The following is a 72,089-nucleotide window of genomic DNA, read 5'->3' as shown; positions in this document are numbered from 1 at the left end:
TGAGGATGGAAAGCTGTGCTGAACTTGAGTTTGGTGCCTAGTGCATTCTGAACGCACTCCCAAAAGTGTGAGGTGAAGCGCCCATCTCTATCAGAAACAATAGATTTAGGGACTCCATGAAGTCTGATCACCTCCTTAACGTATAGTTGTGTCAACTGCTCTATAGAGTGGAACACCTTGATGGCTAGGAAATGAGCAGACTTGGTCAATCAGTCTACTATTACCCATATCGCATCACATCCATTTGTGGTTCTTGGGTCTATGCCATTTGTTGACCGCCTCTATTTTGGTTGGGTCCACTTGAATACCTTCTTTAGAAATTATGTGACCTAGAAATGCCGCTTGATCTAAACAGAACTCGCACTTTGAGAATTTAGCATAAAGCTGCTTCTGTTGTAGGGTCTGCAGTACTATTCTCAAGTGCGTGTCATGCTCCTCTAGGGTCCTTGAATAGACTAGAATGTCGTCGATGAATCCGATGACAAATGTGTCAAGGTATTCTCTGAACACTCTGTTCATTAAGTCCCTGAAGACTGCAGCTGTATTAGTCACTCCAAAAGGCATGACTACAAATTTTGTAGTGTCTATATCTGGTCCTGGAAACTGTTCTGGATGTATCACTTTCTTTCACTTCCAACTAATGATACCCATAGCGCAGGTGTATTTTTAAAAACACTATTGCCCTTTTTAGCTGATCATATAGATCATCTATTCTGGAATGAGGGTACTTGTCCTTAACTGTTACTTTGCTCAACGCTCTAAAATCTATGCACATTAGCATGGATCCGTCTTTCTTCTTAACGAACAACTCTGGAGCTTCCCAAGGTGAATGACTAGGGCGGATAAAACCCTTGTCAAGTAGCTCCTGAAATTGTTCTTGTAACTCTTTTAGCTCTGCTAGAGAAATTTGATACAGAGCTTTTGAATTTGGGTTGGCGTCAGGAACCAATTCAATTTCAAACTCCGCTTCTCTGCTGGGAGGTAGTCCAGGTAGCTCTTCTGGAATTACCTCTGGATACTCGCAGACTATCCGAATTTTCTCCTGCTTGGGTCTTTCTTGTTCTTCTGTACTCACAATGATTGCAAGTAAACCAGCACACCCTTTAACTAACATCTGGTGAGCTGCTAGAGAAGAGAAAAGTTTCTGGGTCTTCTTCCTTGGCACTCTCGTGAATTCAAAAGATGGTTCACCCTCTGGACTGAAGATTACTTTCCTTCTGCGATAGTCTATTGAAGCACTATACTTGCTGAGGAAATCCATACCCCAAATGATATCGAAATCTTGCATGGCGAGGACTACCAGGCTAACATATAGTTCTCGGTCTGCAATTCTGACCGGTGCAGCTCGAAGCCACTGATTGGACTCCATGACTTCCCCAGAAGATAGGGTCGTCAAGAACTTGGAGTTCATGCTTTCTGTAGGTACCTATAACTTACTGGCAAAAGGTACTAATATGAAAGAATGGGTCGCCCCAGTATCAAATAGTACAGTAGCTAAATGTCAAAAAAATAAATACTTGACCTGTTACGACCGTAGAGGCACTAGCAGCTTCTTCTTTGGTGAGGGAGAATACTCTGGCACTATCAAAGGCTGGAACTGGTGGAGCTTCCAACCTTCCCTGACTGATATAGGGTCCCTCTAGTGCTGCTTCCATGTGATATAACTGAGCTGGCTTGCCTCCATATTGCACTGGCTATGGCTGAGGTGCTTTGAGCTTTTTAGGGCATTCCTTAGCCATGTGTCCTTCTTGGCCACAGGAATAACATCCAGTCTTACCCAAAAGACAGGCTCCTAGATGCATTCTTCCACATTTGGGACAGGGAGGGAACTTGGTCTGCTTGTTTGCTGATCCTCCCTTCTGGTTACTTCCTGAGTTCCACTACTTTCTTTTGCCGCCCTTGCCTTTCCAGTTCTGTTTACTTGACTGGGATTTCTGGCTCCCCACTGTCTTTCCCTTTATCTTCACTGGCTTGTGCTGTGCTCGTTGCGCTTTGATGTCATTCAGGTAGTGCTCAGCAATTAATGCCCTACTGAACAACTCTTCACCAGTCTGGGGCCGGTGAGCTCCACTACTCACATTCAGTGCTATCTGTGGTCTCAGCATTCTGAGCAACAGTCTGACTCTCTCCTTCTCTGTACTTACTAGCTCTGGGCAGAGACGAGCTAGTCTGTTGAACTTCTTGACTGCTTCTTCCACTGTTAGGTCACCTTGCTTGAACTCTATAAATTCTTCATAGTGCTTGTTGGTGATCTGTAGGTGGAAGTACTCTTCATAAAACTCTGACTGGAAATCAGCCCAGCTCATCTGATTGACTGCCCTCTTGGTCTTTATCCTCTCCCACCACATACGAGCATCTCCTGACAGGCAGAAAGAGGCGCACTTGACCTTCTCGACTTCTGGCCAGTCCAGAAGATCCATTGTGCTCTCCAGTGTTTTGAACCAAGCCTGGGCATCCCAGGGTTCAGTAGTGCCTGAGAAGCTCTCTGGTTTCAGTTTCAGCCACTGTATGAGGTAAGCTTCTTGTCTCTGAGGTGCTGTGACGACTCCTAGGGTAGCAGCTGGAACCTCGGTTAACCCTGGAGTCTCCACAATTACTGTTGGAGGAGTGGGAGGAACTAGTTACTGATTTTCCATCAGATTGGCAATCACTTGTTGCTGCTCTGCTACCTGTTTCTGGAGTTGAGCAACAACTTCGAAGAGATTGGGCTCAGTTGATCTAAGCTCTTCGTTCTCCTGATCTTGATTCTCGGTACGAACGGTACGAGGATGTTTTCTTCTTGCCATCTAATTATACACAGAAGAAAACTTGATATTTTCTCTATCCTTTCTAACATACACATTTGTACAGAAATAAAGAAAACAGCAAAAACTCTTATCTGACTTAAGCACTTATAAGCAATTACTTTATACTGCAAATAGTAATAAAGGAAAGCAATAAAGAAAGAAAATAAATACTTTCTTACTTGAAGACGACAAGGATGATGCAGATGTGTGTGTGATGTTGGAGAATGGAACATTGCTCTGATACCAACTGTAACGACCACCCTTCTTACTACTACTACTACTCTCTAAGAGTGACCGTTACTTAACTACTAACTCTACTTAACCGGTATAATTAAAAACCACGAGGAATCCCTACCGAAAAATTTCGGTAGAGTCTCCCCTGTACCGGTGACCAAATCTATAATACAAACATAGTATACGCAGCCACAGACGGCTGGAACATATTTTCCACAACCACACAGTAATAAAAATCACCATAAAATAAAGAACTACTCTAGCAATAGCAATGACTACAGCACTCCACAAATAATAAAAGAGACTAGCTAGACATGCGGAAATAAACTCAACCACAATCCCAAGTTTAATATAACATTAACAGAGAACTAAAAGAAAGTCTTGACAATTTTGCCAGTAAACTCTGGATCTCTCCATAGTCCAGTCATCATACACCTTCATCACCACCACCACCCTGTCGTCTCCCTTCATATCTTAGCTTTTCCTTTATCTGCGGTAGGAGGAAAAAAAAAACAAAAGATCTATAAGCGAAAACGCTTAGTAAGTACTAATCTATCTCACAAAAATTTCGAAGTGCATAAAAGTAATGCAATAATACTGAAACTGTAATGCTAAAGCAAAGCTGCATGTACTCATGGTATACAGAAATAAAACTGAATACTAAACATGCTCACTATCTGACAGGAAAGTAATGAAACTACTACTGTAGGCTTAGAATTAAAGAACTAAACTTTTATTGATTCTAAGCATAAACTTGTTTCATTTTCTTATATCCTTATACTAGAAATTAATTTTTTAATTTCTCTTTTACTTTCTTCTTCTTTTTCTTCTTACTTTTCTTATACTAGAAATTAATCTTTTAATTTCTCTTTCACTTTCTTCTTCTTGTTCTTCTTTTCTTTTCTTCTTTGGGCCCAGGCTTAGTACCATCTTGTTTTGCGCGCTCTCTAATAGTGACTGGGGTAGCGAGCCTCCAAACCTATGAGGATAAAGACCTCGGTCTTACCAGGGCCAAGACCTCGGAATTGGTCACCTGGATTTGTTTAACGACAACCTCGGAAGTCGGGTACTAGCCTCTTACTTTAATTTACTTGTTATCTCTTTTTAACTAGACTTTAGTCTTTTTCTTTACTCATGCTTCTTATAATCCTTTATTAGAGCCTATTAGAATCCTATAGATATATCTAACAAGTATAGGATTACAAATAACCAAGCATGCTACATGAAAATAACACAAAGGAAAGCAAACCTGAACTCTCTAAGCATGATATAAAATAAAGCAAAGGAAAGCAAATCTGAACTTACTAATCATGCTATAAAATAGAGCAAAAGAAAGCTAATTTGGACTTTCTAAACATGCTGTAAAATAGAGCAAAAGAAAGCTAACTTGGACTTTCTAAACATGCCGTAAAATAGAGCAAAAGAAAGCTAACTTGGACTTTCTAAACATGTTGTAAAATAGGCAAAAGAATGCAACTTTGAGCTTACTAAACATGCTGTGAAATAGGGCAAAGGAAGACTAATTTGATCTTATTAATCATGCTACAAAACACACTTTATATATAGCTGTTCGTGCCCTGTTTTGGCCAGGAAAACTGAACTACAAGGTGCTCTAAATGTATGTTGTTTGTGCTTAATATAACAAGGTAAAACTAAGCTACAAATAAGCTGTTCAATACTACACAGTTTAAATTAAGTTTCATGGCAGCAAGGGGAAATTACACCTGCCCAACTAATTTCTAATGGAAACTACTCCATTTACCTAAAACCTCTTCTCAACTTCCTATAAAACTCACGGCAGCCAAAAGAAAGCTGAAGAATTGCTACTGTTCAGTCCACAGGAATGAACTAAATTCAAAAGAAATCTAAAACAGCAAGTATCTAAAGCTAACACCACATGCTTTAAACTAGAACAGACTTAAAACCATTCAAATCCCTTCTTCTCCCTTTTATCAACTCACAGCAGCCACCCAAAAGCAAGAATCCAACTTGCTGAATTGAAACTTAAGAAATCCAAATCTAAAGAACTCAATAAACACATAGCAATGTGTACGATTTACAAATAACATAGAATCTACTACTGGAACCAAGTAACAAGGCTGATCGTGCCCCTTTCCTAGCATAATTCTGCTTGCTGAAATGTTACAAACAAAACCCACGTAACTTATTCAAAACTATACCTTCACAGAATCACAGAAACCTTTAGGCATGTTACAACCGAAAATAACACAAAGGGAACCCACGGCAGAACACCCAAAGCCAAAATCTTTATAGCATGTTTCGGATTCAAGAAACTCAGAAAAACAAGGAAACGAAAACCGAAAGATCGGAGCAACTCCTACCACAGGTGAGTAGTACTTACCCTTGATTGCTTGGACTTACAACCGAGAGAGCAAGGAGACTTCTAGGGTTCGGGTGAAGCTCTAAATCTAGGCGTTTCCTTTGTGTCCGCGTCTCTTCTTGACGAGAGGAGTTCAATGGTGTAATGTCCCCTCGGAGACGAGTGCTCGCCGGCCACCAGAATGCCCTAGCCTCGCTGCGTTTTCATCCGAGAAGAGCCGGCGCCGCGCACGCGTGAGGAAGAAGAGAGGTAGAAATTAGGTCACGGGAAATCAAGCCCTAAGTTCTCCCTTTATAACTCCAATATTTCTATTATCAACTATCCTTTAAATTACTTCCGTTCTTTCCTTAATTAACAAAACTCGCTGGCTCAGCTGTCAACCGGCTTTTAACCGAAGCCACAGATCGCAGCTTCGATCCCTCAGCCGCGCACTTTTTTCCAATTTATTTTAAGTGTTCCAACTACTGCATATATACATTTCGTTCAATATATATTCACAAAAGACCCGCGGCTCACTTGGTTGCCTCGCTTCGCTTAAGGCTTAGGACTTGTCCGAGGTCTACGGATTGAATCTCGACTTACACAATTTTTGTCTAAACTTCTTCGTTTTGTAAAAATACCAAACAACCTCCAAAAATTACGTAAAAATACTCTAAAAATTTCTAAAAATCTCTAGAACATTTTAAAAGCATTTCCAGATATTTTTGAGGACATTTAGAACTCGAAATAGGGAAACTTGGGTCGTTACAATCCCCCATACCTTATAAAAAGTTCGTCCTCGAACTTAGAATAGCTCTGGAAACTTCTGTCTCATACTGTCCTCCTGCTCCCAAGTGAATTCCTCGTGCTTCTGGTTCTGCCAGATGACCTTCACTAGTGGTACTTCTTTATTTCGTAGTCTCTTAACTTCTCTGTCCACTATCTGTGTAGGTCTGATCCTCTTGGATCTGCACTGACTGAGGCTGAATCACTTAGCTCGGGTCGTGGAGACACTTCTTTAGCATGAAAATATGAAATACATTATGTATTGCTGACATGTCTTGTGGTAAGTCCAGCTTGTAAGCTACTTTCCCAATCCTTTCTGTGATCAGGTAAGGTCCTACATAACGAGGACTTAATTTGCCCTTCTTGCCAAATCTCATCACTCCCTTCATAGGAGCGACCTTGAGAAAGACTGAATCCCCTACTTGGAATTCAAGTGGCTTACGGCGTGTGTCAGCATAACTCTTCTGTCTACTCTGGCAATCTCAATTCTCTGTTTGATCTTCTGGATAGCCTGAGTAGTCTCATCTATCAGCTCTGTCTGAATGCTCAGTTCCACTTCCATCTCTCTTCTTTCACCTGCTTCTTGCCAGCAAATGGGTGATCTGCACTTCCTACCATACAACGCCTCATAAGGTGTCATCTTGATGGTGGCTTGATAGCTATCGTTGCAGACAAACTCAGCTAAGCATAGATACTTGCACCAACTTCCCTCGAAATCTAGCACACAAGCTCTGAACATACCTTCTAAAATCTGATTTACTCGCTCTATCTGTCCATCAGTCTGAGGATGGAAAGCTGTGCTGAACTTGAGTTTGGTGCCTAGTGCATTCTGAACGCACTCCCAAAAGTGTGAGGTGAAGCGCCCATCTCTATCAGAAACAATAGATTTAGGGACTCCATGAAGTCTGATCACCTCCTTAACATATAGTTGTGTCAACTGCTCTATGGAGTGGAACACCTTGATGGCTAGGAAATGAGCATACTTGGTCAATCAGTCTACTATTACCCATATCGCATCACATCCATTTGTGGTTCTTGGGTCTATGCCATTTGTTGACCGCCTCTATTTTGGTTGGGTCCACTTGAATACCTTCTTTAGAAATTATGTGACCTAGAAATGCCGCTTGATCTAAACAGAACTCGCACTTTGAGAATTTAGCATAAAGCTGCTTCTACTGTAGGGTCTGCAGTACTATTCTCAAGTGCGTGTCATGCTCCTCTAGGGTCCTTGAATAGACTAGAATGTCGTCGATGAATCCGATGACAAATTTGTCAAGGTCTGCTGTTTATTTAAGATTTTTAAATAATTTTTAAAAGATTTTAAAATAATTTTTAAATAATTTTTTAAAATATTTTAAAGAATTTTTTTAAAAAAAATAAAGTTTTATAAACAAATTTTTATAATAATTTTTAAAATGACTTTTGAAATTAAATTCAATTTAATTTGTTTTTAATGTAATTTTAATTTTAATTTTAATCTAACTTAATTTAATTTAATTTAGTTCAATTCAATTCGATTTTTTTTCATATTCGATTCGATTTGGTTCTATTCGATTCGAATTGGGTTGATTCGATTTGAATTGATTCGATTCGATTTATTTCGATTTGATTCAATGTCCTTAGTCATCTCACTCGATCTAGGTTTTCAATCAGGTAATCCTATAATTTTTATGAGATGAATTGGATTCAATTTTAGGATTTAATTTAACTTTGTGTTAGATTCAGGTTTAGCTTTGGGCTCAACAAATAGGCATTCTCTGAATAAACTTCTGGGTTATGGTGAGTCACTTGGACATCATTAAAATAACCATGCCTTCGAGGTTTTCCAAATAGTCCTATCCACTGAACTTAATACAAAACCTTGGTCTAATTAGTTATGATCCATAAAGGGTAGTTTCGGTTAGTTCCACTTAGCCAAATACACCAGGTCGAAGCCATATCTTCCTAGACATGCATAGATTAAGCTTCCCTAACGTACTATCATCCAAAACTTCACCAGTACCATAGGTCAAGTTAAACTCTTATCCCTTTTTAACTAGTCCTAATTACCCTGCCGGGTAGGTTAGTTTCGATTACCCTATCGGATATGTTATTTTTGGAGGTGTCAGTTAATCTGGAGCCTCTCCCTAAATTATTGATTTCCCTTTTAAGATTTTTGTATAATTAAAGTTAATTTTATTTAAGATTTAATGTTTAATTTGTAATTTAGATTTAAGTTTTAAAATTTTGAATTAATTAGATGAGTCAAATTGTCCTTCTTTACATGAATGTATTTAATGTTTAAATTTTTCATTTAATTTTAATTCTATTAAGTTAATTGAATTATCTTTCTTTAATCTTTTAATGTTTAAGTTTTTATTAATTTTTAAATTTGAATTAATTAAATTATTTGAATTATATTTATTTAAAGATTTATTTTTTAGCCTTTTATTAATTGTTAATTTTGAATTTTCTAGATCATCTTTGTTTAATATGTTATTTTTAACATTTAATTTTAAGTTTGTTAAATTTAGTTTTGATTTTATCCTTATATTTTCTTTGCCTTTTAAGTTGATATGATTAGTGAAATTTATTAGATTAACCTTATCATTAAAATTTAATTTTTTGTTAATTAAATTATCTTGGGTTTGGATAGGATTTTCTAGATTGATATTGCCTAGATTATTAAATAATTTATTATGAAATTTATTAATTTTATCTAGATCAATATTGACCTTGTCATCTTTATCATTTGAATGTGTAGATTTGTTTAGGTTTAAATTTGAATTTTTAGGTTTATTAATTATTTTCAGATTTTCTATATATTCTAAATTAATTAGATTTATTTTATCAGTAAATATTCTAGGGGGATTTTTGCAAGTATTGTCAACTATACTATTTTCATATAAATTTTCAGAAATATCCAAATTAACATGCATATTATTTAAACTACTATTAGCAGGAGTATTTTGGTAAATATTACTAACCTTAAGCTCAACCCCTAATTCAGTAGGTTTTCCCGTTGGATCTGACTCGAGTCCGGATTCAATTTTGACTTGATCATTTAACTACAACGGCTCCTCGTGAAGCTTGGACATACAGGTCCAAACTCGTGGGCATCCTTGACTTTTCCTATCTTGCAATTAACTATGTTAGGTAATAAATCTGAAATTAACTTTATTACCTTTTGGTTTGCTTCTGAGTTTTGTGTTGATCTTCTCAGTGCCAAGCCACTATCAAAGTCGTTCATGAAAATGAAGATTTCCATATGCATTTTCCACAATTTGAATTCATGCCTCTCGTACATCTCATATGAAAGTGGTTCGTGAATGCTCCATCCTTCTAGAAGAAACATTGATCTTGCACACAAGGAAACAAACAAAAAGAGTCCCAAGACTTGGTTTTGAATTAGCAGTGTTGGAGAAACAGAAATATGGGTGAAAAAAAATAAAATATTAATAAAATATTAAAAAATATTATTACAAATTTTTGAAGTGCGATATTTCGCTAATACCGACCAATGGTGAAAAAATGAAAATGAAGTTTTCAAAAACGGTTTTGGAAGGAAAAAACGAAAGGCGTAAGAATATTTTTTAAAACCAAACGATATCTATTTTACTTTTAAAAAGGACCCCCCCTTTCTTGATTGGTGGTTGCACCAATTCAGAGCGGTATCGGCTCTGATATCACTTATTGGATCGAAGTGTTCAATAGAGGGGGGGTGAATATCGATTAAAAAAAATCTCGAGTAAGCAACAGAATAAAAAATACGAAAAGAATGACACAAGTAGTTTTACTTGGTTCGGAGCCTGTGTCAACTCCTACTCCAAGGCCGGCATGCAAGGGTGCTTTCGATGGGCAATCCACTAGCAATTCGGAATAATTGTTTACAATTTAAAGTATAAGAATGCTAATAGAAAAAGACAATACTGACAAAAGGAAAGAAAAAAAGAGCAGCGCGTTGTCAAAGTATCTTCGCAGCGTCGCAGGAGCACAAGAGAGCGAACGTCAGTTGTTGTTCTGAGTCTAGAGTCTACCTTCCTTATATAGGAGGTTCGGGGCACCCGAAACCTCCAGGGAGCCTTGAATATGGCGTAGCCGACCCAACCAGGATGTTCCACGTGACGAAATGACGTTGCGGATATATTTTGCATTCCGGGCGCTCGGACCTCCAGGCGCCCGGACCACTCTTTTCCAGAAATCCCTTCTCTTGCACAAAAGAGTTAGTCCGAGGCAAAATACAAATAATATTATCCTACAAAATAAAGTGTTAGCACAGTTTAAAGTTAACAAACAGAGTATTAGCTAGATTCCGTCTCCTTGAGACCGGAATCTAGTCACGATCTCGACTTAGATATCCGAAATGGGTTTAAGTCGGATCGACGCCTAATGTTCCCTTCCCAGGAACGCGTCCTTACAGTCACTCCCCTCCAGTGACTTACCTTTACTTACCTGCCAAACATCAAGGTCAGCCCTTCGACCTGTCTAGGCTTCATGTAAGCTATCCGGTCAGCTCGTCAACCTAGCTGAGCTTCCCTACAACACTGAGTTAGCACAGTATTAGCAGAATGCAAGTATAACCTACGGTTACCTCCTAGGGTTGTCTACCTTCACTTACTAGGACTTCCATTGCCTGACTTCACTCACCAGGACTTCCTCCACCTAGCTTCACTCACTAGGGTCTGGCTTCACTCATCAGGACTTCTTCCACCTAGCTTCACTTACTAGGGCCTGACTTCACTCACCAGGACTTCCACCACCTAGCTTCACTCACTAGGGCCCTGCTTCACTCACCGGGACTTCCACCTTGCCTAACCTTTGGTTAGGACTTACCTTTGCTAGTCATCTAGTCCTGACTAGACTTCTCTCTCCCAAATATCAGGTCATGTTTGGGTCAACCCTTGGTCATATTGTCAAACATCGAAACCCTAGAGGTCAATTGCACCAACATTGAGTGGCACCCAATTGCTATCACGACACTCTGCCAAGCAAGAATTGCACAACAGAAGAGGAGGGGAACGAAGGTGGAGAACTTCTGCTTGTGTGTGTCAGCAAAAGGTTGGTTGTTCCACTTAGGTAAATTTTGCCCTGACTGGTCGGCATTTGGCGCGCAGGTCGTGCCCACACACGAGTCAACATGGTTCAGTGCAATCCAGGCCTTGGATTTGTACCCCCCCTGTGCACCCACGCGTGAAAAAGAATCTCTCCCTATGTATTTGTTCACATCCTCAATGCATGTGAATCAATATAAACCAACTAACATATTATAAAACTTCCAATGTAAGACTAAAGTCTCATTCACAATAGAACATCTTTTCTCTTCTACCTCTTCTCCATTCACATCACTTATATCCAACCCTATCTTTATCTGTTAAATACGTCTTATTTGCTTTATCAATTCAAATCGTCTCACCTGACCCATTTACGGGCACTCAACTCGTTGATTTATATGAACTATTTGATTTACCTAGGTTCATATTCCCAGCCTGTTGGACCCATTGAAATCATTTGAATTGTTTGGTCCATATTATCTACCTTGCTTTGCCTACTTAACTAGTTCACTGCATCAAATTTGTTCAACCAATATAACTAGTTAGGCCCCTCTCTCTCTCTCTCTATCCTAAATACTATATAAATTTGATGTTCAACCAATATAACTAGTCAGACCTCTCTCTCTCTCTCTCTCTCTCTCTCTCTCTCTCTCTCTCTCTCTCTCTCTAGATCCTAAATACTATATATATATATATATATATATATATAATTTAATGCAAAGACAAAATTATATATATATTACTATATATATATATATATATATATATATATATATATATATATATATATATATATATATATATATATATAGTATATAGTATTTAGGATCTAGAGTTTAAGGTTTAGGATTTAAGATTATACTAGTAATTATACATACACGTTGTGTGAGCTAGACCTCTTATACCAGGTGAGATAATACAGGGAGAGATCTCATAGAAGAAGAATTAATCTATGAAAAATAGCTATAAGTGGCTTCATCCCTGGTTGTGTGTGTAATATACGTTCGATAATCCCAGCAATAAACGACTGTAATAGACTTTCTCTTATAAAAAATTAATTTAATATCATACTTGATCTTAGCCAAAAGTTGAGAAAAATATATTTTCTAATCTCACCGGTTTAAGTTATTTATAGAAGTTTCTATACTCATACTGTTACCAATTTTAAGATGTGAAAATAAAAAAATTCTATATTTCTAATTAATTAATAAAAAAAATTCTCAATAATACGAATCATAATTAAATATCAAATTCTAAATCAATTAATTAATGAGAAAAATTTCTTAATAATAATTCTAAAATCCGACTAAACTATCTTCTGCCCTTGCCTACCTAACTCAAGTAATACGTTAGGGTTATCCGATCTAGTTATTTATTTATTTTTCTATATTTTAAAATAATACGTAATATTATATTTAGACAAGATGGTAAAATATATATTCTACAAAATAAAATAATTTAGTTTAGAATAAGCATTCAATCTCTTATTATTTATCTAAATATTAAAAAAATAATTATTAGATATTATTTATCTAAAAGATAGGATTGAAATATAATGAATTATTTATCATAGAATTATCAAATATTTATTCATTTAATTAGAATAAAATAAGAAATAAATCATTATCATCTTATATTGTTAATTAGAGTAAAAGAGTATCATTCATTCCCAAAGGACTCATATAGTCCGCTCCACTTTAAGATACGGGGATATTTTATCCAAATTGTAGGCGTTTATATGAGAAAAATCAGACAACGAGACATTTGAGATTTTCTTGATTCCAGAGAACGAATTTTTTTCCCGATAAGAGGAAACCGTAAATAAATAAAAGAAATAGAAAAAAAAACGTAAAAAAATGATAAAAATCGAAAAAATAAAAAATATAAAAAAATTAAAAATGAAATATAAAAAAACGTAAAAAATAAAAAACGTAAAAAAAATAAAAACATAAAATAATAAAATAATAAAAAAACATACAAAATAAAAAAATAGGAAAAAAACAAAAAAAATATTAAAAAAAATAAAAAAAATGTAAAACAAATAAAAAAACACATAAAAAAATAAAGAAAGAGGTGAAAAAAGTAAAAAACATTATAAAAAAAAACAACGTAGAATTAAATAATTATAATAATATTATATATAGTTGATTTTATTCCCCATATTAATTTGTCATCCATTCCATCCGATGTAGATGAAATGAGAGCAAATCTCCTCAAAGTAAATATACAAATGAATTTATGCAAAAGAATCCTATCCTAACAAAAAACGTGGTCGGCAGGATTCGAACCTGCGCGGGCAAAGCCCACATGATTTCTAGTCATGCCCGATAACCACTCCGGCACGACCACTTTGGTGAACAAATGTTTTATTAAAATAAATTAATAATTATAAATGTTTTACGGGTAATGTTTTAAAATTTTTTAAAGAATAAATGGGGAGAAAGTTCTATTAGAAATTTAACTTTATATGCAGTTCTTATTTTTAAAAAACTTTATTTTCTGTCTACGTACAAAATTTTGTTTGATTCAACTCTTTCTTTCTGGTAAATATCATTAACAATTAACCTTTATACCTTTTGATATAAAAAATTTAAAAATAAGTATAATTTATTTTAAATTCTTCAATAACATTTAGACATGACCACGATTCGAAACCGATGGTTCGACGGTTCGAAACCACCGGTTCGACGATTTCAGGCAGGTCGACCCTTAACCTTAACCGCCCAAGGCGGTTACGGTTCACGGTTCGGAACCGCCCGTTCACGGTTCGGTTCACGGGTCGTCACGGTTCAAAATTATTATGTTAAAAAAATTAAAAATTAAAAATTAAAAATTAAAAATTAAATATTAAAAATTAGAAATTAAAATTTATTGGAAAAAGGGCTTGCACTTATTTAAATTACCTACGTATCCCTTTAGGAGAATCAAAGCCCACGTAGTTCTTTTACATTTTTATCCTTTTACATTTTTCACTCACTTCCATTTCATGTTCCTGTCGTATTTGTTCCTTCAGTATCAAAATCTTCAACTTCGTCATCTGAAAGTTGCATTCCTTGGATTCTTTTCTCCGCTCTGGTCCAATCATCCAGTAATGCTTGGGCTTCCAATGAGTCGGGAGAGAAAGTTGATCGTCGTTCATCTAATATGTTACCGCCGGCACTGAATGTCTGCTCCACAGCAATAGTTGACACTGGACAAGCTAAAATTTCTTTTGCGATCACGAAGAGAACGGAAACAAATTTAGCTGATGATTCTCTTAATTTATTATCCGAATATAAAAATAAACCGGAATCAATACTACCGCTAGTTGAATAGATCCAAAACTAAAAGAAAGATGTTCTACGGAAACAAATTTAGCTAATGATTCTCTTAATTTATTATCCGAATATAAAAATAAACCGGAATCAATACTACCGCTAGTTGAATAGATCCAAAACTAAAAGAAAGATGTTCTACGGAAACAAATTTAGCTAATGATTCTCTTAATTTATTATCCGAATATAAAAATAAACCGGAATCAATACTACCGCTAGTTGAAGAAAATCTTGATAATTGTGCTTGAGAACGGTCGAGTCCATATTCCGTCGGGTGCTTTGTTTCTACATGTCGTTTCAACGACCCATAGCCGCCGCCGGCTTGGAATTTGTAGGAAGCATTGCAGTACTTACATTTTGCACGCATTTCTCCCGATGGAAGAGCGACATTCTCAAAATGTTTAGTGAAAATAGAAGACTTTAGAGGAGGAAGTTCCCGAACCTTAGAAGTAATTGCATCGGTACTTCCTTGTGTTTCGGGTGTCGGATTCTGAAGATGCTCGATCTCATCATCGGTGGATTGAATGTTGGGGTCCTCCTCCCGCGGATTCATTATTTGCTTTCCCTTCCGAGCTCGAGATGATGCACCTCCGCGGGCTCCTTCCATTGTAATTGAAAATTGGAAACGAAAGCGTGTAGAGATTAGAGAATATTAAAATGAGATTAAGAGTAGAGAAGATGTGTGTGAAAAATGATGAAATGAGCTCTCTATTTATAGAGTTTTGATAGTAACAGACACTAAATCATAGTCATTGATCAAAAAACGATCAAATGATCCTAACAATTGAAAAAAAATACCCAAAAAACTCTCCCAACGGTTACGAACCGTCTGTTAACCGGCGGTTCCAACGGCTACGAACCGCCGGTTAACAAGCGGTTCCAACGGCTATGAACCGCCGGTTAACCAGCGGTTCAAGCCGTTTAAAAAAAATTTTTTTTTTTTGTAGCTGAACCGCTGGTTCAAGCCGCCGGTTAACCGGGCGGTTCGCCGATTTTATAGCAAATGAACCGGAACCGGCCCGGCAACTTGCCGGGCCGGTTCCGGTTCGACCCGGTGAATCGGGTCAACGGGCAACCGGCCCGTTGACCCGGTTACGGGCCCGTGCCGGGTCCGGGCCAGACCCGGCCTAGGGCCGGGTCTAGTACGATTTAAAGAGAATCTAGTTTATTTTTTATCTAATTGAGCACTATTTAAAGAGAATATAATATATTTTTCATTCAATTGAGGTGGAAAAAGTATCGTGCTCAATTTAATAGAAAATATATTAAATTCTAATTTAATGTGCTGAATTTAAGAAAGTACACTTATTTTTAGATATTTTTTATTTAAAAAATGTAAGAGATAATTGGGTAAATTAGTGTCTATTATATTTGTGTAGGGAGTAGAAATAAAATTTTTAGAATATGAAAATTACATGCAAAATTTAATCTATGATTATGATTAGGAAGTGCGTACAAATTTTCCTACATCAAGTGTCTCTCGTATATCCTATCCTTAGGTTATGTAAGGAATATAAATTACGATGTTATATTATAGGCTAAAATACTTAATATGATCTTAATAAGAGTAGACATTCAGTTTTAGGAAAACTTAATTACGATAATTACGATGTTTAAATAAATAAAATTTTATATGTAAGAAATATAAATAATTTTTTTTTTTAGATACGGAGATTTATGTAAAGTTAAAATTATGATTGAAGATTTTTCTCACATTTATTATTCTTTGAATAAACTATTTTGATAAATTAAAATTTTAATTTGATGATTTTAACTGAATGTCTATCCTTAACAAAATCATCCAATATATCGGTTACACTATTTTATTAAACTTTTAGTGGCTAAGTTGATCATGATTCCTGTCCATGGTCACGGTCCACGGTCCACGGTCCACGGTCCACGGTCCACGGTATTTTGATATTTTATTATTATTATTATTATTATTATTATTATTATTATTATTATTATTTTTAATCTTTGATTTCCTCCGTCCAACCATTGGCGATACAGTAGAGCAGCGGGCAGCCCGTCGCACGGCGAGAGTGACAATGGCAGTGGCCTGCCCTCTCCTCCCATCGCCTCTTCTCCCTCACCCTGCTCCCCTGTGCCGATGGATCACCTCCCCAACTGCGGTTGGACCGCAGCGGCGTCGCAGAGCCTCGCCCACGCTCATCGCTCGCTTCGCCCTCCTCCCCGACCCGCCGTTTCTCCTCGACGTTTCCTCAGCGGCCGGCAACGTCGGCTATTCCCAGGCCAGCTACTACACCTCTCTGGGTCTTTTCGTCATCTCCGTGCCTGGCCTCTGGTCCCTCATCAAACGCTCCGTCAAATCCAAGGTCCCTCTTTTCTTCTTCGCCCCTCATCTTCAATTTTGTGCTACGGTTATTGCGATTTCTCACTCGTGATGCATTTTCTATTACTTCTTTGGTATGTTTGTTTTCTGGCATCGAATTGGAAGAACAGATAGTTCAAAAGACGCTTGTTAGGGAAGACGGAGCGGCGGTGACGCCGAATCAGGTGGCGGGAGAAATCCTATCATTTTTCACTCGCAACAACTTTGCCGTCTCCGATCGCGGCGAGACCATCACGTAATCGATCCCTTTCTTTCATGGTTTGAGCATTTTTGTCTCTCGAAACTCCAGTAAGCTAGATAAGGTTTAACATTGAACGTTATGTTAGTGTTGGCAACTGGTTCTTGGATAAACAATTCGATCTGTTTTACTCTGTTAATTTCAAGTGCATTTCTTGATTAAATGTTGATTTTATCATAGAGAAAGGTGATAGGGATAACATACAATCGAATTGGTTACACTTTTTTCAGGATAAATTAACTCAACACATGTACTCTGCAAGTTCCAAGTTAAGATGTTCATCTTGTGCATGAGTATGTGAGGGTTAATCTGATCCGGAGCGTGAAATGATTAAAAGAAGCTTAGCACAACAATGTTTAATTAGTAAGCCATAGTTTGGTTAGTTGAATAGCTTAAAAATAATGGCAATTTGATGTTCATGGATATCGTAGAACTATCAAGTGTCAGGAAGCTAATTGTCATTGATTAGAATGCTGCGAAGAACGTAAATTTGTTGCTAAGAAATTGTGAATACAAACTGAGAAGACATGTTAGAGTAGTTTGTTCATTGGTTTTCAACTATGCTGCCATTTAGCAAGAGTTAGGTACAGAGGCAATATAATGTGTGTTTGATTTGATTAAACAACCAGAATGGGCGCACAAATGAACTCTAAACTTTTAGGCTATTTTGTATAAGATATGCCTGTGGTTTCCTGTAAACATAGAAAAAGGGAGATTTGCTGGTTAGATTGACAATTGAAAATCTTATGAATATACCATTAAAAGATTTTTTTTTTCATCACGGAGTAATGCTAACTCTAATCCGCTGCTGTCTGTGAGTATCTTGTTAGTTTCTGTTGCTTGCTGTTTGCAGACAAATAGAACCACAGTCGAAGCTTCAGTTTTATTATTGTTGTGCAAAAGGATGTCCATGTATCTTCACAATGGCATGATATTGTCCAAGCATCTCATGCCAATGGAGATATCCTATATCCTTTTAACCTCATGATCTTTATCAAATCTTTCTAATGTGGGACTTTAATTGAATCCCAATAATTATTTATTTTGCAACAAACACAGAAAAAAACAACCATCAAACCTGAACATTGGCAGTAAATATTCCAGCCTTTCTCCTTGGTTTTTCTGCTTCACACATTATGTTTTCATTGGTAGGATAGCCTATGGGATAATCCTGACCAAGGCATAGATGTTGACATTATTATTATTATTTTTTCCATTTTCTCTATCAATCTAAAATGAAGACCTCATTGTCTTCCGGTGAGGTTTATAGAATTACCTAGAACTTGTGTCGTTTGGTTTTCTGACTCCTATTTCTTTGGACTTTTTTCTTCTCACATTCATTACTGTCAATCCTTAGGAAAAGTCTCCTAGGTGGTAATGAACTCTACTCACATAGTGTTCCTAGATTTCTTGTTTTTCAACAGACCCTTCATTTTTTTATGATAGAGAAGGGTCAATTTTCTGAACTTGTTTGTGGACTTGTCCAAAGGTTTGAAGGCATGATGGCGCCAAGCAGAGGGCAAGCAGCACTATTGACCTGCTGCACCTGCATCAGTCTGGCTAGTGTTGGCCTTGTTCTATCAATTGCAATCCCCGAAGGAGGCAATAACTGGTTTTGGGTGACCGTCTTAAGCCCACTCGCGTAAGTTTGTGAATGAACTGCACAAGTTAATTCTGTATATTTATCAGTTACAGCACCTGCAGCAAATACAATATGGTGTTAATGGTTATTTAGGGGACTATATTACTGGAAACGGGCATCACGCAAGGAAGAGATCAAAGTCAAGATGATAGTTGGTAATGATGGAAATATCTCAGAAATCATTGTTCGCGGTGATGACCAACAAGTAGAGCAAATGAGGAAAGAGCTTCGCCTAAGCGAGAAAGGAATGATTTATGTTAAAGGCATTTTTGAGAGGTCCTAACATCATCTTTGAGTATGTAAGCAGGTGATGAAGGTAGAAATACTTTTTTTACACAGTTTTGTAAGATGATCATTGCGACAATGGTGCCATCTTCAGGACCAATACAAGTCAATAAATTGACATTGCTTTGTACTCTTGGTCTGATCAGGTTCCATATCCGATCAAATAATTTTCATCAACTCTCTTGACTCGGAAATGTTTGGCCTGAAAGGATGTAATTCATTTGCCGCTTATAAAGATCTGGGTTGAGTTTACTTAGTTCATCTTCAAAAATTTAAGTATTGTCAGTCCATAAACAAAGAAATGAGGTCCTCTCCAATCTCTTGCTTCTTTTCACACACTAAATAGAAGATGGATGAAGGCAAAAGTGGAATGTGTGAAGGAAAATCATGTTGATCACTATCAAATTTAGGCTCATCAAGCTCACGATATCGACATGAATCTTGCAAGTTGGCAATGAGTTTCAAGACTAAATGAGGTGTTAACTTAAGTGTTTGAGTACTTAATTGACCTTCCATTTTATTATAAATGGTCATGATAATAGAAAATTAATTGTTTAATAGTTGAAAATGGACTGTCCATTAGAAATGTAAGCCAATATGTTTCAACCTATTTATAGAAGTATATTTTCCAAGAGCCTATAGGTAGGGTTTGCAATATTGACCAAGTGTTTTTTTTTGTAAATTTTTTAAAGTGTCATTTACTTCTACCATACTTTGGCCTCTAACATACTTGGCAACTTTAGTAGCTTGTAGAGTGATTTGAAGTCAATGCTAAATAGTTGTTTCTTTAGTTTCATATTGATTTTTTAAAAATATTGTTGGCAACCTTATTAGTTGTTAGGTTCGTCGGGCCGTGAAAACCGCTTTTTCACGTCGCGGAAATCCCGAGTCACCCAAAGCCATGGATCTCGTGCAAAGATTCGTAAACAAAATTTTTCGAAAAACCTTTTTCTTGTACGAGTTTGTAAAAACTTTAGATCTACACTAAAGTTAAGATCATTACCCTTGATGCGCGCCCCACGCGAATCCCGCTTGTCCAAATGGTGCCGGATCTCAAGACCGTCAAGCGTACTGTCCTCTAGAAGTATCCACACGGACATACTAGATGGAGGTGACCAAAAAACCAAGGTGTGCTAGCACCTATGTGGTTCGGCCAAGGAAGGAGGAGAGGGAGAGAGCAAGAAGAACTCTAGGAGGAAGAAGAAGGAATGAATGATGGAATAATTTTCAAAATGAAAATTATTCTCCTCATTCAAGTGGCCGGCCACCTTCTCATGTCTAACTCCCATTTCCACATTAAATGTAATTAATGTGGAGCCATTAAAGAGTTGTAACCCCCATGAGGTGGCACTCTAGGATGATGTGGATCAACACTATTGGTCCACATCTTGCCACCTCACTAAATGACATGGCAACAAGTGTAACCTCCTCATTTAATGTGGGCCGACCACATTAAATGCTATGGAGGCTTGTAACCTCCATGAGGTGGCACACATTGATGATGTGGAGTAGTCCTATTGGTCCACATCTTGCCAACTCACTAGTGATGTGGCAAAAAGTCAAGTCAAACATGACTTTTTCTCTTCCTCTCAAATCAAGTCAAACTTGATCAAATCTCTCTCATGGTTGATCTAATCCAACCATATGATTCAAGCCAACTTAATATAATGAATCTAATTCATTAAATTAAGTTGATTTAATGAGTCATAATCTAAATTAGACTCATTGAATACATGAATCAACTTGAGTCCAACTCAAATAGCCCAATTTGGATTACTCTTAATCCAATATGATTCATCAAATAAATCTAATCCTCTTGGTTCATCATATGAACCAAATCTTCATCTAATTGTCCTTAGTGTGTGACCCTATAGGTTCTTGTAATGTTGGCAATGCCCTAAACCTATTTAGGAGCATAAGTAATGAGCGGTATCTAGCAACACATCATTACTACCCAAGTTACAAGAATGTCGAGATCCGACATCACCTTGTGACTACTAATTGTGACTCCTCACAATATATGACAAGTGTCCTTCTATCCTAGACATCCAAATTGATCAATATGAGGCATAGACCGTGTCATCCTCTAATCAATCTAAATCTTGAACTCCAAGTAGACTGACTCGATCAAATGAGCTCAACATCTAATGTTGACTCATTTGGGCATGACCATGCACTTAGTGGTCTCACTCTATCAAGAATACCGATGTCGCTCCCGTCATATGGGAGGGATAGATCCCATCTACATCACTCACATCCCTCTACATAATTCGTTATATACCCAGTAATCGCCTTTATAGTCTACCCAGTTACGGGTGACGTTTGACGAAACCAAAGTACATAACTCCTTATGTAGGGATCCACGGTGACTTCAGGTCTAAGGATTAATAGTCATACTAATAGCCACATGAGAAAGTATATGATACTCATATAACGATCCATGATACTTTCTCATGGCGGGTCATTCAGTATACATTCTCTAATGCATACCCATGTGTCAGCTTGATATCTCTATATCTATGACTTGTGAGATCAAGTCATCGAGCTAACCTACATGATAGTCTTATTGTATTAACATTGTCCCTGAATGTTAATACTCGACTAGGAATGATTTAGAGTAGTGTTCCCTATATCATCTCACTATCGATTCAACCAATCGATTGATATAGGTAAGAACCTTCTACTCAAGGACGCTATTATACTTAGTCTATTTGGCACTAATATAAATAAGTATAATAACCAAACAAATGCCTTTATTAATATACAAGAATATGATATACATGAGTCCATACAATCATCAAATGATTGGCTCTAGGGCTCTAACTAACAATCTCCCACTAGCACTAGTGCCAATCAGTATAGGCTCTAAGGCCTAAAGACCTAGTGTGACCATCATGCTTCCTCTGTACCAAAGCCTTGGTCAAGGGATCTGCGATGTTAGCTTCTGTAGGTACTTTGCAAATCTTCACATCTCCTCTATCGATAATCTCTCGAATGAGATGGAAGCGCCGTAGTATGTGCTTGGTCCGCTGGTGTGAGCGAGGTTCCTTCGCCTGTGCTATAGCTCCATTGTTGTCACAATAGAGCTCAACTGGGTCAGCGATGCTAGGAACCACCCCAAGTTCAGTGATGAACTTGCGGATCCAAACTGCCTCATTTGCTGCCTCTGATGCAGCAATATACTCGGCTTCTGTTGTAGAATCAGCTAATGTATCCTGCTTCGAACTCTTCCAGCTGGCAGCACCACCATTAATGCAAAATACGAACCCTGACTGTGATAGGTAATCATCCTGATCGGTTAGCTCATCATTGCCTCCATATATCAAGAAATATTCTCTAGTCCTTCGTAAGTACTTAAGAATATTCTTGACTGCTATCCAGTGACTTTCACCTGGATCTGACTGGTATCTGCTCGTCATGCTCAAAGCATACGAGACATCAGGTCGAGTACACAGCATGGCGTACATGATCGATCCTATGGCTGAGGCATAAGGGATCTGATCCATGCGGTCTCTCTCCTCTCTAGAAGAGGGACCTTGAGTCTTCGAAAGACTCACGCCATGTGACATCGGCAGAAATCCCTTCTTGGAATTCTGCATGGCAAACCGAAGGAGTACCTTGTCAATGTATGTACTCTGACTTAGGCCAAGCAATCTCTTAGATCTATCTCTATAGATCTGTATCCCTAGAATGCGGGATGCCTCACCTAAGTCCTTCATTGAGAAGCAACTCCCTAGCCATGTCTTGACAGACTGAAGCATAAGGATGTCCTTCCCAATGAGTAGTATGTCATCCACATACAATATGAGGAAGACAACTATGTCCCCTACAACCTTCTTGTAGACACAAGGCTCATCTTCGTTCTTGAAGAAACCAAACTGTTTGATCGCATCATCAACTCGAAGATTCCTCCGAGAAGTTTGCTTTAGTCCATAAATGGACCTATGCACCTTGCATACTAGTATATCGTGGATCTACAAAACCCTCGGTTGTGTCATGTACACATCCTTGAGTAGGTTTCCATTCGAAACGCGGTTTTGACATCCATCCGCCATATCTCATAGTCATGGTAGGTCGCAATAGCAAGCATGATCCGAATGGACTTAAACATCGCCACTAGAGAAAAGGTTTCATCATAGTCAATACCATGAATCTGCTTGAAACCTTTAGCTACCAAGCGACCCTTATAGATAAGTCCATCCATGTCAGTCTTTCTCTTGTAGACCCACTTACACCCAATGGTTTTACCCCTTCAGGTGGATCAACCAAAGTCCATACTTGGTTGGTGTACATGAATTCCATCTCGGATCTCATGGCTTCTAGCCATTTCTCGGAATCTGGTCTCATCACAGCTTCTTGATAGGTGGTAGGCTCATCCTCTATGAGCACAATGTCATCATGGTCAGACAAGAGAAATGAGTATCTCTCAGGCTGACGACGCACCCTATCAGACCTGCGAAGAGGTATGTCTACATGAACCGGTTGTTGTTCCTCAACTCCTTGTGGAACAACATCATCCACAACACTTTGTGGTTCCAGTTCAATTTCCATCGTGGCATTAGTGCTATTGTTCGCATCTTGAACTTCTTCAAGATCGAACGCGCTCCCACTAGTCTTTCTAGAAACAAAGTCCCTTTCTAGAAAGACCCCAGTCTTTGTCACAACTACCTTGTGCTGACTGGGAATGTAGAAGTAATATCCCTTAGTTTCCTTGGGATATCCGATGAAATAGCACTTGTCGGATTTGGGTCCTAATTTGTCTGAGACTTGACGTCGTACGTAAGCCTCACAGCCCCAAATCCTCATGAAAGACACCTGAGCATCTCTCCGAGTCCATATCCTATATGGTGTCTTTATCACGGCCTTTGATGGAACTCGGTTGAGTATGAAAGCTGCTGTGTCTAGAGCATATCCCCATAGATATGTCGGAAGATCTGTGTGACTCATCATAGATCGTACCATATCTAATAGGGTACGATTCCTCCTTTCGGATACACCATTCCACTGTGGTGTTCCAGGAGGAGTGAGTTGGGATAGAATCCCACACTCAGCTAGGTAGTGATGAAACTCATGGCTAAGGTATTCTCCACCTCGATCTGATCGAAGTATCTTAATACTCTTGCCAAGCTGGTTCTGTACTTCATTCTTGAATTTTTTAAACTTTTCAAAGGATTCAGACTTATGTGTCATCAAGTACACATAACCATATCTACTGAAGTCATCAGTAAATGTGATGAAGTATCTATAACCGCCTCTAGCAGCAACATTGAAAGGGCCACATACATCACTATGTATGAGTCCTAACAAATCAGTTGCTCTCTCGCTGTGCCCACTAAAGGGAGTCTTGGTCATCTTGCCTCGTAGGCATGACTCGCATATCTCATATGATTCAAAATCAAATGAGTCCAGCAAACCATCCTTATGGAGCTGGGATAAGCGCTTGTCATTTATATGACCTAAGCGACAGTGCCAGAGATAGGTGTGGTTCATATCATTCGATTTGAACCTCTTAGTACTAACGTTATAGATAGAGCTCTCAAGGTTTAGAATATAGAGTCCGTTCATCAGAGGTGCACTACAATAGAACATATCGTTTAAATAGACAGAACAACATTTGTTCTTTATTATAAACGAAAATCCTTTCTTGTCCAAACAAGAAACTGATATAATGTTCTTAGTCAATGTAGGCACATAACAACAATCGTCTAACTCTAGTATAAGCCCAGAGGGCAGAGATAGAAAATAAGTCCCTACAGCAACAGCAGCAACCCGTGCTTCATTGCCTACTCGTAGGTCTATCTCGCCCTTTGTCAATGCTCTGCTATTTCTCAGTGCTTGTACATTAGTACAAATGTGCGAAGCACATCAGGTATCTAATACCCACGTCGAAGAAATAGAGAGGTTGACTTCTATAACATTTATACCTGAATTAGAAATCTTATTTCTCTTCTTGTTAAGATCTTCCAGGTGTCCTGTGAAGTTCCTCTTCCAGTGCCCTGCTTGTCCTTGATATAGTTGACGAATATGTGCAACCATATCGTAAGCACCCATCAACTCATGTTGCTTCTGAAGCTCAGAGTTCATAGTTGTGAGCATTAGACAGGACACATCTAATGCGTCATCTTGATGCTTCTCATAAGCATCCCGGTCAGCTCGCGTGGCAGTGGCAGGAGGAGCCTCCGGAATGGGCTGCTCCAGAACGTACAGTTTACGTTCCTGAGTGAGAACTATTCTCAGGTTCCTGTACCAGTCCAGGAAATTTGCTCCGTTGAGCTTATCCTTCTTAAGGACAGATCGCAGAGAGAAAGTGTTCGTATTCGACGTCATGGATATTCTACAACAGAAATAAATGCAGAAATAAATATCATATTCTTTTAAAATCATTTAATTAGGCCTTTAATTAAATGATGCTCCCACTGAATTCTATAATTCTTATGGGACAAGATCCACATCATACTAACCCTTGAGTTAACTTTGGCTAATACGCCCAAGGCTTAGTATGATCGGTAGGTAACGATTACCAATTACATCTCTATGCAACTCTTGTTTATAGAATCAATATCCGCATTTATATTAAAACTCGAGTTAGCTTTGGCTAATACGCCCGAGAGTTAATATAAACGTGATTTTGTCCTACCTTTCCAACTATTGGAAGAATGCCTATAGTTGACTCGATCCAACCAAGTAACTAGGAATACTCAATCTAATTGAGTTTGTATTCACCCATGCGTTGATAGGCGGGACCAAGATTGTCCCTCCGTACCCTACCAAGATAATATGTATTGCTCTGCTTTGGCAGATTCAACAATACATGTGATCGAGGTAGTGATAGGTATCACGGCACGGTTAGGCATTTAGAGTTGGTTCGATCTAGATCTAATCTAATCGAGAAGGATGCATCTTGTGCACGACTTAGATCTAATCTAATCGCAAGGGTGCATCATGTGCACGACTTAAATCTAATCTAATCTAATCGTTAAAGCACTAATTAATTAATTAATTATTAAACATGCATCAGATACATAACAATTAATTAATTAATCTATTTATGATTTAGTCATGGCCCTACTACGATCTTCTCAATCCAATGAGAAGATCGAATGGTCAACCTAGGGTCAACAACTTCTCCAAGCTCTTCCCTTTGACCACCTTGTGTTGCTCGTGCCCGCCTCGGAACTCCATCTCGTGTGGACCCTCCACCGCTCCAATTTGTACATTACAATTTGAAACTCGAGTTACATTCGAGTCTAAATCTAATTTACAACCAGAATACGAGAAAGGCACGACGCGCAGGCCGTGGAAAAAAAATAAAAATACAGCACACACAATCATATGACGGCACGCAGGCCGTATTATGAATTACAACACAAATCCAATCTTATTGGGTATTTTGGGCCATGACTATCACAAATTAATATATAATTCAAAATTATATATTTTTCATAATTTTCTATAATTTTAAAATAATTTTTACAATTTTTATGAATAAAATTTCCGAGCGGTCCCGTTTAGCGGTTTCGGGCGCAATCGCGGAACGGATCCCCTTGCGGGGCCCAGGGGCAGCGCCCCTACCCGCGATCTAACCATCGCGAGGGTTCCTTTGCGATCCAACAGCGTCTAAACCCGCTGTCCCAAAACGATTTGGGTCAAAACATTGCCGTTTCGGAAAAATCTTCCCGGCGGGTTCGTTTTTAGCGATTTCGGGTGCAATCGCGAAGCAAATTCCCTTGAGGGGTTAGGGGCTATGCCCCTACCCACGATCTAACCATCGTGAGTTGCTCCTTTGCGATCTAATGGCACCCGACCCCGCTGTCCCAAACGGATTTGGGGCAAAACGAAGCCGTTTAAAAGAAAACTTTCCGGTAGCCGAAGCCTACAAGTGCCGAGACACTTGTGCTTCGCTTCTACGGAAAAATTACTCATAAAAACTCTAAAAACTCAATTTTTACAGAAAATTACAGAAGGTTTATTTTTCATAAAAATACAAATGAACTCGTACAAGTCTTTGCACGTGGCTCTGATACCACTGTTAGGTTCGTCGGGCCGCGAAAACCGCTTTTTCGCGTCGCGGAAACCCCGAGTCACCCAAAGCCATGGTTCTCGTGCAAAGATTCGTAAACAAAATTTTTCGAAAAACCTTTTTCTTGTATGAGTTTGTAAAAACTTTAGATCTACACTAAAGTTAAGATCATTACCCTTGATGCGCGCCCCACGCGAATCCCGCTCGTCCAAATGGTGCCGGATCTCAAGACCGTAAAGCGTACGGTCCTCTAGAAGTATCCACACGGACACACTAGATGGAGGTGACCAAAAAACCAAGGTGTGCTAGCACCTATGTGGTTCGGCCAAGGAAGGAGGAGAGGGAGAGAGCAAGAAGAACTCTAGGAGGAAGAAGAAGGAATGAATGATGGAATAATTTTCAAAATGAAAATTATTCTCCTCATTCAAGTGGCCGGCCACCTTCTCATGTCTAACTCCCATTTCCACATTAAATGCAATTAATGTAGAGCCATTAAAGAGTTGTAACCCCCATGAGGTGGCACTCTAGGATGATGTGGATCAACACTATTGGTCCACATCTTGCCACCTCACTAAATGACATGGCAACAAGTGTAACCTCCTCATTTAATGTGGGCCGGCCACATTAAATGCTATGGAGGCTTGTAACCTCCATGAGGTGGCACACATTGATGATGTGGAGCAATCCTATTGGTCCACATCTTGCCAACTCACTAGTGATGTGGCAAAAAGTCAAGTCAAACATGACTTTTTCTCTTCCTCTCAAATCAAGTCAAACTTGATCAAATCTCTCTCATGGTTGATCTAATCCAACCATATGATTCAAGCCAACTTAATATAATGAATCTAATTCATTAAATTAAGTTGATTTAATGAGTCATAATCTAAATTAGACTCATTGAATACATGAATCAACTTGAGTCCAACTCAAATAGCCCAATTTGGATTACTCTTAATCCAATATGATTCATCAAATAAATCTAATCCTCTTGGTTCATCATATGAACCAAATCTCCATCTAATTGTCCTTAGTGTGTGACCCTATAGGTTCTTGTAATGTTGGCAATACCCTAAACCTATTTAGGAGCATAAGTAATGAGCGGTATCTAGCAACACATCATTACTACCCAAGTTACAAGAATGTCGAGATCCGACATCACCTTGTGACTACTAATTGTGACTCCTCACAATATATGACAAGTGTCCTTCTATCCTAGACATCTAGATTGATCAATATGAGACATAGACCGTGTGATCCTCTAATCAATCTAAATCTTGAACTCCAAGTAGACTCACTCGATCAAATGAGCTCAACATCTAATGTTGACTCATTTGGGCATGACCATGCACTTAGTGGTCTCACTCTATCAAGAATACCGATGTCGCTCCCGTCATATGGGAGGGATAGATCCCATCTACATCACTCACATCCCTCTACATAATTCGTTATATACCCAGTAATCGCCTTTATAGTCCACCCAGTTACGGGTGACGTTTGACGAAACCAAAGTACATAACTCCTTATGTAGGGATCCATGGTGACTTCAGGTCTAAGGACTAATAGTCATACTAATAGCCACATGAGAAAGTATATGACACTCATATAACGATCCATGATACTTTCTCATGGCGGGTCATTCAGTATACATTCTCTAATGCATACCCATGTGTCAGCTTGATATCTCTATATCTATGACTTGTGAGATCAAGTCATCGAGCTAACCTACATGCTAGTCTTATTGTATTAACATTGTCCCTGAATGTTAATACTCGACTAGAAATGATTTAGAGTAGTGTTCCCTATATCATCTCACTATCGATTCAACCAATCGATTGATATAGGTAAGAACCTTCTACTCAAGGACGCTATTATACTTAGTCTATTTGGCACTAATATAAATAAGTATAATAACCAAACAAATGCCTTTATTAATATACAAGAATATGATATACATGAGTCCATACAATCATCAAATGATTGGCTCTAGGGCTCTAACTAACATTAGTACCATTGATTTGAAGTCAATGTAAATATTACACCTTAATGAGTCATTCGCCTCGGATAATGGCTAAGATGTTCTCTCATGTTGCATTCAATACTTTCTTTTTCTTCTTTGCAATTTTTTATTTTTTATTTTTCATTTTATCAATTTTGGACATTGATTTCTCAGGTGTCATTTGTCTTGACAATTGAAGCAACTAATTGTTTTCTACTTGTTCTTCTTTCTCCTCAAATTCCTTTATCATGGTTAAGATTTAAATTTTGAAAGACTTTATTTTTATTATTATTATTATTATTATTATTATTATTATTATTATTATTATTATTATTATTATTATTTTAATAATTTAGATATCTAAATCTTTACCGACCTAATTAATTTTAGAGATGAGTAATCTAATTTGTCCATTAGATAAATTCGAGAGTACAAGTAGCTCCTCACGTAGAAGATAACATTTACAATATAGGTTTCTTTGTTGTTATCCGTTGAGATGATGAAGATTTTGAGAGATTGAAGGATGTAGGACTTCTCGTTTTGTCCTTCTTGCTTAACACAGTAAAATTTATGTTGTTCGGTATGAGTCAGCTTTCAAAAAGTTCAGTAATTTTTTTTCTTACCAAAGGTGGAAAACATCTTACAAATAAAAAAAAATAATTACAACTAAAAAAATTAAGGACTTGAAAGTATACTGTACACAACTATCGAATAACTTGAGTCTCCTAGCTGTATTGTTATTTTATGAGCCCCTTCGCCCCTCTATTTATATCCTTCAATCCATGTTTGCATTAACTTCACGTAACTATTTTGTTAATATCATTTGACTCAATTACTTTCTCAGCCGATTGAAACATTGATCATGTGATCGTTATTGGTCAATTGTTATCTCTAATTAGCTCATCAACCATCCAACTAACTGGGAACCATTACAGTCGACTCAAATCTTGCCATTCAACCTCTCTAGATAAACTCTTCTTCAAATAGTCTTCTTTTTCAAATTCAAATAATATATCAATCGATTGTTGAGGGTGTTGATGTTAGGTATTCTTTGTAATTGTAAAAGATCTTTAAAGTTTAAATGAAAATTTTATTAAATGACGATTAGATTTACTATGTTATATGGAACTGAATGTTGAGTTATAAAGCAAACACATGAGTGCAAAATGAGAGTCATAGAGATGCTACATGAAGCCAACATGCTCAATACAGTACATAAACAAACAACAATCATCATACTAATATAAGCAAAAATTAGGTATGCTACATGAAGCCAGCATGCTCAATATAGTACATAAATAAACAACAGTCAAAGCATACAACCATGGTATCTAGTATCTACTACCTATCATGAACAACAATGAGAGACTGTATAGATTTGAAGACGAGTTTCTCAAAGATCGGGTGGAAGTATCAAGCGCAGGAAAATAAGAGTGGAGTCAAGGCAAAAACAGTTTCTTATCCAAAATAGTTCATGCACCAAGGTCAAAGTACTAAAAGAAACAAAGCAAGAAGTACCCGCCTTTATCTGTCGGTCGTATAAGACTAAAACTCATGTCATGACGCTCATCTCGAATCAACGTCCTGCAAATCACATGATGTATAATTTAGCTAATTTCATAAACATCTAGCTAAACTCAAACCCAACTTAATTAGGGAAAAACCCTAATCCAACTATGAACCTTGATTCACCCAAATCCATCTAGAAATCTGAGACTAGCATGCCATAATGGGACCAATATCGAAATCATCTCACAATCTTCCAAATCTATCCAGAATTCAAGGCTATGTACTGAAACCAAATCAATATTGAGGTTGATTCAAAATATGCAAATCTGCCCAGAAATCTAAAGTTGTCTTGCCGAACAAAAACTACATCAATATCGATTCACAACCCTTATATCTGTCCAAACAAATCCGCAGCCATCCAAAAGAAACAGAAACTCCATTGCAATCACATTCCATCCTACTAAATTGCTTCACCAAAAAAAAACATAGTGACTTAAAGAACAAAAAACGTCATTGACTCAAATCCTCTATACCATAAACTGAAATCAACCTTCACAAGAGATAAAACATGAAGTAGGACAAAGATTCTCCAGCTCCCTTGACCCGTGAATTCAACACCATCACAAAGAACCAGAAATTATCACAAAACAATATCACTTCCACCTTAAGACTCGGAACCTTCACAAGACCAGAATACAAGATCAAACACGAGTGCCCAAATCCATAACCAAATCTAACCGCTTACCTCCAAAATCACTGCTATGGCACAACGCCGCGAGAGGGAGAGGGAGGGGATCGGGATGAGTACCGCTGCTAGGGTTGCATCGGCGATGGGCGGCGAGTGGCGTGACGTCGGGCGCCGGCGATGTCAGGCAGAGACGATGCTGAGAGAAGGAAGAGCGCGAGAAGGCGATCGGCGTGGCGAAATCACGAGGAAGGAAAGTCACGTGAGGGCTCAGGGAAGAGGAGGTCGGTGGCTAAGGCTCAAGAGAGAAGAAGACCAGCGCCTCTGGCTCGAGGGAGAAGAAGAATGGCGATGGCTTGGGGTCGGCGAAGGAGAGGAGGCAGCATCGCGAGGTGAGGAGGAGGAGAAGGTTTTTCGCCGTGGGAAGGAGAATAGTACACGGGAGAAAATCTTATAACTTATGGTTTTTAAAATTAAACCCTATATCCATTTCTTAATCAACTCCCACCTCCGGGTATTCCAAATAGGCTTTTCTCGAACCTATAAGTGCATCCCCTCTAAATACGTCATACGAGCTCCGATTAATTTCAAAAAAATTTCTAAAAATTCCTAAAATTTCTGTTAAAATTATTTGTCAAATAACCTTATTATTTGAGTACCGTATTGTACAATTATTAATTTGGGTGTCGTATTTTACATTATCCCCCACTTATAAAAATTTGGTCCCCAAATTTACTGCTCAACTCAGGAATCCTCATCCAAAGGTAACAACTAAGCAGCATCATATCCTCTCTATGTTCTAGGTAATTCCACAACAAAAATCCATCATAACATGCTCCCAACTCCACTCCAGCATCTGAATCAACAGATACAATCTTGATAATCTCTAATATTTAACCTCCACTTACTGGCACACAAGACATCAGGCTACAAAATTTGCGATGTCTTTCTTCATGTCGTTCCATCAATAGAAACACTCCATATCTCTATATATCGGATATCACCCGGATATACCACAAATCCAGATCGAGGTGTTTCCTGCGGTAACTCCTCCCGGAAAAGAAGTGACTCGGGAACACACATAATCTTCCACGGAAATAAGAATCTCATTCTCATTACATGAGAATTCTAACTACTGGCACGAGACTACTCCGCTCATGCTACATCGGCACTGCACCAAACTCCAGGTACAATACATCTGTGTAGAGTACAAATCCATCTACACTATAAAGTAAAACTAAAACGGGTGCAATTATCAACTTTTCATTTCAGCTATTGAAACTAGTTCGTAAGCATCTATCCAGGAAAATTCCATATTCCTCCTAGACAGTCCAGTCAATGACATAACAATGATAAAGAAACCCTCAACCAATCTCCGGTAATATTCAATCAGACTAAGGAAGCTGCGAGTCTCCTGTATAGACTATGCCTACTCCCAACTGGTAACAACCTCTATCTCCTATAGATCCACAGGTGAACTCCTACTGGTGACTATGTGTTCCAGAATTCTCACAGAAGATACTCAAAATACGCACTACTGAACTTCGCATATAGATATTCCCGTTGAAGCATCTCTAGAACTATGCGAAGATAGTATACGTGATCCACCTCGGATCGGAAATAGATCACAACATCGTCAATGAAGACAATGGAAACTGATCCAAACACCCTAGGAATACCAAATACATCGAGTCCATAAAAACATCTAGGGTACTGTAAGCCTAAATGGTAAAGCCAAAGACTTGTATTATCCGTATAACAAGCACACTCAATCGTAAGATCCCCAACAACAAGTCTGTAATCTAATCACCAACTACAAATCACCAAATCTATAAATATCACACAAGTGCTGCTCCTCATATCTCTATCAACATCAACTACCAACAATAAATCATCAAGTCAAATATCCACTAATATATCATCAAAAGATAACATATCACCACACTTGATCTCCCAATATCCACCAATCAAAATCATCCTCAACATCAATCAATCATACCAGATAGTATCCTAAACAATGATAGAGGAACACTAGAACTAAATAGCTGATAAAAATATCTGTTAGTCGACGCTCTACCCCTCAAAGATCATCATATGAAATTATACCTAGTTATGGTCGGAACTCCTAGGTATTACTCGACTAACACCACTTCTTCCATATCATTACAGGTCGTAGATCACTAGGTACATCAAGGATATCTAACTATATCCGATTAGTCCATGAGTCAGGATCTCCCATGGAACAACGTTAGGCGAGTCGATTGATCATCGCCTTATAAACCATCATGCTACCAAAAGAAGTAGAGAACTACACTCTCTCCAAACACCTCAAAGAAATCACTAAGTGATGACCTGATCTCAAAAAAGCATTCTCTGCTTCTTCCTTCACGTGATACCGGGTCACGGAAAGGTTAAGCAGCTAACTTCAACTCACTCACGTCAGTACAAATCATATTTCCAAATGTACTCTCCAAGTTATACACCCTAGTAACGACTGTATCTCATAAATGTTAAGCAGGTAGCTTTACACTTTTCCACACCATATGGTATCCTATCCGAATGTACCTTTTAAGTCATCCAACCAGGTACAAATAATCCATGGTCAAAGTCCCCATGGAATAGGATACATCAATAGGAGTAAATCAATCATCCACTAATGAAACTAACTAAGGTAAATCGATACACAACTACCTAAGTCAATAAAGGTAAATCGGTTCTCTGCAGACAAAACAAAAAAGAATCTAAATTAATCCTCTATTGACCGAACTAACAGGAGCATGAAACCAACTAAGATAAGTAAAACCACAACTACACCAGTCAACCAGGTAAAACAATCCTAAACTGACCGAACCAACAAGAGTAAACCGATACTCTACCAACTGAGTCAACATGAGTATACAGATACCCTCCACTACCCAACTAATAATAACAAAGACTGGTATATGACTCTAACTCTCAACCAACTAGTAGTAGCAGACACTAAAATTACTGGTAGTATGATATGACGAATCCCCTAAGACTGTAATCTTTAATCTCCGGTAGGGTCAACCGTGATCAGTGATTGACCTAACACATGAAATGCATGCTACAAACAATTAGACAGGTACTAACAAAAGAGTACTAATACATGACATAACTATCATAGACCACTATATATATACTAAAAGAAGTGCATGATAACAGTAAACAAATATACCTCCTATAGCTTAGAGATGTCCTGCTGCTGCCTGATCCCAAAATATGAAAAGTCACATCAAGAAAACAAAACACGAAATCCAAAACACATGATGTAAGCCTCGTAAACTTGGCTCTGATACCAATAAATTGTCACGCCTCCAAAGGAGTCCCTGTCAGACAAAAATATAGCAACATCTCCTCTGTACCGGTGACAATCTGAAGCATACATACATACATACAAAATACATCAACTACATACGACTGAAATATACACACAACCACGCAGTTATATAATCAGCCCACTCGACTTGAACAAAAATAAACACAATCACGCAGTTATATATATATTAAACAACCCACTCGGCTATACTAAAAACCAACATAGCAGAAAATGATAAAGAAAAGCTCATACAAACCAAAACAACACACTGCTAGCCAGCTAGGCTTAATACGACAACCACAACTACAAATACAAGATACTAACACAACGGAGCTCCAAAACGACATCGAAATAATACAATGTCAAGCTCATAAATTCATAAAACAGATACAATAAGAAAACAAAACCCAAAGTCCATATTTGGATGTGACGTAGGACCTGGCAGACATGATACTCCAAGCGACACACCAACCATCTACCTGCTACCTGAAAACATAAAGGTATATATGCGGTGGTGAGTGCGGGTCACTCAGCGGGTAATAGATAGAATAGTGCATGGTCCATAACTAAACATGGAGATCAAAGGTATACAATTTCAGTAGGTAATAAAGAACATGATCATACTAACATAGCCAATATACACAACTGCCAATACCAGACTATCCTACATGGTATAACGATCATAGCTGACATATAAAATACATAAACCACAAGTAAAATAATGATAAATACATATCCAATCTAGAAATGACACATGGTACAATGATTAGTAAACTCACTAGCTCAGTAACATATCTGCTCGCAATACCTGTGCAATATGTATACGACAACATATAGAAGTATAATAAATGACATATATGCAGCATGACATTTATATGCAACAATCATATCTCAAACAAGTGCAACACATCACAATCACATGCAACTAGTATCTACTAGGAATGTATGCAAATATAACTCCACAGATGCACTACGCATCATATGCAAATGCGTATGCATGCTCCATGGTCACCCTCGCCACCTCTCTAGACACCACGACCCCTATATGGCCGAGAGTCTTGGGTCCGTGACGACTGTACTACCCTCCAACCCACTATAGAGTGGTTGAGGCGGATAGTCCACTAGTAGTTATCTAACTACATAGCATCAGGGTCCCTGACTGCTCACAACGTCGGATATCACAAGCCTTGTGACCGGGTGGCACGACAGGACAAGTGACAACTGCTCCAACTATCACTACCCATGAGTGGACGAGTGTATGACGCTAAACCAAAACGACTGATGAATTTCTCACACCACAAGGGAGACAATGGTCGTCAGAATGAATATATATATATATATATATATATATATATATATATATATATATATATATATATATATATATATATATATATATATATAATCATGATACAGACACCGTCATCATCCATACAACCTCTAAATCCACATAAGTACCCCATGGCATGAGTATAATCGTCATGATACCTCCACATATCCCATCAAACACATGTACACAACTACATAGGTATAATCAATCAAAAATCTCTAATAATCCCAACAAACACACATACACAAAATATAGGTACAACCAACATGTATCCTCCAATAAAACACACCAAACACGTGTATATACAACAAATATACAATCAACACAACTCCTCCAATCACCACATCAGACAAATGTATACACAACATACGAATGGACAATCATCTAGGAAACTTCTATAACTTATATCAATTATGTATATTCACATCATCAAATGCATACTTAGCATAAAAACACGGCCAACGAAATATCCCCTACTACACATACTCTACATGTAAATACACAACAGAGTATAGATAACTAAAGTGCAGACTGTATAAGAATTAAATAGATCATTACAAGGGTCAAGCATAAGTATCAAGAAGGAAAGCAACAAACGAACACGATATAAGACAAAACAACCTAATCCATCACATAAAAACTATGCACTAAGTTCAAGAAAAACTACATAGAGGCCATAGAAGAAATATCCCCCTCGATATATCTCGTATCAACAGAACCACCCACGTCACGCGGCTCATCTCCGATCAAGGTCCTGTGTTATATATATACAAATTATGTAATATATATATATATACTACAAATAGATGAATTGCCCACAAATAAATAACTAATTCCAAAGGAAACGCTAACCATGGTTACTGTTCCCTTCTTTTAAGAAAACCTTATTCCATTTACACTCTAACTTAAACCATCCAATAACCAAAATTCCCATTAGATCCTTAATTATCCCTAATCCTTCCATAATCACCTAACATGAAGCAAACTTATACATCACAGAATAAATTTTTAGATTAGGTTTATCTACATTTACAACCTTGGATTACCCAACCTAGCACCTCTTGCCATCCTTGTTAACCATTTCCGATCAAACAATCCCATAGAATCTTCAGCAAACTAAACAAAACACTTCCCTTCAATCACTGTTAAAATTTCAGATCAATCAACATACAGAGATTCCACTGTTTCCAACCTATTTGATACACTGATCGGCCAAGAGGGAAGAACAAGAATTCAACTAGAGAAACTATTCGTCACTAAAGAATCCAGAAAGAAAAATAGCACTCATTACCTCTTCCACTTCAATCACCGGTGTTGATCGCAGATCTGACGAAGGAAACGATCCCCAAATGAAGTTGTGGTGGCCGAAACCTAAACGCAGACATTGCTTCCCAATAAACCACCCAAATTAAACCAAGAAGAAGACCACATGCTCGAATCCACACCCAAATCTAAACACTTACCTCCAAGATCATGGCTAGGGCAATGGATCTCCTTGATCCGAAAAGAATCCGATGATAAGGAGAGCGATCAACATCCACGAGAGGCAGCTAGGGCACAAGTTCGACGCCCAGCTGTAGCTCGATCGCGAGAAGGGTAAGGGAGAAGAAAGGCTCCACGCCGCCAGAGAGAGAGAGAGAGAGAGAGAGAGAGAGAGAGAGAGAGAGAGAGACTCGACCGACGGTGGGCTGAGCTGCGTCGACGCGATCGGAATGCCCACAGTGCGGTGGCTCAGTGTCACTGGGAGAGAAATCGCTGGAGAGGGGGGGGGGGGGGTTCGGGCAGAGGAGTTGTCAGGGGAGATGAGAAGGTTCAGCGAAATTGGGGAAAGAAAAGGCTCGGGCGGTATACTTAGGTTTAAATCATTAAACCGTAAGTCAATTTCTCAATCAACTCCCACTTAAGTTAGGTATTCCAAACATGCCTTCCATCAGCCCCATCGTTTCATCCCCTCAAAATGAGTCATACGAATTCCGTTTAAATCCCGAAAAATTTCTAAAAATTAAAAAAAAACCCAATAAGGCTATTTCTCCAATAACCTTATTATATAATTATTAATTTGGGTGTCGTATTTTACAGCTCAATTTCGGATGGCCGAAGCATCACCAAGTGAACAGAGCAAAAAATAGTTAATAAAGGAAGTTAACCATTTCCAGATAAACATCGTTGAAGGTGCCCTCAAAGGCTTTGAAGGCACATTCTATGAATAGTACTGAAGGCACCTTCAAAGGCGCCTTCGATGAACAGTACGAAGGCGCCTTCCAGCCCTTAAAGGTGCCTTCCGATAGTTGTTAGTGTAGATAAAGTTTTATCTCCGTATGGATAAAACTTAACTAATTAAAGGCACCTTGAACCCTCTTGAAGGCACCTTCCACCCTTAGATAAGATTTTCCATGAGCTATAAAAATGCCCCTGGAGCTAGGAAATATACAACAACTAAACAATAACTTCTGTATTCCTAGTCATTTCTGAGCTATCAACGTGTGTAAAAGGTTTCTCTGCTTTCAACGAAGGAGAATTTTAATGAGCCCTTGGATTAACAACCATCTAGGTTGTAACCAAGTAAATCCTAGCATTTTACCTACACTTTTAAGTTGTTATTTCTTTATATCAATTGTTTTTTGATTAATTAACTTGTGTTACTAATCTAAGTCAATAGAAGAAGAAAGGGTTTGTTTTTATTTTATAGGCAATTCACCCTCCTCTTATCGGCCTTGCTGCTCCAACACTTGTATCCTTTGGTGACGCTGAACCACTGGTCGAATTCGGTCTTTAGGTACACTTTCATCCGCTTCTTCTAATATAAGAAATTATTCCCATTGAGTAAGGGTGGACAAACAGTGTTGTATCCTTTGTTTTGAGCCATTTATCACTGAAATAGAAAACTAGAGGAAGGTACCAACACTTGGTCTTAGATTAGCAAACTTTAAGAAAATAAAAAAATATATCGAGGAACTCGAGTGGTGTTGTACCAACTTTGAGTAAAAATCAAACGAGAAAGGGTTATTTGAAGAGGTAAACTTTTACCGATTCAAATAGAATACGAAAGACTGAAAAAGAAAAGAAAATCAGACAATTCCCCCTGGCTTGATTGGTAGTTGCATCATTTCAGAGTAGAACATGCTTTGATATCACTTGTTGGATCGAGTTACACGTGAGAAGGGGGTGGGGTGAATCATGTGGTTTTGAAAAATAAATATTTTTTTTATTTTTAAAACAAAGTGCGCAGCCGAAAAACACAGAAATTAAACAGAGTAAATAAGAAGATAGAAACAGATACGGTCAGCTTTACTTGATTTGGAGTCTTCGGCGACTCCTACTCCAAGACCCAGGTCCCGCAGACCTATCAATGGGTAATCCACTAAAATACCTCTTCCAATACCTTTGGAAGAGGAAATCGAGTAAAAAAAAATTTGGAACAGGTGTAATACACTGTACTTGTCCTTTTGCAATAATTAAGTATACAAATGAAAATTTACCAAACACTCTTTTGAAGATGGTCGGCTTGAGCTTGGTGTTTGGGTGACTTCTTAGTAGTAGACAATGGTAGTAGCGTCGTAGCAGAGTTGTAGTAGGAAGCCGAAGCGTTCGGAAGTCCAATCGGAAGCACAAATGTTCGTATAAGTGAGTTATTTGAAGGCTTGGGTGAGCAGTCCTTTTATTGAGCATGGAAGGCGCCTTCAAAGGTCTTGAAGGCGCCTCCAATGAGACAAGTCTGATCTTGAATAGCCTGGTCCTTATCTTTGATGAAATCTGAACTTTATCTCGCGAAGGCGCCTTCCATGCATCGAAGACGCCTTCTATGAACAGTGCCAAGGTGCCTTCCAATGTTTGAAAGCGCCACAGGTACTATTCACTCGAGGCTTTTTGTACTCTTCTTGCCTTGCAAAGCATGTTAGTCCAATAAACCAAATAACAACCTGCAAGACAAGTGTTAGCACAATAATATTGAGTAGTAATTAGACACTGTCTTCTCGAGACTAGGATCTAGTTAAAGTCTTAGTTTAGGGATCCGAAATGGACCTACACTAGGCCATTGCCTACTGTCCCTCAATCGAGATGCATTCTCACTGAGTCACTCTCCTCCAGTGACTTACCTTCACTTACTAACTTGTAGTTAGTTGACTAGCCTCTTGAGCCACCAGGTCTTCATATCAGTTGTCAGGTCTACAGTCCCAACTGGACTTTTGTAGGCTGTCAGGTTCCGCGGATCCAACTGGACTTTCTACCAGATATCAGGTCGACCCATTGACCTATCTGGACTTCGCATTAGTTATCCAGTTCGGCGAACCTAGCTAGATTTCAGTTTGGTGTCAGATCTTTCAAACCCGTCAATTCTTTTACACTTGGTAAAGTACTTAGATCACAAAAATACCTAACTTAACTCACTTATCATTCATCAAAACCTAAGTTAGACCGTTAGTGCAAATTGCACCAATATTTTATTCTCCATAGTAGGAGAAAGATCTAAAGTCTTTTCTGCCAATTCAAAAACCTCTTCAACCTTCTTAACATTCCTAAAAATATTTCCAATTACCTCTACATTCCACCATTTCAAATGGGCCTTCAGTCTCTTGAATTTAATTTAAAACTTTTGAAGGCCAAAATTAGAACATGGTAGCATCCAATTCAAACGTACCATAAGAGAGAAATTCTAGTGTTTGGTCCATATTTTATGAAACCTGAATGAGGCCATTAGCAACTGGAAACTAGGGAAAGGAATAAACAAAGGGAAATGATCCAAAGCCGCCCTACTCAAATGCTCCACCTGTACCATATATTCTTGGCCACTCCAAGATGGAGATACCAAGATTCTATCCAACCACTTCCATACTTTACCATTTGTCCATGTAAACCTATCTCCCACAAAACTAGCATCCAAAAGTCTAGCCAACATTAGAAAATTATTAAATTCATGTGTAACACCCGGCTTAGCTAGAGAACCTGCTGAATGCTTATTAGGACCAATAATTACATTAAAATCGCCTCTAATCAACCAATATTCATCCATAACTGGCTTAACAGTCAATACATCATCATCCCATAATATCCTTCTTTCAATTCTATTGCATTTCACATATACCACAGTCACCAAAATGGAGATAGGAAAAATAGGAGAACAAAGTTTAAGACGCATGAACTAATCATGATCCACTTAACATAGTACAAACTATATTATGATCATACAAAACCAAATTTTGCTAGAACAATTTGAAATCACACCATAAAGACCCAACCTTTTAGTAATAAAATTAGCATCAAGAGAAATAAAAGGCTCCAAGATCCCCATGAAATTAATACGATGTAACTTCTTCACATAAAGTAATCTCCTAATAGAAGCATTATTCCTTAACCCCTTTACATTTCATATCAAGCTTGACATTAAAAATTAGAAGAGGAAGAAAATCTTCTTCTTGTTGTCATTGAAGCGTTGTAGATGAGCAGTACTAAATCCTTCTTGTTGTGCAATTTTTTATTCTTGCAAAGAACATCTTAAAAGGAATTCCAAGACTTTTAAAGCCTTGGGTAAGTAGCGCAACAAATAGAAAAAAAAATTGCTCAAGGAAACGAAAGAAAGTTAAAAAAAACTTGAAAGGTGATAAAATCTATTCAGAGTGTCCAAACTTTGATACCAATTGTAGGACTAAAAAATACAGTCAAGGGGTGAATATCGTTCATTGAAAATCTTTCTTTTACTTTATATGAAAACAATCACAGAGTTGCAGTGGAAAACTAAAACAAAATATAGTCGATTACTTGATTTGTAATCTAGCGACTATTATTTCAAGACCTATGATCCCTTGGACTATTTCTGAATGGGCGGCAATCCACTAAAACTTTCCTCTTTGAAAAGCTTTCGGAGAAGGAGGAAACGTGTACAAGATTTGAGGATAGTAACACAATTACTAAACCTCTATTGAATAAAATGCAATAATATAAATTAATATCGACAACAAGAAGATGTATAAATTGACATTTTGTCATCGGAGAGCTTTGACGTATCAACACTTGTTCACATTTAAGTTCACTATCTACCCAGATCGCATCTTTCATGAAATCAACCTTTATTGGTCGACCGACTCCCTATTCGGTCAATTGAATATCTAAATTCCATTTTACTGCTCGATCCGATCTTATCTGATATGTGCTTACCAAATATATTTGGTCAATTGACTCCCTATTGAGTCGACTAAGCCCTGTTATTTCCTTTATTGCTCGATCTAATCTTATCTGATCTACGGTTACCAAATGTGTTTGGTCAACTGAATCCTTGTTCAATTGATTGAATACTTATTTCCTTTTTTGCTTGATCTCGATATGATCTATGCCTATCAGTTGGGATCGGTCGATTAATCAATTTGTTCAGTTGAACGAACCCTTCAGTCAACTTAAACTTTATTTTTCTGTAAAATAAAGTTAGCACAGCAAGAGTAATAATAAGGGTTTTGTAAAATAGAATTAGAAATAACATAATTATGCATGAATGAGTCTGACAGTTAAGACTTTCTAATCTCAACTCAGAAATCTCTGTTGGTTTCTTTAGTCAGATCAATATCTAAGATTGTCCCAACCTGATTGGGATGAGTTCTCACTGTCTCCCAGAATGAAAGACATATCCAGAACTTATCTTACTTGCCTGTCAAATATCTGGTCTAACTGACTTGTTTGGATTTCTACTTTTGCTTTGTGTCTGATCAACCTATCAGGACTTTCCTTATTTGATGTCTGGTTCAACTGACCCCATCAAGTACTTTGCTAGATCAACTCATCTGATCTTCTATCTGGTATATGTTCCTTCTAATACACCATTGTCTAGTGTCAAATCCTCCTAACCCACTAGGTCTTTCGGATGCCTAATGTCTTGTCTACCAGATCCATGAGGGCTTTCCATATTAAATAACCTACATACTTAACTCATATTTAACACATAATGTCTAACTTTAAATTTTTTTATCATGAATCAAAATACAAAGTTTATTATTGGTGCTAACCATACCAATAAAAATATACTCCAACATGGATTAATTTGGATCAAAAGAGCTCTGACTACTTTAGGTCAACTATTCTAGTTTATAACAATTTAAATTAAAATCGTTTCACATTAGTTGTAACTAAAATTGCTCCAATTATATTAATTTTACTCTAATATTATTTAATCAATTTTAATTAAATTGAAATAATTTTAATTAAATTGAAATACTTTTAATTAATACTTAAATAATTTTGATTAACGTTAAAATAATTTGATTGAAATTAGTTATAATAATTTTAAATATATTATGATAATTTAAAATTAGAAAACAATAGAATAAACCCTTTTTATTATTTTTTTAAGCAAGGAACGCCATAAAAAATATGACAAAAATCAAAAGAATGTTACAAATTTCACAAATCAGGCGCCTCTTTTTTTTTAAAAAAAAAAATAATAAAAGACAATGATTTTATTAAAAAAAATATCCTTTATTCCCGCGGGAGAAAATATCTCATCCGTGATATTATCCAAAAACATTTTGAACCTAAATTTTAAAATATTCTTTATTAACTTAATCAAAATTATTTAAATTGTATTAAAATTATTTTAAATTTTATTAAAATTATTTTAAATTAATCAAAGTTATTTTAAAACACGGGGTAAAAACTACTAAATATCTATTACAATACTATAATAATATTATATTAGGTGTTACAAGTTGTAGTAGCTAATCGTACCTACTATAATAATAATACTGAAAATAAAAAAAATAATGTTGTGGCAGCTACCAATTACACGTTGTTAGCTACTAGTAGCTGTAAGTACATCGGGTTAATTTTGATGTCGATCAACCGAGTTAAATTAGATCCTTTTGATGCCTTGTGTTTAGGGCGAGTTCAACTCCAAACGACTAAACCATAACCCAACGTGTGAAGAACTGGATGGTCAACTTTCAAGTTGATCATCTTAGGCGCCTCCATTGACTGGTGGTGCCCTGATGCTCGAGATACCTCAGTTGCCTTGAGACGCCCTCGGAAGCCAAACTCTAGAGGTGGGTACCCTAGGAATTATTTCGGAGCGGATAAATAGTGAATTTTAACTCAATACAACTGAGGTGTCTTCGACGAACCAAGGTGCCTCTGATGCCGCTAGATCAAAAAGTGACCATTGTCGTGGAGATAAAATTCAACGTTAGAAGCATCTTGGATCAATGGAAGCGTTCATAATTGTCATGCCAGCAAAATGGTTATTTCGACTAGTGCACTATAAATAATGTCATAGAGTTAGTTGTAATGTATGCACTCAGTATTTCATTTCCTATAATTTGTATTTCGTCCTCCAACCTTATTGTAGAAGGAGATTGATAGTGCTTCAAAGTCTTAAATTAACAACCACCCAAGTTATATCTAATTAAATTATCTGAGTTTTTTTATTTTACTTTTTATATTATTTATTTTAATTAATTAGTATGTCTTTATAAATAAGGAAGAATTAAATTCTTATTTACAACTATTCATCCCCAATGAACCCGATCTAACTGTAGCTACTACCATAACACTTGAGATAAAAGGAGTATTTTCATGATAAAATAGCTAAGGTTTTTAATTGTTTTTTAAAAAATTCATTTAATATATTTTTTTAAATCTGGAATGTCTTTTTAAAAATAAAATAAAATAAAATAAAGATCACTTTTTTTTTTTAAAAAAATGCTCATTATTTTTTAACTATACCCAAATAGGTGCATTCTAGCTACTCGCGTCTCTTCCCTGCCTTTACGCCCAGCGAATCCAACTAGAGAAATCTCCACCAGACGCGACGCGGAGACGACGGCGGGTGCCGCTGGAGCCAGTACCGGTTTACTTTGTTTGAACGCAAAGTTGGACCGTTCAACTTGAACCCGATCGATAGGAGCCCACAAAGGCCGTTGAATTGACGAAGACATTTACCAAACAGGCACAGCAAACACTTGCGCACCAAACGTTCGCCCCCAGCACCACACCCAAGCTGGAGACGATGACGTCACCCTTATGTGTCCAGAGAGGCGTACGTCTCCTTTGCGTGTGAATTATGAATTATCACACAAACACAAATGGAGGAGTAAACATAGGATCGGCTGTCTCTGGTTATCCTCATGTATCAAGATCCTACGCGTGTTTAGTTGGTCACCATAAATATCATTGGGTAGGATCGCTATTTCCTGTTGTTCTTCCTGTTGTTCTGTCATAGAGAATCGAAGTCAAAAAAGGAAGGATGCTTCGGACTCTCAACGAACTCGCCGCCATGATTTTATGTTTTTTGTAATAAATATGTTACTACTATATTAAGTGTTCACAAATTCTCCTCTTCATGCTCCGAAAAAGGTGGGAAAAGGGTAAAAAAATTGGGTTCCTTCCCCCATCGAACAAATCTCTCGCTCCAAGCTACGACGACCGTGCACTCATCCTCCTCCCGACAAAAGGAAAATTAGGGCACTTATCTCCTTCCTCTCTCCGTTCAAATCGATCTATCGATTTGGCTTGGGCCTCTGTAGTAGCTGGAGTCGAAGTTCCTCGATCTTCCCGTGAGGTAACACCGCGTGCTTTCCTTTCCTCTGCTGAGCTAGATCGTTGCATCCGATTCGAACTTTCTTGCTTGTTTTAATTGTGAGAGATTATCGATCTGGTTTTGATTGGTTTCTGTCCGGCGAGGACAAATTAGGTATTTTCTGATTGGTCGCTCGTAGGTTTTTTAGCTACGAATCTGCTCTGATGGTCTTATCTTGAGATAAAAGCCTTCAGGGAGATAATGGACCAGTAATCTTAGTCATTTTCCAGGGAATATATTATGCACATAGACGATCATTGTCAATGGCCTTTTATGTGTCTAGAGATTGATTATGCTTACGCTAGGTATTGGGTTTGGTTTTGTACTTGTTGCTTTTTTAAGGGCACGAATTTTGAATAGGAATAATGAATACGAGTTTTTGTTCAAGAGGAGAAAGTTATGCTGAACTTGCTGTTCATCTTTGTGGGCATTAAGACGAAGAATTGAATTACCCATAGCGTAACAAATTTTTTAACAAAGTCTGTACAATTATTGGCTAAAAATATAGCATGCTATAATATGCGATGGGGTTGCCATGAGCTCCTTTGATAGCAATGGTAATAATTGATGTATAAGGAATTTAGAATATAAAACTAGTCTAAATCAGACCAACAAGTTATGGAAAAGAATCATGGCAATAGAGGAGACTGAATGAGCATGAAACTAGGTCTCAATTTGAAGTGATACAATTGCTTGAACCAGAGATCGGTGATCTTCTTTACCATGCTTTATGAGGGGAGACACTTATCCCCACACTAGCTAGATCTTGGAAATTGCTTATCTTAACCAATTGGATGAACAGGGACATGGGCAGTTGGTTCAAACTAACTTCTTGGTAATGAAAGATTGATCCAATTTCATCAATGAAAGCATTGGTTCGAACATGATCGTTGTCCATGGGCAAAAATGTACTGGCAAATTGTAATTCTTGTAGGACTAATATGAGATGTGTAATCAGCTGAAAATAAATCTTAAAAGTTTGGATCATAAGAGAAGGTCAGAAAATTGAGCAGCTAATGGAAGGTTAAAAATTAAACAGATTTAATTAATTAATTAAAAATCCCAAATGGATTTAATTAATTACATGGATTTATTCTAAAATGATTAAAACTTTACCGGCTCAAATCGCATGCAACATGCCTGCTGGTGCATGCAGCATATCTGTAGTTGCTCGCCTGACCCTCAACATCAGCAACGAGGCCGGATCCTCTGGACCGCAAAGTGCGGTCCAAAGGATGGACCACTTCATTCATAGGTGAGAATTCATGGACCCCACTTGTTATACAGGTAGGGTCCATGAGATCCCACCTATTAGTAACTCCTGGTCCAGGAGCGGACCAGGGGTTGCGGTCCAGAGGATCCCAGCTGATCAGCAACATGCCTTAATCCCGAATAGGAAACAAGTATTTTGACCAACGAGGTGTTGAACTATAGGTAAGATGAACAACAAACAACACTTCAATTGATCCTGTGCACGTGTGGGTGTCACCTAATCTCAGGAAATGTATAATATCTATTAATTAAGGATTTTTGTAGAAAAGCCCTTAAAAATGTCTATTTATAATTCGAGGCCCACCTTCACTCATATAAATAGATTCCTTTTCCTGCTGCATAAAACACTCTTAAGTTGCTACCTCTCCTCTTGAGCTCCTCTCTTCCTTTACTCTCTTAAGAGTTCAAAGGCTTTGAAAGTTCACCATTAGAGCGCTCCTATTTCAAGTGGACAATATTGGGTTAAGCCTTTCCTCAACCTAAAAGTTTTTATCCCTAAATATAAGCTTATCCAATAGGGTGAATCGACATCCAAAAGGGTGAGTCAACAGCTAACAATATTGGTCTGGTACTAATAAAAGTAGAAGTATGTCTAGCATATACGAGGGGGTGTGACAAGTAAAATCATGATCCACATTGCTAGATCAACACTCCACTAATTTGAGTTGTTGATCTATCGAGAGCAGACTGACTGGACTCAACCGGTTGGACTGATCTTGACAGATTTCCTCCAATAGAGGATACCCCAAATTCCATGTTATTATAATGTTCGAAGGTGATTACTTCTCTTCAAGATTATTCTTATATCTCCTACCTGGTTTGCTATGATCCTCCTTGATTGGGTTTGATTCCTTCCAGATTCATCTTTAGTTATTTTTTGATATTTTTCATGTTTTTTCTTCATTCACCAATATACAATCTATTTATTTTCCATTTTTAATAATTACCATTATTTTTATTTTATCACCACTATAAAAGAGTGCTCATCTGTTGTCACAAAACAAATTATTCCACTATAAATTGTCATAATATATGAATCATCACTCAGAGTCATCACTGGTCCTCATCTCAACCTTTTGAGAGCTAGTGTTGGACTATGCCAACCTCCTCCCTCCCATACCCCTTGTTCTTCCTCCATATCTCTAGCTCTTCATCAAGCCTTCATCATCATTGACGACCCTCATCCTCTCCATGCATCATGGTCTTGTATCACTTCCTCCTTGCATTGATGTTATGAACATCGAGACTCCTTTCCTTGATTGCCATAGACCTGCTCTTGTTTTTGTTGCTTTTTCTTAAACTGAAAAAGGCATCATTATCAACTGCGCACATCATTTGGTGATTTCTTTGGTAGTTATCCTGTTATACTGTAAGATGTGCAGATCATCTATAGACCATTTAGGTTATTTGATATGATGTTAGGCAATAATCTGAAATTAGTGACTAGGTTGTAGATATCCAATCATCATGTCAAAGGTTATACATATCATCTTGGGCCAAGCCTATTGTTTAATCTTGCTTTAGTTTTCCATAATATCTGGTCTCTGACACTCATCATCTATGTTTGATGTAAAATGAAGATATTTCCACCATCCTTTTTTTGAAGAGAGATCTTCTAATCTTCTCAATTTGCTGTGATACAAATACCATCTATGCATTTTCTATTTATGTTAACTACCATTATCATCGTCATCATATTATCACTTATATAAAAGAGGACCCATCTATTAACATTTTAAGATATCGAAGGTAGCAGCAATGTTCCATCACCAAATTCTACCACAAGATACCATTTATGAAATGGTAAAATTGTGATGGATTCGCTCCCCATGCAGATAATACCATGAAGAGACCCACAAGTCCCAAGTCCAAAAGCATGCCTATCATCATATGTGTTTTCCATTGAAACACTTGGCCCATAACAGCATTTGGGGAGCCCCCTTTGGAAGAAACCATTAGGACTTCATTCTCAAAGTAAAAGTCCATAGTCTAGTCAATTTGAAAAAAAAAGAATGAGCTCACCTTAGCCTTCTTTATATGTGGCCTTTTTAACTGCTTTGCTTGTTGACATTTTTAAGTATTTGTTTTGTTCCCAATTGTAGTTCTTGGTTATGAAGCTTGGATTTTTATCATTATCTGTTCTTATGGATGTTCTTTGTTATTATGTTTGACATGACCCTACCAGTAATTATCCTATTTCCACATCTCAAGGCTTACTTATCTAGAAACTAATGTTAATACTTCTTTTGATAGTTTGCAGATGCTGAAAGAGCTTTCTTCCTTCATCTAAGATCGCTATAGTTCCTATATGAGCTGAGAGGACTTTGCCTAAAGATTGCAAATGATTGCTTGGTTGTTTAAGGGTTTGTCCATAAGAACCATGTCTGATGGTCAACCACAAAAAAGATTATGATCTGACATTCATACCAAACAGTAGATCTTTACCATTCTTGATCCATGGGCGATTGGGTTATTGGAGCATTTATTAACATAATTGGGAGTATTGCTATAAATTTTGGGACTAACCTTTTGAAACTGGGTCATGATCAGGTATTTCTTTATGTGCTTATTTGTGCTTTGTTCATCCTCTGACATTTCATGATTATTCTTCTTCTAATATAAGACTGATTTATTTTATTACTGCATACATTTTTGTTCCTTTCAACTCAATGCTGATATTCTAAAGAAACTCTATATTTTCAGCGAGAGAGGTACTCCATACTTAGCAATGATGGACCTAATAGCAAACTTAATGCAAAATCAATCATACACTTCCAAATGTGGCGATTTGGTAATGTTTACTTATGCTTGTACAATTAACTATTTTTTTCAGTTTTGTGCTTATAAGAATTACATTTAAACCATTCTAATGATTTATTTTCTAATACAGGTATTCTTTTGTTTGCTTTCGGGAACTGCCTTAACTTCATCTCCTTTGCATATGCTGCCCAGGTAAAGTTTTGAGTCATTCTTCTAACATGAACTAGTCATGTGTTTTAAGGATGACCTATTCCTCAATTTTGGTTGAATTAAATATGTTTAGAAGTATTGATATATGGGTCTTATGGATGTGTGAACACTGTTTTGGGTTAATGTTCAGATCCAAATTCTTTACAGTTCCAAACTATTTCTATTCTGTATGAGTTTGTCTTCATAGTGGTTTTTTATTATCAGTATATGATCAGAAATTGATTTGGAGAAACAAAACTTGATCCACTTCTTAGTGCTTTTGTTTCTTTTGGAGTAAAACCTCAACTTCTTTTGTATCCTCATCATGTGAAAAGTAGAGGTTAATCCTCTTCAACTTCAATGCTAGCTAGTCACAGGTCAAAAAGTCTTGTTCTTGTTTAAGGAAGGTTGGGAACTATAAACCATGCAATCTGTTGTTTTGCTGAGCAGGCTATTTCATGTTCTGTAATTGCAGTCACTTCTTGCAGCGTTGGGATCAATTCAATTTGTATCGAATATAGGATTTTCTTATTTTGTGCTAAGAAAGACAGTGTCAGTCAAGTAAGTCATTTCATAATTGAAACTGCTTAATAAGAATTAATTCATTCGATGCTGATATATGTTCATGAAAATTTGTTTTGGTAGGGTCTTGGTAGCAACAACTTTTATTGTTTTGGGGAACATTTTCTTAGTATCATTTGGAAATCATCAATCGCCTGGTATCACCACTTCTATCTGTTGATTTCCTTAAAACTACATTTTTGCTTGTGGAGTATGCAAGTACAATACTAAAGAATATTTCACCTTTTTTTTCAGTATTCACTCCAGAGCAGTTGGTCACAAAGTATTGCAGCTTAGTTTTCCTTCTATATTGCCTTTCCTTACTATTCATAGTCGGCATCAATCAATATATTTACAGGTAGTCATAAATATTCCATTTTATTAGCATCTTATATCCAGCTTTTCCTTCTGTTTGTAGGAGCCAGCTTTTTTGTTGGTCTTATCCTTATGTTCTTTTCAGCAAATTGTAGCTTTGCTAATGGTTATAAATGTCAGGAAAGGGGAAGCCCATGTTTTGATTTCTGGCCATGATAGTCCCTACTGGCGCACACTGCTTCCATTTTCCTATGCCACTGTTTCTGGTGCTATTGGTTCCTGCTCAGTGTTATTTGCAAAATCATTGTAAGCTGACTTCTTGAATAGATTTTCAGTTGTTGAGTAGTAGGATTAGCCACAGCCTTTCTTGAACTGTTTTTGCTTGTGGTTTGCTGAGATGTTTCGTGTTCCTGCATGTTTTATAATCAACTCTTCTTCCAGGTCTAACATGCTAAGATTAACCATGAGCAGCAATCATCAGTTCCATAGCTGGTTTACGTACTGTATGCTATTATTGTTCTTTAGCACAGCAGGATTTTGGGTAAGGGTGTCAATTTGCTGAAACGAATTTATTTTGTTAGTTGGAGGTTTTGTGATTTTTCTTTTCCATAAATTGCAGATGGCAAGGTTGAATGAAGGATTGTCTCTTTTTGATGCAATCCTCATTGTTCCTATGTTTCAGATTGCATGGACCTTCTTCTCTATCTGTACAGGATTTGTATATTTTCAGGAGTATCAAGTGAGCGTTTGTATTTGTAATCCAGTTTTTGTTGGTCCAACATAGAAGTTAATTTGCTTCATTCAATGAAACTAACTCAAATTGGTGTTGCAGGTGTTTGATACATTAAGAGTCACTATGTTTTTTGTTGGGATTACGCTTGTATTCATTGGGATTTCTTTGTTGGCACCTGATGATTCAAAAGGTACAAACATCTATTTTCATTCATAGTATTAGTCTAACTGACTTGGCCAACCAATTCTAGGAAGTGAAATAAAGGATTCCTCTTTGCCTACTTCAGCTCAAGGGTTTCCAGCTGATATGAACAGGTATATATAATTTATTATGGTCAACAATTGGAAGGAAATTCTGATTTTTTACATGCTAGGCAAATATTTGGTATCCTACTGCAGATTTGCTAAAATACCAACAGAAGATACTGAGGTGAGTGATACGAGTTCATTTGCGCAAACAGTGTTTGCTAAAGCAAAACCTATTTTGTTGAAGGCAAAGGTATTTATTCTAATAAATGAGTACTTATTATTATTATTATTATTATTATTTATGAGATTCTCTGTTACCATCTTCAAGTCTTCTCTCAGGCTGCTGGTTCTTTGTCACTGGGTCTTGGCGAGGAGCCAATTAATGCTTCTTCAGTACTTGTAATGCCTATGCTGGCTTCGAGAACAACAGGTTTCCGACCGACTCTCTTTGATCGATGCAAGTTCATTCCTCTAAGGAACTCAGGAAAGAACTACTCTGGAACAGAAGATGATATAGATGATGAAATGCAGGATACAAGGTCATTATTGTCGTAGCATTACTGGTATGGATTGCCAATTGAAGTAAATTTTGTTGTTTCTTTAAAAGGTGGTTATTCTTTCGATTATTTCCTTGTACCATGAATATGTAGATATAATACACCTTGGATTGTCAAAGTTGTTTATACTATATGACTGATTTGACATCCACAGACAATTCCTCAGATTATATACCAATTATGTGATTTACAGATGAGCATTTTGACACATTTTTGTCATTCCCTTGCGTTCCATGAACTTTTTGCTTGTATTTCCCCGCTTGGGTTCATGATTTTGTGCCGTCCCATGTATCTGTGGTCATTTGCTCGACAAGACAGAGAAATGTATAATCTTGACACTGAAACAATTTGTTGTTGAACAACTTTTGAAGTTGAAGCATCGTTTATTGTTTTCAACCTTATCATATATTGGGTGCATATTATCTTCCGCAGAAAGTAGTAGCTGATGAATCAAACAAAAGTGCCTTCTTTACTCTAGTTTTCGTTAGATTGGTTCATTATTCTTCTCTTGTTGCTGCTTTGCCATCAATGGCTGCCTTGGGGAAATTTAGCCGTATGTCTTGAATACTTTGGCTCTAACAATGCATACAAACTGGAAAGTGGTAGCTTGCTCGATCTCTCCTCAATATTATTTTGTAGTGTTAATTTACACACGTTCGAACTGCTGATACTTTAACTGCTGGGATGGAGATCCTCGGTCGGCTAGTAAAATCATACACTGATTAAATGAGGGTGTGAACTCACATAGTGTCCAAAAAACGACCATGGACATATACGTATAAATGCATACTCAAGTATGCACGGGTATGAAATTGTGTGGGAAAAAAATGAATAGCAAATATTTGAAATACAAGAGATTGAACAAGACCATGGCAGATCCACAAAGATCCATATGGTAGCCTCACATGTGATAAGAACTACATATGGTAGTTGGAAGATGGCATCCTCTGTAAGAAACATTCATTGAATAAAGTTTCTTGAAATTAAGAAACACCAATTCCATGTAATATCTTCAAGCATCCTTTAAGTCATATAAAACAGACATCTTTTGGCATTTCAAATCTCAATTTCATGAAACATTCTCTATTCTTGAGTTTACTCCTCGATCACTTATTCTTTGAGAAGTGAGAGTTAGAATTTAGAGTGTACCTACTATGGGACGAAGGTTGTTGCATTTTAAGAGACATTTGTCAATAACTATAAGCATTTGGAGACAATATTGTAGAGAAGAGAGTTTAACTTGTTGATGCAATAGCGTTCTCAAGTGATCGGGTTTGATTAGGATGTAAAATACCGAAAAATGGAGAATAATGATAAGAGAATATTTTGAAATTTTTGGAAATTTTTCTGAAATTTTTCGGAGATCGTATGGACGAGTTTACGGGGATAAAACTGGGCTGAGCTTATTTAGGCTACCCTATTTTAGCGAGGAAAAGTTTTATTTTTCTTTTCCTATTTCTTTTTTCTTTTTCATTTTCTTCCGTTACTGTGCCGTTTCCTTCTCCCCTTTCCCCACGAGCCCGTGCCCTACTTCACGCCGATGCCCTTTGCTTCCTCATCTTTCCCAACCGACGCGATGGTTCCATCTTCCCCTATTTGTCCCCTTGCCCGAACCTCTTCTTCATCTTCTCGCCTCTTCTTCTTGCAGTGCCCTAGCTGCAGTCCACCGCCGTCGAACGGAGCAGCACCACTCCTCACCGTGCCCTAGTCTTCTCTTCTCGCGCCGCCACCACAGCTGACGCCGCACGGAGTAGTGTCGACCCAGCGACGCCATCCCTGTGCCCTAGCCGCCGCTGCTAGGACGAAGCCGACACAACTCACAACCACACCCGAGCACCAGCCGTCGGCAAATCTCTGTTGCCCTAACCTCTGCTCTGCCACCCCGATTGCCACTGTGCCCTCTCGCGCCGCTGCCTTCCTCAACCCACTCTCCGCCGCGCCGACCTCCAATCACAGTCGACGCTGAGCCCTAGCCCCGGGCGAGCTGTGATTTTTCCCCCTTCTCCTCCTCCTCACTTCTGTTGACGATTTTGGAGGTAAGTGTCATACCAAGTTGTAGTTGGGTTTGATCTCTGTTCTTGATCTTGATCTTGATCTTGGTCCTCTTCTTGGTTTCTGATCTAGTCACGGTTAGGGCTGTGAGGGAGAGGAAGGCTCTATTGTGAAGTATTCCGACAGCAACAATTAGGGTTTCCGGTTTGAATTCCGGTCAAGCAACACTATTCCGACAGGGAAATCAGAGATACAAGGGTAAGTTGTATGGTAGAAGTGGTGGATTAAGAGATTAATTTGTTGTTAGCGTTTTTAGGATAATTGTGTTGTTGATCAGCAATTCCACCTTGCTGCAGCCACTGGATCCGGCAGCAACCTCCTCTAGCAGTGGGTAAGTACAGATTTAGGTGAGTTTTTGTGTTGAATCTGTGATGGATTATGCTTATTGCAAGTCCTAATTCGACTAGATTAGTTAGAATCGATTGAGGAGTTAGATGATCCAATTAGGGTTTATAATTAGATCTAGATTTATGTTAGCTTCTCGAGGATTTGATTTAGCTAATTTATTTATATGTAATTAGCTAAATCTGTATACCATCTATTACAGGACTTTGATTCGAGACGGTGTCTCGACGAGGGATCTATTGCGGATACGATCCTTTCTATTGGAGGTGGGTACCTTGACTTATCTTTGATAATGTCATGTTGATATGTTTAGTAGGTTATAACCTTTAGTAATGATTATGTTCGTCTTTGTTTCGGTTGGTCACTACCCGATACCTGTTACATGCTTGTTTTGTTTACTTATTATGCACTTCATATTAGTACCTACCTGATTATACATGCTTATAGGGGTAGTGACACAACTATGTGTTTATTATATTCAGGATCTAGGTTTTTATACCTTATCTGATCTGTGTACCTTTGATTTGGTTCATTGTCCTATGACACACATTTTATATATATATGGATATTGTTATGCTGTTCAGAACTTTGCCATGCTTAGTGTCATGCACCATTCGCATGATTGCATGCTGCGCGATAGTCCGCTCCATTATTGTTGAGCACATCGTCAGTTTCATCTTTGTCGGTGCTATGCTGGTCCACTCATGGGTATCGTGACGCAGCGTGGTAGCACTTCAGTTTTGCTCGGTGGTGCTCCGCTGGGACGCTCATGGGTAGTGTGACTACAGCGTGGTAGCACGCCAGGATCTCTCCCCGTCATCGTGTACCGGGAGATGAGAGCATTGTGCTCCCTTACTTATGATTTGGGGTAGGAGGATAGGTGTACTCCGACAGTATCCCGTCCACTCGGTCACTCATCAGGAGCAGTGATGACAGAGTGCACGGTTGTCATAGCCCTACCCACTCGGTCTCACTATCGTGTGTGAGATGGTTGACTGGCGTCAGGGGTGACCAGGACATGTTATTGCCATCATATGCATTATTTGCATTTATTGCTTATGTTTGCTGCACTTATTTGCTGCATTTGGATGGATGCATATGTTTGACATGCATACAGGATTTATGATACTCTTGGTCTAATGACCTGACTATTCTGATAGGAGGCCCTGGTCAGTACAGTTCTCTTCAGCATTTTCTATTGTGCATTTTCAGCTTTTGTCCAGGAGACTGTACTCCATAGTTATTACTATTTGTTATAATTTACTATACATGTCAACTATGTATCTGTTGAGTTGTTGAACTCACCCCCGTGGACACTATCTTTTTCAGGTACCAGGTTGTTTATGGAGTCGCTTGGAGTATCCTGTATGCTGGTCCCCACGTCATATCAGAAGAGCTTTTGTTTACTTTTATTTTGGTATATGAAATTTTGTATTTAGTTTTGTGTTTCGATTTTATTTTTGGAGTGTTGTTTGTTGTGTGGTGTAAGCCTAGCTGGCTAGCAATCTTCGTTTTTTAGTTTGTATGTGTTGTCCATTGTATTTCCGCTGTGTTTGGTTTTGGTACAGCCGAGAGGGCTGTAATATTTACATATAACTGTGTGGTCGTGTTTTTATTGTATCATCCGAGTAGGCTGCATATAAACTGCGTAGTTGTGTTTATATTTCAGCCGCTTGTGGCTGAGGTATATTGTATATGTAGAAATTGTTCAGATTGTCACCCGTACAGGGGAGATGTTGCCGGAATTTTCTCTGGCAGGGACTCCTTTGTGGCGTGACAATTTATTGGTATTAGAGCTAAGTTTGCGAGTCCTGTTTTTCGGGTTGTAATTTTCGTGATTTGGTTTTCTTGATGTGACTTTTCGGGTTTTGGGACCAGGCAGCAGCAAGACATCTCCAAGTTGTAGGAGGTATGTTGGTATATTGTTATCCTACCTTTTTGTTAGTATATACACTGTTGACTATTATAGTTATGACATGTATTAGCATTCTTTATTAGTACCTCTCTAGTTGATATAGCATATATTTTATGTATTAGGTAAACCACTGATCATGGTCAACCCTAATAGAGATCAAGGATTATAGTCTCTGGTGATTTTTCATATCATACCACCAGTAGTTTTAGCTTCTGTTACTACTAGTTGGTTAGGAGATGGAGGCACATACCAGTCTCTGCTATTATTAGTTGTGTAGTGAATAGTATCTACATATTCATGTTGACTTAGCCAGTAGTATATCATTTTATCTTAGTTAATTTCATCAGTAGATAATTGATTTACTCTTGCTAGATCGGTCAGAAGAAGTCTGATCGACACTTTTTGATTTGGGTAGTCGTGGATTGATATATCTTAGTTGCTTGTGGAGGATTAATGTATTCTTGATTAGTTAGTAGATGACCGATTTAGTTTTGTTGGTTCGATCAGTAGGGGATTGTCATACTCTATTTTTAAAGGTTCGAATCTTTGGATTATTTGTGCTTAGTTAGGTATCTAGAGCATATTTGAGTACATGGCTTGTACTGACGTGGAAAAGACATTGTCGGTTTGGTCAGTCTATAGAGGATCGATGTATCCTATTCCATGGGTACTTTAATTTTAGACTGTATGTACCTAGTTGAATAACTTAGAAGGTAGCATAGGGAATGTCAGGTTGATTGGGGTTAAATATGCTGATTATTCCTATCTATGTTGCGTGTACATATGATTGTTATGTGTTGTAGGAGTCTTGTAATAGACTGTCCATTTGCAAGTAGTATTTGTATACATGTTCCAATATGGTTATTGTAGGTTCCTTGTGGATTATAACTATGTAGTTCGGTGTACGTGTCTGATTGTATTATTGAAGGTATCATGTCGATTAAATCTGTGTTATGGTATGTGTACACGTGTTTGGTGTTTTATGGGAGGTATCTTGTTGATTATAATTGTTCCGAGTGTACACTCATGTATATTATGATTTGTTGGAAGTATTACATTGATTATACTCTTGGCATAGGTGTATATATATATTAGGTGAATGTTGTTTGAGGTGTATTGTCGATTATACGTACGTTGATTTATACACACGGGTTCGGTATATATTGTTGGAGGTATCACGCTGAGTTATACCTGTGATATGAGTGTGTTGGGTGTGCACTAATTGGAGGATTATGTCGATCATACCTATGTTGTGTGTGCACGTGTGCCAGGTGTATTGTTGGTGGCATCATGATGATTCTACCTATGTTGAATGTAGGATGTGGAGTGTCTACATTATGTTATTTGTTGTATTACCCTGTCAACTAATTCTCCTATTGGTGGGTGACCCACTAGGATGTTGATAGAGTTGACGATGGATTTGATTTGCTTACTAGGTTGTTATACCCTTGGCTGCCCATCGTGATATGTGGTAGAGTGATCTCGTGCAGTCTCTAGTTGGATAGTTAGATGTCTTGGTCACTTATGGGATGTTTATGGTGGAGCATTGCTCCCACATATTTTAGATTGTTGTGGTGGAGCGTTGCTCCCACATATTTTAGATAGTTTGTGGTGGAGCGTTGCTCCAACATATTTTAGATGGTTATGGTGGAGCGTTGCTCCCACATGTTATGGGTTGTTTGTGGTGGAGCGTTGCTCCCACATATTTTGGATTGTGTGTGGTGGAGCTTTGCTCCCACATATTTTGGATTGTTGTGGTGGAGCACTGCTCCCATATAGGTTGCCTTGTTGGTGGTAGAGCGTTGCTCCCACATATATAGTATTTCTTGTGATGGAGCGTTGCTCTCACATTAAATGATCTATTCTTTGGTGATTTGTAGTTAGTGATCAGATTTCGGACTTATTATTGGGGATCTCTGGTTGAGAATGTTTGTTGTACAGACATTATGAGTTTTTGGTAACGCTATTTGGGCTTACCGATGCTCCAGCGGTATTTATGGATTCGATGAACCGCATCTTTATGGAGTATCTAGATCAGTTCGTTGTCATTTTCATTGACGACATATTGATCTACTCGTGTTCCGAGGAGCAACATGCACAACATCTTCGCATAGTCTTGGAGACTCTTCGACGACATCAGCTATACGCGAAGTTCAGCAAGTGTGCTTTCTGACTATCTTCAGTCGGTTTTCTGGGCCATGTGATCTCTAGCCGAGGTATTTCAGTAGACCCTCAGAAGATTGAGGCTATCACCAGTTGGGAGCAGCCGAAATCAGTGAAGGAGATCCATAGTTCTTGGGACTGGTAGGATATTACAGACCTTTCGTCGAGAGTTTCTTCCGTCTAGCTATGCCACTGACACACCTGACCAGAAAAAAAGCGTGAAGTTCACTTGGTCAGAAGCCTGTGAGACAAGCTTTCAGAAGCTGAAGCGGAGATTAGTGTCAGCTCCAGTTTTGGTTTTACCTTCTGGAGAGAACGGATTCGTACTCTATACCGACGCTTCTCTACAAGATTTGGGCGCTGTTTTGATGCAACACGGCAAGGTAGTCTCCTATGCTTCTCGGCAGTTGAAGGAGCATGAGAAGAACTACCAAGTACATGATTGGAGCTAGCCGCCATCATCTTTGCTTTGAAGATTTACCGACATTATCTGTACGACATTACCTTTGAGGTTCTCACGGATCATAGAGTCTCAAATATATTTTCATCCAGAAGAAACTTAATCTCCGACAGAGGAGATGGATGAAATTCCTGAAGGATTATGACTGTACCACTAGCTACCACCCGTGGAAAGCTAATGTGGTTGTCGATGCACGTAGCAGGAAGTTCAGAGGGGCTTTGGCTTGCCACCGAGTTTCAGTTACAGACTTGGTTCATGGTTTCTCCGAGTTGGGCCTTCAGGAGCAGGGACAGACAGAGCAGGGTATTCTGGTTACCATGGTTGCTTAGACGTCGATCAGGACAAGGATCCGAGAGGCCCAGGCCGGTGATCAGTATTTGCAGTTTATTGGCAGCCAGATAGCTTCCGGGTAGCAGACCGAGTTCACACGAGATGAGGAGGGTATTATATACTTCCGAGGCAGATTATGCGTACCTCAGTCTCACCCGGTCTTACAGGAGCTATTTCAGGAGGCTCATCGCTCTTGATTTGCGATCCATCCAGGTGGGACTTGCATATATCGAGATTTGAGGCGTTCTTATTGGTAGAACGACATGAAGAAAGACATCGCGAAATTCGTAGCTAGATGTCTTGTCTGTCAGTAGGTGAAGGCTGAGCACCAGAGACCTGTCGGATTTCTACAGAGGATTCCTATTCCTGAGTGGAAATGGGAACATATCACTATGGAATTTGTGGTGGGTTTGCCTAGGACACGACGAGACCATGACAGATTTGGGGTAATCGTTGATCGATTAACCAAATCCGCGCATTTCTTAGCGATTCGGAGGACTGATTCCCTGGATCGATTGGCAGATCTGTATTGCCAGGAGATCATCAGATTACATGGTGTTCCTTTGAGTATCATTTCGGATAGAGATCCATGGTTCACGTCTCGTTTCTGGCATAGTTTGCAGCAGGCCTTGGGCACCCATCTCCGTTTCAGTACCGCTTTCCATCCGCAGACAGATGGACAGTTAGGGCAGACCATTTAGACTCTAGAGGACTTGCTGAGGTCATGTGTATTGGATTTTGGAGGCAGTTGGGAGGACCACTTGCCATTGGTAGAGTTCGCCTACAACAACGACTTTCATTCGGTTATCTAGATGACACCGTTTGAAGCGTTGTTGTCAGACACTCACCCTCTGGGATGAGGTTGGGGAGGCCCAGCTGTTGGGACCTCATAGAGCTCAGCATGAGGCAGAGTGGATCCGTACTATCAGACGGAGGATGTCAGAGGCGCAGGACCGCCAGAAGAGTTATGCTGATCGGAGACGCAGATCCCTGGAGTTTTCTACTGGTGACCATGTATTTCTACGAGTTTCACTCACGAAAGGGTGAAGAGATTTGGCCTCAGAGGTAAGCTAGCTCCGCGGTACATTGGCCCTTTCCAGATCCTGGAGAGGATTGGAGTAATAGCTTATTGGCTGGCACTACCACCATCCCTAGCAGGCGTTCATGACGTATTCCACGTATCTATGCTGAGGAGATACGTACCCGACCCGACACATGTGCTGACAGATATCTCAGTTCCCGTTCAGCCTGACGTTACTTATGAGGAGGTTCCGGTACGGATTCTGGACCGGAAAGAGCGTCAGTTGCGGAACAAGACTATCCAGTTGGTTAAAGTCGGATGACAGCATCATTCGGACGAGGAGACTACCTGGGAGCTCGAGGATACTATCTGAGCTCGATACCCCACATTTTTACTTAAAGTATGTGATTTAATTTACCGTTCAACATTTATACTATTTACCTGATGTTAGTATTTGCTGATGGTAGATAACGAAATTTGGGGGACCAAATTTTTATTAGTGGGGGAGAATGTAAAATACCAAAAAATGGCGAATAATGATAAGGGAATTTTTTGAAATTTTTAGAAACTTTTCTGGATTTTTTCGGAGGTCGTATGGACGAGTTTACGGGGATAAAACTGGGCCCCGAGAAAGCCTGTTTAGTCTACCCTGTTTTAGCAAGGAAAAGTTTTATTTTTCTTTTCCTATTTCTTTTTTCTTTTTCTTTTTCTTCCGTTACTGTGCCGTTTCCTTCTCCCTTTTGCCCGCGAGCCCGTGCCCAACTTCACCCCGATTCGCTTTGCTTCCTCATCTTCCCCAACCGACGCGATGGTTCCATCTTCCCCTATTTCTCCCCTCGCCTGAACCCCTTCTTCATCTTCTCGCCTCTTCTTCTTTCAGTGCCCTAGCCGCAGTCCACTGCCGTCGAACGGAGCAGCGCCACTCCTCACCGTGCCCTAGTCTTCTCTTCTCGCGCCGCCACCACAGTTGATGCCGCACGGAGTAGTACCTACCCAGCGACACCGTCCCTATGACCTAGCCGCCGCTGCTAGGACGAAGCCGACACAACTCATAGCCGCACCCGAGCACCGGCAGTCGACAAATCTCTGTTGCCTTAACCTCTACTCTGCCACCCCGATCGCCACTGTGCCCTCTCGATTCACTGCCTTCCTCAACCCACTCTCTGTCGCGCTGACCTCTGATCACAGTCGACGCTGAGCCCTAGCCCCGGTCGAGCTGTGATTTTTCCCCCTTCTCCTCCTCCTCACTTCTGTTGACGATTTTGGAGGTAAGTGCCATACCAAGTTGTAGTTGGGTTTGATCTTTGTTCTTGATATTGATCTTGATCCTCTTCTTGGTTTCTGATCTAGTCACGGTTGGGGTTGTGAGGGAGAGGAAGGCTCTGCTGTGAAGTATTCCGACAGTAACAATTAGGGTTTCCGGTCTGAATTTCGGTCAAGCAGCACTGTTCCGGCAGGGAAATCAGAGATACAAGGGTAAGTTCTATGGTAGAAGTGGTGGATTAAGAGATTAATTTTTTGTTTGCGTTTTTAGGATAATTGTGTTGTTGATCAGCAATTCCACCTTGCTGCAGCCACTGGATCCGACAGCAACCTCCTCTAGCAGTGGGTAAATACAGATTTAGGTGAGTTTTTGTGTTGAATCTGTGATGGATTATGCTTATTGCAAGTCCTAATTCGACTAGATTAGTTAGAATCGATTGAGGAGTTAGATGATCCAATTAGAGTTTATAATTGGATCTGGATTTATGTTAGCTTCTCGAGGATTTGTTTTAGCTAATTTATTTATATGTAATTAGCTAAATCTGTATACCATCTATTACAGGACTTTGATTCGAGACGGTGTCTCGACGAGGGATCTATTACGGATATGATCCTTTCTATTGGAGGCGGGTACCTTGACTTATCTTTGATAATGTCATGTTGATATGTTTAGTAGGTTATAACCTTTAGTAATGATTATGTTCGTCTTTGTTTCGGTTGGTCACTACCTGATACTTGTTATATGCTTGTTTTGTTTACTTATTATGCACTTCATGTTAGTACCTACCTGATTATACATGCTTATAGGGGTAGTGACACAACCATGTGTTTATTATGCTCAGGATCTAGGTTTTTATACCTTATCTGATCTGTGTACCTTTGATTTAGTTCATTGTCCTATGGTACACATTATATATATATATGGATATTGCTATGCTGTTCAGGATTTTACCATGCTTAGTGTCATGCACCATTCGCATGATTACATGCTGCGCGATAGTCTGCTCGATTATTGTTAAGCACATCACCAGTTTCATCTCTGTCGGTGCTCCGCTGGTCCGCTCATGGGTAGCGTGACGCAGCGTGGTAGTACGTCTGTTTTTCTCGGTGGTGCTCCGTTGGGACACTCATGGGTAGTGTGACTGCAGCGTGGTAGCACGCCGGGATCCCTCCCAGCTATCGTGTACTGGGAGATGAGAGCATTGTGCTCCCCCACTTATGATTTGGGGTAGGAGGATAGGTGTACTCCGACAGCATCCCGTCCACTCGGTCACTCATCAGGAGCAGTGATGGCAGAGTGCACGGTTGTCATAGCCCTACTCACTCTGTCTCACCATCGTGTGTGAGATGGCTGACTGGCGTCAGGGGTGACTATGACATGTTATTGGCATCATATGTATTATTTGCATTTATTGCTTGTGTTTGCTGCACTTATTTGCTGCATTTGGATGGATGCATATGTTTGACATGCATACAGGATTTATGATACTCTTGGTCTGACGACCTGACTATTCTGATATGAGGCCCTGGTGAGTACAGTTCTCTTCAACCTTTTCTATTGTGCATTTCCAGCTTTTGTCCAGGAGACTGTATTCCATAGTTATTACTATTTGTTATAATTTACTATACATGTCAACTAAGTATCCGCTGAGTTGTTGAACTCACCCCCGTAGACACTATTTTTTTCAAGTACCAGGTTGTTTATGGAGTCGCTTGGAGTTTCCTGTCTACCGGTCCCCACGTCATATCAGAAGACTTGTCTCCACTTTTGTTTACTTTTATTTTGGTATCTGAAATTTGTGTATTTAGTTTTGTGTTCCGGTTTTATTTTTGGAGTGTTGTTTGTTGTGTGGTGTAAGCCTAGCCGGCTAGCAGTCTTCGTTTTTTAGTTTGTATGTGTTGTCCATTGTATTTTTGCTGTGTTTGGTTTTGGTACAGCCGAGAGGGCTGTTATATTTACATATAACTGTGTGGTCATGTTTTTATTGTATCATCCGAGTAGGCTGCATATAAACTGCGTGGTTGTGTGTATATTTCAGTCGCTTGTGGCTGAGGTATATTGTGTCTGTAGAAATTGTTCAGATTGTCACCCGTACATGGGAGATGTTGCCGGAATTTTCTCTGGCAGGGACTCCTCTGGGGCGTGACAATTTATACTTGGCTACCAGGATTCATAAACTCTAGTACTTAGCCTGAAGGTCTAGAGTTCGAACCCTAGGGAAGGCAAAAATCCACTGGCCAGGGGTGGGAAGATCTAGTGAGTAACGGCACGGCCGAGGGTCATCGGTCGACGACATAAGGGGTCGCCAGTTGGGCTGCCTAAGGGGCCGAGGGGCTGGGTCGTTACATAGGATATTTTGTTGTGTTTGAAAAAAGGACTAACTTAGGTTAATCTTGTGTTTTTATGTATGTATCAAGTGTGCAAGGTCCTAATAGAGTGCATATAACCCTTGGAGCGTCTTGACTTGATAGGGCCGAGGTAATTTGAGATGATTGTGTCATTAGTTTTACTTGATAGTTAAAAGGTGTAGGGAATTAGGGCGCTAAACATGCGAAAGCGCAGCGAAAAATATCTAGTTCCTCTCCAGATGATCCAGGTGAAAGGAAACCATATACTAAGTTTCTACATTAAGTAGGGAGCTATACCTTTGTTGCGTGCACACGATCTCCCGACAGCTAGAATCTCAGCACGATCACGCGTCCGTGCCTCTAACGGTATCCACATGAACACATCTTCGTTTGTCTCACAAACTCATAAAGTGAAGAAGACAACCACTTAAGGTTGTGCTAGCAACCTTGAAAGGAGGTTTCAGCCAAGAGAATGAAGAAGGAAGAAGAAGAATAAGACTAAAAGTTTTTCATCTCTAATGAAAAATCTAATCAAAAACCTATTTATATTCATCCAATGAATACCAAGAGTTTTTGTCTCTTTGTATTCCTTTTATTGGGTTGGATTATTATATTGGATTAACCATTAATCTAATAACTCAATGAGTCTAACCCATTAATTCAATAAACTAATGAGTCTAACCCATTAATCCAATGTGTCTAATTCGGATTGGACTAAATCCAATGAGTGCTCAATCTAATGAGTGGATTCATTTGAGTCTAACTAAATGAGTAACCCAAAAAGCCTAATCATCTCATAATTGGCTCATAGGGCTAATACAAAAAATCTCCCACTAGCACTAGTGCCAATCACCACAAAGATGACACCAACACTTTGGATTAACCCATTATTCTTAAGAACCTTAGTATTTTAGTCAAATTAAAATATTCATCTCCAAACCAACATGTTCTTTGTATGTGACCCAATAGGCTCTCATAACGTTGGCAATGTATCCAAATCAATATTTTAGATACATAAGTAATGAGTGGCATCTAGCAATGCATCATTGTTATCCAAGTGACGAGAATGTCGAGATCCGACTTAACCTTTCCGTGACTATTATCTTGTATGACTCAGTCCTTCTATCCTTGATATCAAGATTGATCAATGAGGCATAGACCATGTCATCCTTTTATCAACTTTTGTGTTTCTTGATCTCTAAGTAGACACACTTATACAAATAAACTCAATATCTCATATTAACTCATTTGAGCATGACCATGCATTCTTGTGTCCTACTAATCAAGGGGTCCATAGATATCGCTTCTGTTATATGGAAGGGATAGATTCCATTTACATCACTCATATCTCTCCATATAACTTATTGCATGACCAGTGATTGACTTTATAGTCCACCCTGTTACAAGTGATGTTTGCTGATACCAAAGTATACAACGCCTTATATAGGAAACCTTAGTGACTTTAGGTCTAAGGACTATTCATACCAATAGTCACATGAGAATATTTATGACACTCATATAATGATCCATGAAACATTCTCATGGTGGATTATTCAGTATATATTCTCTAAAATATACTCATATGTCAACTTGATATCTCATATCCATGACTTGTGAGATTAAGTCATGTGTTAACTTACATACTAGTCTCAATGTATTAATATTGTCTTTGAATATTAATGCTTGACTAGGAAAAGAGTAGTGTTCTATGTATATCTATAATATCTCACTATCAATTCAACCAATTGATATGTTGTAGATTAGAACCTCCTACTCTAAGACATTATTATATTTATTCATTCAGCATTGAATTGAAATAAATATAATAACCAACTTTGTCTTTTATTAATAATGAAATATGATATAAAGGAGCCCTTTACAATCATCTCATAATTGATACTAGGGTTAATACTAACAATCTCCCAATATCACTTGTGTCAATCACTGAAATATTTAATATCCATTGACCTAGTGTAACCTGATAGATCAGATGCGAGCGATAGAGGGGGGGGGGGGGGGGGGAATATCACTTGTTTTAAAACTCTTCTTTTACTTTTAAATCAGAATCGTGCAGCGGAAATAAGAAAAGAGACAAAGTCATTTACTTTGTTCGGAGCCTAGCTCGACTCCTACTCGAAGGCCCGCGGTCCTCGATCGCACCGATGGACAAAGCAATAAAATCATTCTTTCCGAAATCTTTGGAAAGAAGCAGATCGTACAAGTACAATGAAATAAGATAGTAACACTCCTACTATCTTATTTTAATTTAAGTGCAATATGAAAATAAATATACCGACAATCGTATGCGTAGGATGTAGCTTGGTCGGTACTTCTGGACGGAGTGACTTGCTGAGTTGTTGAAGATGTGTAGCACAATCCGTATGCGAAGAAGAGATTTTTAGATGATCAGAAGAGTTGTTCTGGCCTCAGACTTCGAGCCTCATTTTATAGGTGTAATGGAGGTTCGATCGACCGATCCCTCTATTCGGTCGACCGAACCCGCTCCCTTCCTTCCTGGCTGGAGTCTGAAGTTGGCTCGATCTTTTGCAGTAAATGCTCATGAATGGTTCGGTCGACCGAACATGTTTTTCGGTCGACAGAACAGGCTATTTCCCTGTTCGTCTAAATCAGCTGAGATCTTCATTTAATGTGGTGTTAATGCTGATTGGATCGGTCGACCGATCTTCTGGTTCGGTTGACCGATCAACCTTTTTCCTTTTTCTGCTAATCGATGCTAATGATCTTTTTTGTGCTGAGTCACCATGGTTCGGTCGACCGATCCTATTGTTCAGTTGACCGATCAAACTTTAATCGGGCACTCTGTTTTAGTTTGAACTGATACCTGCTTTGAGTTGACCTGGTTCGGTCGACCGATCCTCCTGTTTGGTCGACGGATCGTGTCAAACCTGCAAAACAGAGATTAGCACAGTAATATTATAATGCATGAGTAGTATAAAAGACAGTAGAACTGTCTTGATCTCAACTTGGAAACCTTCCCGGTTTCTTTAGTTGGATCAACGACCTTAGGTTGTTCCTTTCAGGAACCCGACCTCACTGTCGCTCCTCCAGTTGTTTACCTTAACTTACCTACCAAACATGGTCCTCCAGACATGTTTGGACTTTTCCTGCTTAGTGTTTGATCGCCCGATCTACTAAAACTTTTCCTGCAATACTACATTAGCCAACAACAATAATAGTAATACAGAATACAATGGTAAACCTAAACCATCCAATCAACCGGAAACCATCCAATCAACCTTGCTTGGAGTTCACTCCTCCAAAACTTCTCGTTACCTAAGGTTACCACCCCCCTAGGATTTTCTCCACCTGACTTCACTCACCAAGACTCAGTATTCGGCTCCCCAGGGATCAGGTCCTCCAAACCTATCCACCTGGCTTCCACGATATACCGAGATTTCCTTTGCCTCAGTATTCGGCTCCCTAGGGATCAGGTCCTCCAGATCTATCCACCTAACTTCCACGATATACCAAGATTTTCCTTGCCTAGCCTCTAACTAGGACTTCCCTTGCCTAGCCTACAACTAGGACTTCACTTGCCTAGCTTACAACTAGGACTTCCATAAATCAAGCTCCATACTTAAATATACTTAAACATATTTGTCTGACATTAAAACCTTGGAGGTCGATTGCACCAACAATCTCCCCTTTTTGATGTTTGTCAAATATGTTTAAGTTTGATCAATTCAAAAGATTTAGATTTCTAACTTAAACCCTTCTTCTCCCCCTTTTGTCACTCATCAAAAAGAATCTTCCATAAATATCAATAATTTCTAAGAAGTCTCTAAGTTTAGCACCAACAATGATGAAAACCTGAAACATTCTCAAGTTGGTCCTTAAGGTATTCCCTCACTCTTTTGAAAGACAATAATAAGATGTATAATAGGTTTTGAAATTGAACATGCACCAATTATATTTTGAAAAATATTGATTTTTAGTGTCAAAAATTCTTTTGAAGAAGTTTTCAAAATCATTTTCAAAATAAAGATAAAATATTTCAAGGCTAATTTGAAAAATATTTTCAAGGATTTTACTGAGATATTCCAAGGCTTAATTTTTTTTTTTGCAAAACCAAGATATGAATGCATTAAAAAAATATTTATTAAGGAATAAGAATGCCATAAAAATAATTTTCAAAAAGATTTGCAAAGAGTTTTTCAAAGTCTGAAACATAAAGTATTAAAGGAGTTTCAAACTATGATTCCTCAAAAAGTATGAGTTTAAAAAATATGATTTTGAAAAGATAATGCTTGAAAAATGTTTAAAAGATAGTATTTTGAGTTTTGTAAGTAATTTTTCAAAAATATTTTTAAGTTAATGTCAAAACTAGAATTCTTTAAATAAGTTTGTAAAAGTAATTTTCAAAAAGTATTTGATTAAGAGATTTTAAAGATAATTTCAAAAAGATTTGTAAAGAAGTATTATCAAGTATTTTTCAAAGAGTGTTTTGAAATATTTTTCAAAATATGTTTCCAAAAGCATGATTTTGAATTATATAATAAAAAATATGTCCTTCAATCCAGTCTCTCCCCCTTACCCAGACACTATTTTTAGATATCCTTGTTACCCACAAGGAAGACTTTTCTATGTGTGTCTAAAGGTCACGATTGACTTAAGGTTCTAAAGACTTAGCCGGTGAATTTATATATATAATACACCCAATCAATCATCAATCAAGATTTGAAAAATATTTCATTAGAAAATAGAATTATAAGTTTTCAAAAATATTTTTTTTAAAAAAATTTAAAATTTAATTTTCTTAGCATCTCACCCATTCCAAATTTTCAAGTATGGTAATCCTATAATTGTGTGAGATGACTTTATTGTTTGAGAGTTTCGTTGTAATTAAGTTAAAAGTTAGTTATAGTTGAACTTTGATTAAATTAATTTTAGGTTAAAATGGATTAGTAATTAAATTGATGGTAACGTTTAGTTTAGGAATTGTAAAGTTATTTGTTAAAGATAATTAGTTAATTAATAAAGGATTACTTAAGTTGACTTGGTTAAGAATTTGTTTTTTTTTAAATTTTTTTAAAAAATATTTTAGTTATGTTTTGATTTGTTTGATTATTAATTAATTTAAACTTAATTTAAAAGTTAGTTTCAATTTAGTATGATTATTAATTAAGGATTAAAAAGTTGATTTAAAATTAATTATTACTTATTTCAAATAAGGTTGATTATAAGTGTCATAATTAAAAGTTATAGATTAATTGACTATGAATTTAATTAGTTTATTAGGAATTAATTAGGGAAAGATTTTAGAGCTAGTTTTGAAAAATTAATTTTGTTTAATGTTAAATTACTTTATTTGTTGATTTAAGATTTCAAGTTGAGATTAATAATTGATTAAGTGTATTAAGTTAATTAAGTTAAACTAGTTAATGATTAGGGTTAATTAATTAATTTAGTTTATTAAGTTTCTAAAATAATTTTAATAAAATTAATTAATAAATTATTTTAAAACAATTTTACTTAAGTTTTTAAATAATTTTAATTAAGTTATAAAATAATTTTAATTAAGTTTTAAAATAAATTTAATTAAGTTTTAAAATAATTTTAATTAAGTTTTAAAATAAGTTTGATTAATTTTTAAAATAAGTTTAATTAAGTTTTAAAATAATTTTAATTAACTTTTAAAATAATTTTAATTAAGTTTTAAAATAAGTTTAATTAAGTTTTAAAATAATTTTTTAATTAAGTTTTAAAATAATTTTAAAAATAATTTTGATTAATTTTTAAAATAATTTTAATTAAGTTTTAAAATAATTTTAATTAAATTTTAAAATAATTTTAATTAAGTTTAAAATAATTAAGTTTTAAAATAATTTTAATTAAGTTTTAAAATAAGTTTTATTAATTTTTATATTTAGTTAAGTTTGAAATTATTTAATTATTTAGTTTAGTTTGAAATTAATTTAATTAAGTTTGAAATTATTTAAGTTTGAATTTTTGAAAAAGGTTATTGAACCCATGTTAGATTCAAACTTAGCTTTGGGTTAATCAAGTAGGCTTCCTAAGGATAAGCTTTCAGTTCAGTGGTGAGGCATATGACCTTCTTGTGTATCAACGGTGGACCACTTGCTGAAAACTTTCAAACTGTTTCTGCCCAAAAAACTTAATACTAAATTTTGATTTAACTAGCCCATGTTTGACTGGGGTAGCTTCGATCAGATCCACCAAGTCTAGTGCACCAGGTAGAATTCCATATTCAGCTAAGACATGCCTTCGACAGAGTTTTCTTGATGTACTATCATCCCAATCCATTCTGATGCTTTGTTGTTAGGGTTTGGTAAACCTTTTATAACTAACCGTTTTAAAAGCATAAAGAGAAGATGCGTGACATGGTATTTAACAGATAAGTATGCATGATCATAGCAAGTCAAACAATTCAAACAAGTCATTATCATTGTTATTATTGTTTAGTATTGTTTATTATTACTTTGTTATAGTTGTTTTGTTATATTATTATTTATTATTATTGTTATTATATAATTATTTATTATTATTGTTATTATATTATTATTTATTATTATTATTTTTATATTATTATTTATTATTATTATTATATTATTATTTATTATTATTGTTTTTATATTAATATTTATTATTATTGTTATTATGTTATTATTTATTATTGTTATTGTTAATTATTATCAATATTGATTATTTTCATAATTAAAGGGTACATGATTATAATTAAGTTTATGAAAGTTTTGTTTCAGATTTGGTTTTGATTTATAACTTAAATCTAAATTTTGTGAGTTGATAAAATTATTAATAATGTTTTCTAATTTATCAATTTTATTTTTCAAAACATTATTTTATTTTTCTAGTTTTCTAAAATTTGATTTTGTATTTAATTTATTGTTTGTTTCTTATTTTTATTTTCTAAATTTTTGGTTAAGTTCTGTTTATTGTTAGTTATTTTTAGATAATTATTATTTTGATTCAAATTATCTTGAATATTTTGATTAACTAGATCTGAGTCTTGATTAAGGTTTGGGTTGATTTGGTCAATTATAGTTATATTTGAATTAATAAAGTTTTTATTATTTCTGTTAAGTAATGTTAATATAGGGTTTTCATGCATTTTTAATCTCATATTACAATTCAAACAAGAAGGATCTAAAGCATGCAAATTTTCATATAATTTAAATTTATTTACCATACTAGCTCCCCCTGAATCCTTGGGTCTTCTCTCTGGGCATTGAGATTTGTAGTGTCCCATCTTTTTGCACTTGAAACATTCGATGTGATCCTTCCTTTTTCGGACTCTAGGCATCGGTTCCTCCTTTGCCTCCGGTTGTGCAGATCGATTCATCATGCATTTATTTTTGTAGTGCCCTTTTTCTCTGCAATTAAAACATGTTATGTGTTCTTTAAATTTTGAATTTACAATATTACCTTTTGAATCCTTATTAGGATTCTCCCCCTTTACCATTGCCACTTTGGATTCAGGCTCAAACATTTGGTTGGGCTTAGGTTCAGCTTTGGACACTTGTTCTGACTCGAGTTCGGATCCAACAACCTCCTCCTCAACCACTAGTGCGATGAAGTTGATTTGGTCTTGTTCTTCTAGATCTAGCTCTGAGGATAGCTCTGCGGATTCGGACTCAGATTCAAACTCACTTTCATCTTGATCTTCTAGCCTCGATGGAGTCTCGTGAAGCTTGATCAATTTGGTCCACATCTCGAATGCGTTCTTGTAACCTTCTAATTGACACAGACTTCATTAGGCAAAATATCTATTAACATATTCATTACCTTTGTGTTTGATTCTGAGTTTCGAGAAGGTTGTCTTAGTGCGATCTAGTTGTCGAAATTGTTACTTCCAACGAAGCATTACATCATTTGCCTCCAGGAATTGAAGTAGACTTGATCATACGGTGGAGGGTCGTAGATACTTCGCCCTTCTTGATATGACATTGACATTCTTGCAATCAAGGAATTAAAAGAAAAATTATTTCCAAGACTTTCATCTAGGGATTAGTAGTGAAGGAAAAAGAGAATGAAAAAAAATAAATAAATGAAAGAAAAGTTTTAAAAGTTCTTTGAAAAACGGTTAAGTAATTTCAGAGCTAACGAGTCTCTAATACCAATTGATAGATCGGATG

The 72,089-nt window shown here is 37.6% G+C and overlaps 2 protein-coding genes and 1 non-coding gene across 4 annotated transcripts; 2 read left to right on the top strand and 1 right to left on the bottom strand.

The window, feature by feature from the left end:
* Positions 1-13,423: 13,423 nt before the first annotated feature.
* TRNAS-AGA lies at positions 13,424-13,505 on the bottom strand. Its single transcript has one exon. It is a non-coding gene; the product is annotated as a tRNA-Ser (tRNA).
* Positions 13,506-16,455: 2,950 nt separating this feature from the next.
* On the top strand, positions 16,456-19,244 carry LOC122045601 (protein COFACTOR ASSEMBLY OF COMPLEX C SUBUNIT B CCB1, chloroplastic-like). Its single transcript, XM_042605881.1, has 4 exons — positions 16,456-16,806; positions 16,934-17,058; positions 18,551-18,703; positions 18,797-19,244. The coding sequence occupies exons 1-4, from the start codon at positions 16,519-16,521 to the stop codon at positions 18,984-18,986; spliced, it is 756 nt and encodes a 251-aa protein (XP_042461815.1). The 5' UTR covers positions 16,456-16,518; the 3' UTR covers positions 18,987-19,244.
* A 25,909-nt stretch (positions 19,245-45,153) lies between these two features.
* Positions 45,154-52,273, top strand: LOC122045600 (probable magnesium transporter NIPA8). 2 transcript variants are annotated; one of them, XM_042605880.1, is made up of 14 exons: positions 45,154-45,403; positions 48,954-49,243; positions 49,397-49,484; positions 49,584-49,645; positions 50,118-50,203; positions 50,288-50,361; positions 50,459-50,561; positions 50,699-50,824; positions 50,960-51,059; positions 51,138-51,257; positions 51,351-51,441; positions 51,502-51,565; positions 51,650-51,749; positions 51,839-52,273. In XM_042605880.1, exons 2-14 carry the CDS (start codon positions 49,151-49,153, stop codon positions 52,052-52,054), a joined length of 1,323 nt encoding a protein of 440 aa, XP_042461814.1. In that variant the 5' UTR covers positions 45,154-45,403; positions 48,954-49,150; the 3' UTR covers positions 52,055-52,273. The 2 variants fall into 2 exon arrangements, with proteins under 2 accessions (XP_042461814.1, XP_042461813.1); XM_042605879.1 differs by having other exon boundaries at positions 48,947-49,243.
* The last annotated feature ends 19,816 nt before the right edge of the window (positions 52,274-72,089 follow it).

Source organism: Zingiber officinale, chromosome 2B, assembly GCF_018446385.1.
Source record: "Zingiber officinale cultivar Zhangliang chromosome 2B, Zo_v1.1, whole genome shotgun sequence".
Classification (NCBI taxonomy): Eukaryota; Viridiplantae; Streptophyta; class Magnoliopsida; order Zingiberales; family Zingiberaceae; genus Zingiber; species Zingiber officinale.
The sequence above is the reverse complement of the archived record's forward strand: the minus strand, read 5'-3'. Positions and strand labels throughout refer to the sequence as shown.

Excerpts from the sequence above, each read along its gene's own strand:
- LOC122045601 (XM_042605881.1), top strand. The coding sequence starts at position 16,519 with ATGGCAGTGGCCTGCCCTCTCCTCCCATCGCCTCTTCTCCCTCACCCT. Across the intron at positions 16,807-16,933 it reads AACGCTCCGTCAAATCCAAG|ATAGTTCAAAAGACGCTTGT; the intron begins GTCCCTCTTTTC and ends TTGGAAGAACAG. Across the intron at positions 17,059-18,550 it reads GATCGCGGCGAGACCATCAC|GTTTGAAGGCATGATGGCGC; the intron begins GTAATCGATCCC and ends ACTTGTCCAAAG.
- LOC122045600 (XM_042605880.1), top strand. The coding sequence starts at position 49,151 with ATGGGCGATTGGGTTATTGGAGCATTTATTAACATAATTGGGAGTATT. Across the intron at positions 49,244-49,396 it reads TGAAACTGGGTCATGATCAG|CGAGAGAGGTACTCCATACT; the intron begins GTATTTCTTTAT and ends CTATATTTTCAG. Across the intron at positions 51,566-51,649 it reads TTTCCAGCTGATATGAACAG|ATTTGCTAAAATACCAACAG; the intron begins GTATATATAATT and ends ATCCTACTGCAG.